The sequence below is a fragment of the Schistocerca nitens genome, chromosome 4 (assembly GCF_023898315.1).
Source record: "Schistocerca nitens isolate TAMUIC-IGC-003100 chromosome 4, iqSchNite1.1, whole genome shotgun sequence".
Lineage (NCBI taxonomy): Eukaryota > Metazoa > Arthropoda > Insecta > Orthoptera > Acrididae > Schistocerca > Schistocerca nitens.
This window is the reverse complement of record NC_064617.1, coordinates 787882293-787954381: the sequence shown is the minus strand read 5'-3', so window position 1 is coordinate 787954381 and position 72089 is coordinate 787882293. Positions and strand designations below refer to the sequence as shown.

At 42.0% G+C, this 72089-nt stretch overlaps 2 protein-coding genes and 1 non-coding gene across 3 annotated transcripts; 1 reads left to right on the top strand and 2 right to left on the bottom strand.

Moving 5' to 3' along the window:
* Positions 1-1993: 1993 nt before the first annotated feature.
* LOC126252052 (trypsin delta-like) lies at positions 1994-7782 on the top strand. Its single transcript, XM_049952848.1, has 2 exons — positions 1994-2403; positions 7304-7782. Exons 1-2 carry the CDS (start codon positions 1999-2001, stop codon positions 7652-7654), a joined length of 756 nt encoding a protein of 251 aa, XP_049808805.1. The 5' UTR covers positions 1994-1998; the 3' UTR covers positions 7655-7782.
* Positions 7783-17246: 9464 nt separating this feature from the next.
* On the bottom strand, positions 17247-17321 carry Trnas-cga (transfer RNA serine (anticodon CGA)). The gene has a single exon. It is a non-coding gene; the product is annotated as a tRNA-Ser (tRNA).
* Positions 17322-25334: 8013 nt separating this feature from the next.
* Positions 25335-49057, bottom strand: LOC126252569 (trypsin delta-like). Its single transcript, XM_049953470.1, has 3 exons — positions 48970-49057; positions 35304-35668; positions 25335-25897 (listed from the first exon to the last, which is right to left on the bottom strand). Exons 1-3 carry the CDS (start codon positions 49055-49057, stop codon positions 25547-25549), a joined length of 804 nt encoding a protein of 267 aa, XP_049809427.1. The 3' UTR covers positions 25335-25546.
* Positions 49058-72089: the final 23032 nt, after the last annotated feature.

Here is a 72089-nt window from a genome sequence, read left to right as displayed (position 1 = left end):
CAGAACAAATCCCCGTCCCATAACGACAGAATCGTGCTAGAGTAGTTTGAGGGGCATGACAGTAAAGTACATTGTCTTGTCCACCAAATTCGCCTGGTCCTAACCCACTAGAACACACTTTGGGACAATACCGGGTAACAGCTTCGCGCCTCCAAATAGCCAACTTGTAATTTACGGTAATTACGTGACCTGGGCATTACGTGTTTCATACGTCCGGATACCAAGCAGTTGTCGATCCCTTGTCAAGTAGAATCGCTGCTGTATTTCCTTCGAAAGGTGTACCAACTACATACTAAGCAGGTGGCCGTAATGCTTTCACTCATCAGTGTACTACCTGTAGATCTTATCAGATAATTATAATCTTTATTAAGCCGGTGGGGCACCGTTACTTTCACCAGATCTATAAAATTATCGTTTCTCGCAGATTTATGCAGCTAAAGTAGATATATTTGATGTCCTTTTCGCGATATGCATTCCAAGCTTACGAACAATCTCTAAAGGCACCGTGTTTGACGAGACAGAGTACCCTGATCATCCTTTCATCTATTTCGAGCCTGAGCTCCGTCTTTAAGAACCTCGACCTGTCAGTGAGGTTGCTCTTCCTTCATTCACTCCTTCTGTACATAAAATATCTAAATATTGATTCCCACACAAGCATTCGTACCTTATTTTGTTTGAGCCCACGTCCTACCAAAGACTATCTTCTTTTTCGTAAGCAACTATTTATAGTAATCGTTAGAGTAGAATGCCATCGATAGGTAAATATCTTTTTGTTTCTTAGGTTGCCAAATAGAAAAAAATCGTGTTGTCTTACATTTAGTGATCCTTTGCTGTGAGCTTTGTAAGTAGGCTGTTTAGGTTTTTATGTTGGTAACGCCACGTAGCGCTCTGTATGAGAATCACTGACTGTGCTGTGTGTAGTCTGTGGCTGGTTGGACTCATTTTTGGAATATTCGCTTGTGTATTGTTGGGCAGTTAGATGTGAACAGCGCATAGCGTTCGGCAGTGGGAGGTGAGCCGCCAGCAGGGATGGATGTGGGAAGAGGGATGCCAGAGTTTTGAGAGCGGATGATCTGGACGTGTGTCCATCAGAGACAGTAAATTTGTAAGACTGGATGTCATGAACTGATATATATATATATATATATATATATATATATATATATATATATATATATATATATATATCAGTTCATGACATCCAGTCTTACAAATTTACTGTCTCTGATGGACACACGTCCAGATCATATATATATATATATATATATATATATATATATATATATATATATATATATATAGAGAGAGAGAGAGAGAGAGAGAACAAACAATGTATTTGCCTTAATAGTGTTCAAAAGTCATTGTTTGTTCTCTATCAAAATCTTTCATTTGCTAACTATGCCATTCAGTAGTTGGAATCTTCTATTTAGCTGGCAGTATTGGCGCTCGCTGTATTGCAGTAGTTCGAGTAACGAAGATTTTTTTTGACGTAAGTCAGTCATGAAAGGTATAGGTTATTGTTAGTCAGGGCCATTCTTTTGTGGGGATTATTGAAAGTCAGACTGCGTTGCGCTAAAAATATTGTGTCAGTTTAGTGATGATCAGAATAAGTAAAGAGAGAAATGTCTGAGTACGTTCAGTTTTGCTCAGCCGTTTGAAAATCAAATAAGGTAAGAGGTTTTCCAGCACTGTCATTTTTAAATTTTTCGAAGGTGACGTTTCAGTTTATGATTCACTACGTCAAACGATTGACTCCGAAAGAGAAGTTAAGCTATTACTATGCTGTAGCCTCTTTCTCACCACATGACTGTGCTGATGTAATGCATATTTTGAGAAAATTTCAGAATGATACGATACAAATTCTGACTTTTATCTTATCCCAGAGTGGATAGTAGCAATTTCGATACAACAACTTAAGATTATCTGTATCAGATAACCGATAAACAGTATACATATAAAGGAGGCGCGACGAGCTGGTCCAGAGTCAGCCAGTCAGAGATGAAGACTGCCCTACTGCTGTGTCTAGTGACCGCTGCCTGCAGCGCCGCCCCCTCCACGAGGCATCGCTGGCTGAAGCCTGCCTACCAGGGCCGCATAGTGGGAGGCGATCTCGTGGACATCTCGCAGTTCCCGTGGCAGATCTCCCTGGAGAGCCTGGGTTATCACTACTGCGGTGGCTCTATCATCAGTGCCACGTGGGTGCTGACTGCCGCACACTGTTTCGATATTGATGACTTAACCACTTACTTAGCACGAGCAGGAACCACTGTAAGAGAGACTGGTGGCTCTACCTTCCAACTCGCTTCCAACGTGGTTCACAGTGAATTTAGCTGGGTTACAGGGGAGTACGACATCGCTGTCTTCAGCATCTCTGGATCATTCTCATTCGGTAACAATATTCAGGTAATGACGACAAAGATACTGAAGCTTACGAAAAATGTTTATTCATAGATACAATCACCAAATAGTTCTGAACATCAGATGATGAAATTTTGTATCTGCATGTACAACATTGTTGAGGTAATCGTTCTAAAACTCTGAAGAGCGTCTTACTACGGTAGAAACCGGTCTCCATGGTGTAACTACTCGTATTTAGTGGCTGTTGCTGTGAATAATAATTTTCGAAAATTTTACGATAATGGTGGTCTTGATTACATCACTATTCGGTGCTTCGCAAAATAACTATGATTTATTTAAGCAAATTGATCCTAAATTAGTGATGCTAATGTTCCTTACCTTCCACATTTGCCTTTTATTTCAGGATCTTTAGAACAAATCATTGTCGACAGTGTATGACTCTTCTTCCATATGAGGAACTTTGAATAGTCAAATGTTTTGTTTTATTTATTTTCAGTCTTAGCATGTCAAATTTATTCACGTTTGTAGTAACATATGTGCAAGGTAATAAATTTTAGTCCCAAAAGTTTTTAGTGTAGGTTATTCCCTTCTCTCCCATTTAGTACTAGCAAACTGTTACTGACAAACTGTCGTTAATGAAATGTGGACGTAGCGCTCCCACCTCCTTTTTTTGTTGTGGGATTCATTAAACTGTATTGGTATTAATAGCTAGCAAAGCTCACATATTTTGTCTTAAATTGACACTGCTGTTAAATATTATCTCCAATATCGTTTCTTCCTCGACATCGCTCGTTAATCTTTCTAATAATGCCTCCTTACTTCTGTGCCTTATTAGCAGTATGCTGCTACCTCGCGCTACTTGTAGATGTTTATTGATTATAGCTAGCAGTGAACATGGCTCACTGAACATTAATACAGCTATTACCCTTGAATTACACGCGAATATATTAATCGAATGTACGTAAAATGGTGTGGTACATCCTTCGTTAGCTGAAATGTTCCAACTAATTGTGCTATGAATTCTCTCTGTCAGGCGAGTTCCTAGAGAATATCTCGTCTGGAGTACAACAACAATGCCAGTCGTCCTCCTAGCACTAGATCGTATCTAGGTCATTTATTACCTCTAGGAATCCAGCAAGGAACATCTTTTCTACATATTCCAGTCATTTACCTAGCTACATGTACCGCCTGTTTCCATTTTACTTTCATTGTGGTCATAATTACGTCTCCTCTTGCAGTCTGATTAGTGATCAATTTGTTCTTTTTCCTGTCTCTTAGCTACATCCGCAATGAATAACTCTACTTGTCTCCGAGAAATCCTCACCTTTGAATAGATTCGTCATTAGAAGTCCAAATCTCACCCCATTAATCAAAACTTGAAAAACACAATATTTATATGCTTTCCTATATAGACACAACGGAAGCTTGGTTTCGAAAACTTCTATTATTATGTCATCTTTTTACTTTTCTGTTTATTACTTTTGCTGTACAGTCAGTCACTGTCTTCCAGCTCCCCTGAATACAAAACTCAACAACTGCTTTCTATAACTCTACTACTACTTTGTAGAATTTTCACTTCGATGTATTTACCGCACATTAATTGTTATAGGAGTTGTTATCAGGTCTTGTTACAAATTTTATATACTGCATTTGTAGTTGAATTTTATCTGCACGAAAGGTGAGCCGTACAATTTCACATGCTAAATGAAGGCATTCTTATTTCGTTTTCACCTGTTTAAGGATTTGATAACTATCCCTATGGCCACTGAGAAAAGTTTTCTTGATATAGAGTCTTCTGCTTCAAGCCATAAGAGTATGGAGGTACTTAGGATGGTGCAAGGGGAAAAGGTCAACGTATTGGAAGATTCTGAGTGGGCTACTCTGTGTGTCAGCTCAGCAAATCGTGAAATTATGGCAGTGACTATGTCACTGGCAGAGCATCGTCGAGATGTACATGTACATAGAGTTCTTGGCACCTAGAAATCAGTAATATCAGTGGTAAACGACAATAGTAGGTACAGGGCATTGGTACAATGAAGGTCAAAGAGGCAGAAGCTAATGCATCAGCTAATGTGATGCTTGATCAGGTAATTGTACATATGTGGCCCAAGGAGGTGGAGTCCCTCAGTTAAAGGTGGATGTAAACTACAGTTGTAAAGCAATGGTTCTGAGACATAGATTGTATTAGGGCGATGTAAAACTCAGTTCTAAGCAGTGATTTCAGGAGAGTGAAAGTACCAGTAGATTCATAGTAAGAGAACACTTTCTTGATGTTACTTGGTAGCTACTCGAGAGTAATTCACTGCCTTCTGCTGCCTGCCTATCGATTTCTTTTGACTTGTTTCTGTGGCTTGCCGCTTTTTTCTTGCAGATCTGTTCAACTTGGTCGAAGTTCATACTTCGCTGACTGAAAATAAAGTCGATAAAGGATACACTTTATTGTACTCTTCATATTCATAGTTTCCAGCAACCGACCTCATAAAGGCAGAACTTTTCAGCCTCTGAGATGTCATCCCGTCTCTGGCAGGTGCGCTCCCACTTTCCATCTACATTTTACGACCATAATTTTCAGCACGCTACATAGTAACGACAGAAATGTTTACTTGACAAATTTTATATATCGAATCTGACAAGAATGGAGACACCCTACTAACATACACATCTCTCCTGCAATGCTACCGTTACTTAACAATTTTTCGCATGATTATTACGCAACTTGTGGCACCAATTCTGATTAGAGATGGGGAATCCACTCCTGAACTGATTTCTTTTTTATAAGGAGTGAGCTATAGGTGACTCGGAGAGAAAAGAGCAGTAGCTGCTATGATCCTAAATGTCTCTCTGGCGACATTAGTGAGCAAGACGAAGATTCTGCGGCAGGCTGCAGCAAAAGCGTCCCACACCGCATGGGGAAGGAAACTTTTCGCAAGCTGTAGAAAAATACGCTATAGACCATGTGCGTATATGGATTTGCGTGTCTTGCTGATGTGTGCAGCTTTTATCGCCCGCCGGCCGAGGTGGCCTAGTGCTTCTAGGCGCTACAGTCTGGAACCGCGCGACCGCTACGGTCGCAGGTTCGAATCCTGCCTCGGGCATGGATGTGTGTGATGTCATTAGGTTAGTTAGGTTTAAGTAGTTCTTAGTTCTAGGGGCTGATGACCTCAGAAGTTAAGTCCCATAGTGCTCAGAGCCATTTTTCTCGCCCGTGAGAATAATAGAAAATAAGGGAAGACTAATTCTTGACAATGCTGCATTAAAGCAGAAAACACTTTGCCAGGTGGTGCAGAGGAAGCCGAGGCGAACAATTAGATATACGACACTTGTGGTCTGTCAGGTCGAGAAACTACCTCAAATTCGGCTAAAGCTCTACAGAAACTAGAGCACGTGCTCGTTTTGCGAGGCTTTATACTAGTATATTGTCTCGCCGTCCTCATGCAAACTATTAGTCCCAGAGAAAAAAATTAATACGACTTTTTGCAGGAAATCTGCTCATTCAAACTTTTGACTTCAGTTCTTCTCTGACATCAGCTTTCATGCTCCTGTCAGATGGTGTGTACCCAGCTACACATTTTATGAACAGTATCTTCAGTGCTTGTATTCATTGCTCATTGCCTTTTCTAACAGGTAATGACATCGTTTCACAGATCATAGGGAGAGTTTTCTTTCTTACTTTAGTTTTGAGGGTTATATAGATTATTCAGTTAATTTAGTTAAATAATTATAATTTTTGTATGTCCTTTTCTATGACGAGTGAGGTAGTATTTCCTGGAATGAGTTTCTGGCCGAGCAGTTCTAGGCGCTTCAGTCTGGAACCGCGCGACCGCTACGATCGCAGGTTCGAATCCTGCCTCGGGCATGGATGTGTGTGATGTCCTTAGGTTAGTTAGGTTTAAGTAGTTCTAAGTTCTAGGGGACTGATGACCGTAGAAGTTAAGTCCCATAGTGCTCAGAGCCATTTTTTTAATGAGTTTCGTCTTTCTATTTCTTGATCATATATTATTGTTTTGCTGGGAATTTGTTCGTGGCCCCTGAAAGCCATAACTTTTGTTTTCTTTGAAGATAAGAACAGATTACTTAATGTAGCTTTCGTGCGTAAAATATGAGCAGGTGTTTGGACTGTGTTCTCAGCTCCAAGGAAGTCACACACCGTGATATGTGTCGATTGTTGAGCTAAACAGGCATTTATGTGACGGATATTTACCTAGAAACAGCGATCCCTTAAACGGAAGGAAAATCAGAAAATTGCTGTACCAAATGGTATAACAATTGGCTCTAAAATATATTGTATTTCATTTATGTCAGTGTTCTGTGACCTTGTATTTTAAAATGAAGGATAAATATGCACCGAGAAAATAAATCGGGTCATTTCGAGTAAAGTAGGCCAAATTTTATTTAAAAATCATTACATTAATTAATTTTTCCTTCTCAGGTACAGATATACTTATCGTAAACGATGACTGTAGACACTTAAGGTTAATTACAGCTATGTTATAATTCTTACACTGCATTTTGTTTCCAATAAAAGGATGAAAGCGTAACAAGAATCAGTCTTATTTTTAAGAATTTGCTTAAAATTTTGTTGTAATACTTTTAATTTTTACACCAGACGAAACATAGAACTTTCCAATCTTAAAACATAGCTTATTGCTCTTCGTTCTATGTTCTTTCAAAACAGTACCAAATCAGCTAAAAATAGAGGTATAGTGATCTACATTAAAGGAAAAAGGTGCTTTCCTTTTATTTATTTTGTGAGTGAATGATGAGTGATGACTCATGAAAACGAGTTAGGCCATTAGAATGAAGGAGCAGTTCTGATCTGATCCATGAAAGGAAAGGGTTTGCCCATGCCTAGTTCTGATTACTACGCAGTAGCCTACGTAATTTGTTAGTGCTTATCGTATGTACCGACACGTTGTCTCTACAATGACGGTGGAACTGTCCACAGACGATCAGCCTCGGCACGACAGAACCTGCAGTTGGCACATCTGTCACGATTAGTGGATGGGGCCGCGTAGGCCTGGCAGAGTCTGGTTCTACGCAGCTGCGGGCTGTCAGCACGGTGGTGGTGGACAGAACCACGTGCGGCGCCTCGTGGGGTGACGTCACGGAGAACATGCTGTGCACGGGCGGCGACGGCAAGGGCGCCTGCCAGGGCGACAGCGGCGGTGCGCTGGCCGTGGGAACCACGCAGTACGGCGTCTTCTCGCGCACGTTCTGCTCCAACAACGGCGTCCCTGACGTGTACACCAACGTCGCTGCACTGCGGTCCTGGATTACCAGCAACACAGGCGTCTAGCCTGCTACCTCCACTGCACGCCAGTGTAAAAGAACAGTAGTTAAAATCGTAAACACGAAATAACGTTTGTTCCAAATGGTGCAAGGAAGCACGAATGTGTAGAGTTTAACGCTCTGTTGACAATAAATTGAGAGATGTATATTGATAAAATGTAATCAATGTCAAGTTTCGGATCCAACGACCATTTTTCATCCTACTTACGAATATGTGCATAAGGGGGGTAGGACGTCAAACCGGCCGACTTGGAGCAGGAGAGGCACCACAGGACATTTTAATTTCCACTGTCTGTACTTTTACAAATAAATTCATAAAACTTTGTGAGCACGACCAGGAAGGATTCAGAATTCACACTCATAGCAGTGGAAATTCGAAAACATAACAAAATAAAATTTTTACATGTGAAATTTCATCAATTTTTTTCACTTACTAATGGCAGTATTTGTTGCTATAGGTACACTTTTCTTCATAAGTAAGAGAGACTCTTCGATGAATTTTCCACAGCATACAAACCATACTTAAAAGTGTCTGAAACTCTGGAATTTTCCAAATCTATTAAAAACTGTGGTAAAAATTGGGGTAATTAAGTATAAAATTTGTGTTTTTTCTAAACATGAAGTTTAAATTCTAGAGTTTCATACAGCCGTGAGTATGGTATGTATGCTGTGCAAAATTCATCGAAGAATCTCTCTAACTTATGAAGAAAAGTGTACCTATAGCAACAAATGCAGCCATTAGTAAGTGAAAAAATGATGAAATTTCGTACGTAAAAAAAAATGTATTTTGTTACTTTTCGAACTTCCACTGCAATGAGTGTGAATCCTGAATCCTTCCTGGTGATGCTGACAAAGTTTTATGAATTTATTTGTAAAAGTATAGACATTGAAAATTAAAATGTCCTATGATGCCTCTCCTGCTCCAAGTCGGCCCGTTTGACGTCCTACCCCCCATAAAACAAATCAAAAATTATGATGTCACTAAATAGTCCTAGCTTTCGAAAAAAATATGCTTTTATTTATTCCCCTCATCGCGCAAATACACACTCGAGCAACCACGCGCGCTGTATCTTCTCTAGTGATAATAAAATACCTCTATATACAAATGGGACAGAAAGTTAATCACCCGTTGCAGATATCATTCTAATACCCTTTAACATCATATCTAGGCTTGAGGATGGCCTCAGTTCCCTAGGAAGTGAGTTTAGGAATTTCTTCAGGTACCCCAAACCAGTCTGAAGTCATCCACTGTGGATCAGATCCCGTATAGCTGTCAAACTATGGCAATGCTGATCGCTAGTCTTCACTCGTTGTTCCAGTAGTCCGTGACATGAGGTTTGGGGTTAACATTTCGGGATTTAACGGCCTGGGAAACGTGCTATGGAGCTCCTGAATGCTCATCAGATCAGGAAGGTTTACGGGCAGCCACGTGAACAAGATTTTAGTTATCTTTGAAGAGCCGCGCGGGATTAACCGAGCGGTCTAGGGCGCTACAGTCATGGACTGTGCGGCTGGTCCCTTCGGAGGTTCGAGTCCTCCCTCGGGCATGGGTGTGTGTGTTTGTCTTTAGGATAATTTAGGTTACGTAATGTGTAAGCTTAGGGACTGATGACCTTAGCAGTTAAGTCCCGTAAGATTTCACACCCATTTTTTTTTTCATCTTTGAAGAAGTAGATGTAAATAGTACACTCATCAGAACATGTAGATGAAAATACACCTGGCTACCAACTGTGTGACTGTTCTTAGCAGACAGAGTACAGCGCGCCATCCTCTACGAAGAGAAATCTTCAGATGTAAAAGTAACTTTTGGCGTTCCCCAAGAAAGTGTTGTAGCGCCATTACTCTTCACAATTTACAGTCATGGAAAGAAGTATTGTTCATGTAGAGTAACGTTATTTATTATACGAAAGATCACAACCAGAGATGTTATTTGGTAAACTTATTGTATGTGATTTCCTTTCTGATCTGTACATAAAAGTATTAACTAAATTAGCCTACTGCAAAAAGTAAATAATAATTCTGTACCAGACAGGCTTCACACAGTAGGGAAGAAGTATTCACACACTACTAGAAATGTAAACATAGAAACGACTAACGAACCGCTTGCAGCGAGGAACACCTTCGGTGGCCAGCGTCACCTCGTGCACGTTGCTTCTGATACGTGGTGAACGCCGTGCAACAGCAAAATGGTCCGCAAAGGGAAAGAAGAAACTATATAGGAAAGGCACATAGTTATCCATCAATATGAAAAGGGAAAATCATTTTCAGAAATAGGTGATGTATTTGAAAGAAGCTGGGCAACTGTGCAGTCCATAAAGTCGCGATACAGAGACAGAAATGTTCTCATTAATAGCCTAAGAAGAGGTCGACAACTGAAGCTAATGCAAAGAGAACGAAACATGTTGGTAATGATAGTCAAAAAAGATCCTAAATTGACAGCTTCTGCACGTATTAATGATCAGTTCCGGAGGGAAATCACACCAAGACCTCTTCGATATATTTAAGTACTGCAGGTTATGGCGCTAGGGTACCAGGAAAACAACCAAGAAGAACAAGAAATTAAGACTTGAATTTGCTCGACAGCATATAACCAAGAACTATTGTTACATGAAATAGTTTTTGAAACCCAAATTTCTGAATGTGTGGCATCACTACAGTCGTTTGGATGTCCGCGCACTTTCCATGCTTTCCTGGTAGTAGAGCTATATCAATATAATTTTTTGAGATGCTTTTAGAGGTAACATTTTTGATTGACAATTGCTGAACTAAGGCGCGAAAAACGTTTGCAGAACAGACGCACTCTGCTCTCTGCACTGTTTCGTCGGGTTCGGAATCTAGTGCAGACACATACTTCGGGCTCTGAGTCCAGGGAAGAGACTTTGGGTTTTGCTGTCAGCAGACTCTCTTCCGTTCGCGAACCGTTGGCACCTTCCGCAGCCAACACATTCACACTTAAAGAATGGTGAGATTTACAAGTAGCACCGGCTGTAGAAGTCCCGATGAATTCAGTTATGCTCCATAATTTCACGGTTTGTTTCATCTTGCCACTGGGACAAGCACAGTTGCAAATTTACAGCTATTCAGAGCATAATAACCAATCACTGTTGTCGAGTCGTGGATTTTGGTCAGTAAGTTTTTAACCTGTTACGAACCTGAATTTAGCATCACGTATTCCCCTATTCTAGACTTGGCCAACCACAGGTCATTCCAGTATTGGTTTCTTCCTTTTATTATTAGTGTTTGTCATGTCAAGAGTAAGTTTATACTGAATTATTTGAGTCTTTTTAAAGACAAATCATTTACCGTTAATAAATTCAGGGATTTATTTTACCTTTGAATTTAATTTCATATTTAAATCATCCTTTTGTGTAATAAGTGCAAATTTGGAATTAAATAATTGGTGGGTCGAAAATTAATGTTTGTTAATCCCTTTTAACACAGTTTAATTAGTACATTTCTTGGGCCAGAGATCTAGGTGCGCAACGTTAGCATAATTAATCTCTCGTTAACAGAGCGGGGGTTTCACAAACTACAATAGTGCAACTAATGACCTCCACTGAAAATTGCTGGAACCAGAAGAATGCGACGTGTAAGGAGTTGTAAAAGGCGTAACTGATGAACTGGGAAATGATAAATTATTGTTAATACTCCACGAGAGTGAGCGTTAAAGTGCCTTCCGCTTCTACTTTCGATTCACGAATGGATGTCTTAGCACACTTTGACATTACTTGGCCCGTTTCCTAACAATTACTATCGAAAATAAACACCTAAGTATCATAATCCAAATTAAGTCTGACCTCCTAACAATTGTTGTGTAATCCGATTTTATAGGCGGAAGACTGAATTATATTAACGTTGTAGCTATGTTATGTCTTGGGAAGGCAGAGAAAGTGTTGGCGCAATCGTTTGTTCACACAGCCTCAGCCTGTCGCCGTATTGCGCCAGTGTGCGAGTGACTCGGGTCCTGTACCGAGCGCATGGCTGAGGCGGAAGCGCCTCGCGATTTGACCTAATATGGTAACGTTCACACACAGGCTCACTATGTACGTCAGAGGTAATCTTCCAGAAACTTGAGGAACGCTGTAAAGAGGGGATCGGCCCTAGAATGACGTAGGCAGTTGTGGGGCGGCGGGTGGAATTTATACTTGTTTATAATATTTTTTGTGTAGTAGGAATTATGCATTTCCCTGCCGTTTAACCATATGTGGGGCGGCAGGTGGAATTAATTGCTATATAAATGTTCCTCTTATTTATGTTGTCTTTTTCCGTTCTCAACACTGGCTCTCTAACTACAATATTGGCAACCAGAATGTGATTAGCAAAACGTGAAGCCTGTAATTAGAATTCCTAGTGCCCACTTCATCTGAGAAATACACTTATAGCTACAGCTTATAGCTTTGAGGAATTAGGAGATTGTCTGGGATTCATAATCAAAAACGATCCTGTAAAAACGTTCGCTATATTCTGAAAGTCACAGATAAAAAAAAAAAAAAAAAGGAATCCACACAATCCAACTACCAGAGCAGTTCAGAGTCTAATGCGATGATGCAACTATAACTGTCCAAATTAAATGTTTAAGTGAATGCTCGCCATAATTTGATGATAATGTTCATCAAACGCCACGCTAAATAATGGTAGAATGTCTGTCCCGCGACGGCACGTGAAAATACGACATACGCAAACTGAAGATAGATCATTAAACTCATCCCAGAATTAACACTTCACTCGAAAATGATTTCATGGTTACGCGTATCCCGAGTAACTTAATACGGCATCCGAGGCTGTTTATAGCAATGATACCGACGCGACGCGACTCCCGGCACAGGTGGCGTGCTATTCAGCGTCTGGAGGGAACTGGGGCCTTACTCTCTCGCGCAGTGTTTTTTATACACTCCTGGAAATGGAAAAAAGAACACATTGACACCGGTGTGTCAGACCCACCATACTTGCTCCGGACACTGCGAGAGGGCTGTACAAGCAATGATCACGCGCACGGCACAGCGGACACACCAGGAACCGCGGTGTTGGCCGTCGAATGGCGCTAGCTGCGCAGCATTTGTGCACCGCCGCCGTCAGTGTCAGCCAGTTTGCCGTGGCATACGGAGCTCCATCGCAGTCTTTAACACTAGTAGCATGCCGCGACAGCGTGGACGTGAACCGTATGTGCAGTTGACGGACTTTGAGCGAGGGCGTATAGTGGGCATGCGGGAGGCCGGGTGGACGTACCGCCGAATTGCTCAACACGTGGGGCGTGAGGTCTCCACAGTACATCGATGTTGTCGCCAGTGGTCGGCGGAAGGTGTACGTGCCCGTCGACCTGGGACCGGACCGCAGCGACGCACGGATGCACGCCAAGACCGTAGGATCCTACGCAGTGCCGTAGGGGACCGCACCGCCACTTCCCAGCAAATTAGGGACACTGTTGCTCCTGGGGTATCGGCGAGGACCATTCGCAACCGTCTCCATGAAGCTGGGCTACGGTCCCGCACACCGTTAGGCCGTCTTCCGCTCACGCCCCAACATCGTGCAGCCCGCCTCCAGTGGTGTCGCGACAGGCGTGAATGGAGGGACGAATGGAGACGTGTCGTCTTCAGCGATGAGAGTCGCTTCTGCCTTGGTGCCAATGATGGTCGTATGCGTGTTTGGCGCCGTGCAGGTGAGCGCCACAATCAGGACTGCATACGACCGAGGCACACAGGGCCAACACCCGGCATCATGGTGTGGGGAGCGATCTCCTACACTGGCCGTACACCACTGGTGATCGTCGAGGGGCACTGAATAGTGCACGGTACATCCAAACCGTCATCGAACCCATCGTTCTACCATTCCTAGACCGGCAAGGGAACTTGCTGTTCCAACAGGACAATGCACGTCCGCATGTATCCCGTGCCACCCAACGTGCTCTAGAAGGTGTAAGTCAACTACCCTGGCCAGCAAGATCTCCGGATCTGTCCCCCATTGAGCATGTTTGGGACTGGATGAAGCGTCGTCTCACGCGGTCTGCACGTCCAGCACGAACGCTGGTCCAACTGAGGCGCCAGGTGGAAATGGCATGGCAAGCCGTTCCACAGGACTACATCCAGCATCTCTACGATCGTCTCCATGGGAGAATAGCAGCCTGCATTGCTGCGAAAGGTGGATATACACTGTACTAGTGCCGACAATGTGCATGCTCTGTTGCCTGTGTCTATGTGCCTTTGGTTCTGTCAGTGTGATCATGTGATGTATCTGACCCCAGGAATATGTCAATAAAGTTTCCCCTTCCTGGGACAATGAATTCACGGTGTTCTTATTTCAATTTCCAGGAGTGTATTTGGGAGGACAGGGGTTGAAATCTACATCCAGCTAACGATACTCAGGTTTTCTGTGATTGCTCTAAAGCATTTAAGGCAAATGTCGGGACGATTCCATAGATCGGGCACACCGCCTTCATTCCTCACCCTTCCCAAATACCAGCTCCTCTTCAAATGGTTCAAATGGCTCTGAGCACTATGGGACTTAACTTCTGAGGTCATCAGTCCCCTAGAACTTGGAACTACTTAAACCTAACTAACCTAAGGACATCACACACATCCATGCCCGAGGCAGGATTCGAACCTGCGACCGTAGCGGTCGCGCGGTTCCAGACTCTAGCGCCTAGAACCGCTCGGCCACTTCGGCCGGCAGCTTCTTTTCATCTGTAATGATCTCACCATCAACAGGTTATTAAATTCTAATCTTTCTTCCTTGTTTTTGCGCCTTTAATCAGCGTTCAGCGAGATTTGCAGTAACTGCTTTGTCTTAATAAGCTTCATCATTGGTATTAATTTGAAGGGAATACGATTTTCATACACGTGGTTACCTAATGTTTAGTAAGGAAATGTTAACTTCTAGAGGACTAACTTCTTGTAGAATAAAAATTAATAATTGATTCTTGCTTCGCTACTTGGAGAAACAAAGTTATAATTATAAATGCAAAGCACTCTATTTTGTATGTCCTACAGAGTTAATTTATTTTGTTAAGCGCCTTTCGGGTTATAAGACCACGAACAGACTTGAACTAACTTCGTCGTCAAATATGGTACAATATTCGTCAACAATACCGCGTCCTACCAGAGCACCATCCCTCTCCGTGTGACAAAAACAGTGTCCTCATCACTGACTCGTCCAGGCCAAGTCATCACCACGGTTCTTTCCATGGAGGAAAATGTCTAATTGCCTGCAATGACAGCCAGATAGCACTAGCCAAGTCAGAAAATGTATTTTCTGCTGAAAAGTAGTGGATCTTTCACAAAGACTCATTCGATTTCACATGATTATATCTTCTAAGGCTAGAGGTCAGCCTGGCGATCGATCGCTCATTACCCTATGTGCGTTGTGTAGAGGTGCCGACAATGCAGCTACAAACTGCGTTTTGCGTTCTTTGTTACAACAGGTGCAAATGCGTTGCAACCGTGAGGAGTACGGCACTGCACCTCCTCCAGCTTCGCCGGTTGCACCAGGTTTCTAGACAATGGTTGTTTATTTAAGTGTAACACCAGTGACAATGTTTTTTTGGGTGGAAGGAAAGGTGATAAAGGAATAATATTTGGGGTAGTTATTGCACATATATTTAAATATATTTAAAAAAAATTTTGGGCGGAAAATATTACACAATGACGACACTGCAGCAATTCTTCCGGGGCATACTGAATTTGAGGCGGGTTGCGGCACGCACTATAATTAGTGCCAATTTCAATCTGGAAGAAAGAAAAAAAAATCTATGTAATATACATGAGTGCAGCTAGTGAAACACTTAGGGGATTTTGGAAATATTTATTTACGTGTAGTTGGCGAGTGTTTGAATAGAGTCGTTTAGTTTTCAACATATAACGATAGTCATTTGTTAATAAATATTTTTTAAGTTAACTATTCGAAAATCCTCTAAATGGTTCACTTTGAAACGTTATTTTAAATTTCTGGTTAAATTTTCAAATAAAAAGATTGAATATTGTTGGAGTTACGCTATGCGCCGTTTTGAAAAATCTTATTCCGAGAAAAACGTTTTCAAAGTTTCCAAATGTGTTATAGACATGAAAAAAATGAAAAAATTCTACTTTTAAAAAACGCTTACCATTAACTGCTATCCCAGGACCGGCCTGTCGTACTGTTGCCGTTGTGGGCGAAATCACATCCACTAGTTTATCATACAACGAGTAAAATATCGGCCGTTGTAATTCCACGAATACACAAAACTTTATAATTCCGTTTAGCTCTATTCCAAGCAGACACATTGCTAGGACTATTACACAGTTGATTTCATATGCGTTCCATATACACTTACTGCTCCGTACAACAATTTTTGGGCGGTTTGGGCAAGGAATAATATCGTGAAACCTAAGGCTCGAGGACTTCGGTCTTGCAACGTGATGTCTGCATTGCACGTTTGAATTTCACGTGTTGAGAAATAACACAGCAACGCCAAGAAAATTTATAATCATATAGCTCAATCTCTAATTGACATCAAAATCCTTGTCATTGTCTTGCAGTTTCTTAGGTAGATTCACTAATTCCTTCCGAACTCAAGCTGAGAGCCTCATATCTATTCTTTGGACGCCTTGATGACTTGCTTCTTCGACGCAGAGTTGGATACGATGTTTTCGTACCTTTTCTACCTGAGAACGCATTCTTACCACTTCATACAAAACTGTATGCTACAAGATCACAGCCGACTGTTGTAGCCGAGCGGTTCTAGGCGCTTCAGTCTGGAACCGCGCGAACGCTACGGTCGCAGGTTCGAATCCTTCCTCGTACATGGATGTGTGTGATGTCTTTAGGTTAGTTAGGTTTAAGTAGTTCTGAGTTCTAGGGGACTGATGACCTCAGACGTTAAGTCCCATAGTGCTCAGAGCCATTTTATAAGATCACAAATAAATTACCAAATGTCAATACAGTAAACAAAAATCAAGATTCGAAGCCAATGAGCTGTCTTTTTCGTACGGACTGATGCTTGTTGGCGCAAGGCTAACGTCGTATTGTTTTAAAATGCTTGTAACTATACCCAGACGGTACAGGGGGTATCGAGATGATGCAGGTAGGCCGTTTCGGGTCATCCAAGGCGCTAGAGTGGGAGATTGGAAATCCATAGAACAATTTTTTTTCCAGGGATTAGAGTTTTTGCCTCGTATTTTAAAGCGTCTTTTAAGCCAATAAAAAGAAAATTGATTTTTTTAAAGTTCTACCCCTTACAGTCAAATCACATGTCGCCGCGTTGTGCGCGTTCGAGATGTAGAGTTTTGCTCCTAATTCGCAGAAGTCTACTCGTCACACCACCTGGGGGCTAGCCATTCGTCGTGTGTCTATATAGTGTATTTTACGGTGATGTTTCTGTTTCAAACTATACAGGATACAAGCCCTTCAGAACTATATAAAAGTAAAAAACAACGTATTGTATGAATTTTTGTGTATTTCTTCTAGACGTGGAGAGGTAATAGCAATTTAGCTTCACGTTTGATGATCAGTGACAAGTCTATGTTAGATTTAAGTGGAAAAGAGTAAGAACACGAAGAACGTAAGCCACACATAATAGACGAGCACGAGAGAGTATCTCCAATAAGAAACTTCCTGGCAGATTAAAACTGTGCGCCCGACCGAGACTCGAACTCGGGACCTTTGCCTTTCGCGGGCAAGTGCTCTACCAACTGAGCTACCGAAGCACGACTCACACGCTCGGTGCTCACAGCTTTACTTCTGCCAGTACCTCGTCTCCTACCTTCCAAACTTTACAGAAGCTCTCCTGCGAAACCTTGCAGAACTCGCAGGAGAGCTTCTGTAAAGTTTGGAAGGTAGGAGACGAGGTACTGGCGGAAGAAAAGCTGTGAGTACCGGGCCTGAGTCGTGCTTCGGTAGCTCAGTTGGTAGAGCACTTGCCCGCGAAAGGCAAAGGTCCCGAGTTCGAGTCTCGGTCGGGCACACAGTTTTAATCTGCCAGGAAGTTTCATATCAGCGCACACTCCGCTGCAGAGTGAAAATCTCATTCTGGAAATATCTCCAATAACTCTGATTGTTTTGCGCCTGTTCCCTACAAAAGATTCATTGGCCATTCTTTTTTTGCATTATCATTACTGGCTACCTCGAACATGGATGCTTCCACAATAACGGCGACTTGCCGAGCACTTCATTTTTACAACGACGGAACACTACTGCACTGTCAGCTTCATTTAAAGACAATTCGTAACAGTGAGCGGCCTCAACGGTGGATTGGCCGGAAAGTGGGGAGCAGTGTGCTCCGAGGTCGCCTGATTTCGCTTTGTGTGACTTTGGGTGAGATGCCGCACCACATAATACCAGCAGCGAAAGCAGTAACACCAGACACGATTGCAAAACTATGGGACTGGTTCAACAATCGTTGTCTGTTTGTAGTGTGTTCGGTGGATGGCGTGTCGGACGTTTGTGAAAAGTAAATGAAAAGTTTGATCTTAAACGTAAATGTTAAAAGTACTTCAAAGTTGTACGTGCATGTATGTAAAAGGTATACCTTTGTAAAATCGAATAACACTTTTGAAAATAAGAACTTTGTAATACCGAAGTTAAAATTCACCCCTAGTGTCTATATTCATTTATGTAGGGCACATAGTCTTCGGAAGTACTTAAGGGAAGCCAAAATAGATACTACAAGACGGGACGTGATTACTACCTATCTTATGTTTGCAGAATGAGGATAAGCAAAAACAATGGGAAATATAAATCAAACAGAACGGAGTATGTTATCGCTTAAGAATTGTTTACCTTGGGGCATACCGTTGTACCACAATTAAGGTGGATGAGATAGGTTTCACATTTGCTGCTACGCAATGGGAAAGTAAACTACAGACTTGTAACTTTTCATCTTTACATTGAATCTCAAAAGAGTTTCAGTAACAGATGGAAACGTACACAAGTCTTTAATTCGAAAGGGACTGCATTGAAGATCTCCTATGGCTGTATTGTATTAGGTTTTCCACGGTTTCCCTGAAGCACTTCACGTAAATACCCGTGTGATTCGCTCGCAAGGGCTACAGGCGATTTTATTTGACATTTTCTTCTGCTTTCTTGCTCTTTCCTGAACGGCATCGAGTTGACAAGTTTAACTCAAAGTACCCTACCTTTCGTATCAGAATTATGTCTCATTGCAACATAGCACCTCTTGACAGAGTTTGGTTTCATTTGACTTCCAGAATCCTTTCTAAACCACGATTTCTAAAAGCCGAAAGGGGTGAACCCATGCGGCTGACAGAGTCATGTCTGCTAGTACTGTTGAAAGAACTCTTAACGATAGTGCAAGAGAGCGGGACATCGGATACAGAGCTGAACCAAATGCAAAAACCACGAAGAAAAAGGATCAGTTGTCTAATGTAAAGATGGTTAGAGCAAAATATTTGAAGGTGGAAAAAATTCTGTTCGTTGTTAAAATGACACAATATTAGTTTCTTCTTTCTACGGGAGAAGCAATGTGCTGCAGCACAATAGTAATCATACAGAACAACGCAGCGATACTCAGTTTTTCTGCAGGTGTAAGAAGCTACAACACACTGTTGTAAATATTTTGCCTTTGTGCTCACAGTTCACCACAGATTGCTTGGGTGGCTCAGCTGGTAGAGCACTTGCCCGCGAAAGGCAAAGGTCCCGAGTTCGAGTCTCGGTCCGGCACACAGTTTTAATCTGCCAGGAAGTTTCATATCAGCGTACACTCCACTACAGAGTGAAAATCTCATTCTGGAAACATCCCCCAGGCTGTGGCTAAGCCATGTCTCCGCAATATCCTTTCTTTTAGGAGTGCTAGTTCTGCAAGGTTCGCAGGAGAGCTTTTGTAAAGTTTGGAAGGTAGGAGACGAGGTACTGGCAGAAGTGAAGCTGTGAGGACGGGGCGTGAGTCGTGCTTGGGTAGCTCAGTTGGTAGAGCACTTGCCCCGACCAGTCTGCTTTCGGCTGCGGTGGGGCGAGGAGGTCCGCTGCGCCCCGCCGTGCGCGACCGTGAGCGCTTGCTTGTGTTTACCTTCTAGCGGCGCGAGTTATATTTGTTCCAAGTTCAGTGCGACTGTGGCACACACATGGCGCCACGATACGATCAAAATTACTTTCCAACCAGATCACGCGCGTCCTCGAGCCTATGAAATAGAACAGTTCATACGCGATGATCTACGTTTAGATCCGGCGACTGTCGTCGGAATACATTTTTCTATAACGACGAGCGTGGTTTATGTTAAAATGACCAGTGCAGAGGTCTGCGCGACTGTGGTGTCTAACTACTCGTACTCAGATTGAGACATTCTGACGGGCATATCGGTGCAGTGACGGTGGATCATGCAGGCATGGGCCTAAGGACTGTAAGGGTTTTTGAGCTCCCCTTCGAGATCCCAGAAGGAAGTTGTCAAGGACGCCTTCCGACCATCAATGTCATCAGTCACGTCGCAGAAAAGTGGCAAACTTTCTCGACGTATAAGTTCTACAATGGTGTGCGCCAAGTTAAACTTGAGCTCAAGAAACATGTGCCGTCCTATTTGAACATCGGTGGCTGTCGTGCAATCATAATGTACGACGGTCAACTGCGTACTTGTTTCGGATGTGGGCAGGAAGGCCATGTTCGATCGAGCTGCTTAAAACGTAGAATTACGCAGACACGAGTGGGAGACTCCGTTTCCCCGACGGGGACGACAATCCTGCCCCTCACGTACGCTCAGACGACGATGCGCACCATAGTTGAGGACGACACGGGCGATCGGGCACATCCATCGACGTCAGAAGGACCAAGGGAGGAAGTGGAAGGACCCCAGATGCCAACCCATATGTCGCCTCCTCCGCAGCAACAACAGCAGCAACAGTCCCACTGAATCCAGACGCAACATAACAATCAAATCGAGATGGACGTGGACGCGAACATTGTCCCGACCGCGGCATTCCTAGCGGAAGGTGATACGACGCTGGATTGCCTCCCACATTCGGATACGGATGTCCACGTTCGAAAGCAATGTTCGCCTCGACGACGCAAGCGACGTCGGCGGACCCCTTCTGACGATTGCCTCCTACACACGGCCGGTCAAGAAGGTGACATCTCGTCAGACGGCATGGATGCTGCGCCTGCTGAGGATCTAAGTGGTGTAGACGGTTCACTTGCCCATACTACGAGTGCCCAGTTACTTCTTGCACCACAGATGCAGCAGGTCGCGTCGATGGATGGCGCTCCGTCTACCTCTAGCAAAGACGACGTGCGTGAGAGAGATTTAGGTGCCGAACAGCTACACAGCATCGTGTTGCACCCACTGTGGTCGGACGATGTTGAGGAACTTCCTGGAGAGGGCACGGGTGACAGGGGAGGGGGTGGCATTGGGGATGCCACTCCTAGCGTGAAAGACTCACAATTTGTAACGGGTTCGGTGGGTCCGGCATCTCTTGCGGTTATCTTCGATTGCCATGGCGTCTACCCTAGGAGAAGAGGCTAGGCAGCACACCTTTCGCCTTGCCACAATCAATATCAACGCGATAAGGGCACCACACAAACCGACAATGCTACAACGCATGCTCGATGCGGCGGACATCGACGTGGCCCTCTTGCAGGAAGTATGTGTCGCTAGTTTCCCTGACTTCTACGGATATACCGCCCACATCTCCCACACCTCTTCTACCGATTGTGGTGTGGCTCTCCTGCTACGGGACGGCTTCGCGGCTACGGACGCAATGTACTTACCAAGTGCAAGAGCCATGGCAGTAACTGTCAACGGTGTACGACTCATCAATGTATCTGCCCCTTCAGGATCAGGGAGACGGAGAGATCGGGCCCGCTTTTTTTTCGGAAGATATTACGCCTCTATTTATGGGCAACATAGACGACATGGTGATCGGAGGAGATTTTAACTGTACATTATCTCCGTCTGATCAGCAGCCACATCACGTCCCGTGTGCGGAATTGGACATGCTAGTGCGTGATCTCCACCTGATCGACACGTGGCGTCACATCCACGGCCCAGCTCCTGGTTACACCCATTATATAAGTCATTCATCAAGTCGGATAGACAGGATTTATGTCACAAGCACCCTTTCGACGGCGACGAGAGGAGCAGAGCTCTGGCCCTCTGCATTCACCGACCACACAGCCTATATTTGCACCATTGCCCTCCAACCTGCACGTGTGTGGCGCAGTAGGCCCCCATGGAAACTGAACGTCGCCCATCCGGACGAGCCGGCATGTAAAGGTGCTATCGAAGAGTCGTGGAACGAGTCCTTACAGCGTCGTGGTCGTTACCGATCGACGCTCAGTTGGTGGATTGAATGTGCGAAGCCTGCTCTTAGGCGCACCTTCATGGCTTACGGCCGGGAAGCAGCGGCATGGAGGAGGAGCACGGAAAACTTTTATTACACCGACCTACGGGAATGTTTTGCTATGGAGCCCTCACCAGACAGGCAGATCATAGTCAATCGCGCGAAAGCGCAGCTCGTCTCCTTAGCACGCCGTCATTTACAGGGCGCTGTTATACGGTCGCGTGCTCCAGACATGATACAATCAGAAAGGCCATCTATGCACCACGTGCTCCTAGAACGTAGGAGGTGCCGTAGGGCACTGGTAACCGACATGATAACGGACGACGGTCGACACGTGGTAGAACAAGCAGATATAGCAGAAGCCTTCTATGGGCATTACACTCAACTTTATTCAGCAGTGCTCCCTGATACGGCGACGGTAGACACCGTTTCAGCACATGTCCACGGTACAGTTCCACCAGACATGGTACCGACTTTACTGGGAGAAGTGACAGAAGAGGAAGTGCTCGACGCATTGGTAAAGGTGCTCCCCATAAATCACCAGGAATCGATGGATTACCATTAGAGTTCTATCGAGCCTTTAAACAACTGTTGGTACCGTGTTTGATTGAAATTTGTCAGGAATTGATGTCCTCGGGTATAACATTGCCTGCACCGTTCTTGGAAGGTCTGATTGTCCCCATCCATAAGTCGAAGGGACGGAATCATGTCCGCGATTATCGCCCCTTAACGTTATTGAACAGCGACTTCAAGATCTTTCGAGGCTGCTATTAGAACGTATTCGCGGCACACTACTGCACGTCCTGTCCGGCGATCAGACGTCCTCGAAGGGACCCAACAACATCAGAACTGCGTTATGTCGTTACAGAGATCTCATCTCCCTTGCACGGGTGAGACGTTTGCCGGCAGCCCTGGCGTCTGTCGACTTTAGCCAGGCTTTTGACCGTGTGGGCCACACTTTCCTCACGGCCGTTCTACGGCGCATGGAATACCCCGACCCCTTTATCACAGTGTTGACACGCCTTCTACATGGTGCTACTTCTCGAGTTCTTGTTAATGGAAGACTGACGGCACCCATGCCGATCCGCCTATCAGTACGACAGGGATGTCCATTATCAACATTGTTATTTGCATTGGCCTTAGAACCTTTGTTGTGTGGTCTCCGAGACAGGCTCACTGGGATACAGTTCGGCGGCTCCATCTATAGTTGCACCGCATATGCGGATGATTTGATGATCGTCATACGTGGAGCTGACGACATGGCCGCGGCTTTGGACTGGATTGCAACCTACGGTACAGCTCCTGGTAGCCAAACCAACGTTGACAAGCCCGTCGCCTTGAGCATCGGGATTGGGCTACCGCAGGAACACATTGCCCCCTTACGCTTCAGTGATACTGTACGCTGCTTGGGCTTAGATTTCACGAACGACATGCGACGCGTGGCGACGCTCAATTATCGACGCCTTCTTAACCAAATTAGGGCCGGAATTGCAAATCAGCGCTTGCGATCCCTCAACATCGTACAGCGGGCGTATTATGCCAATGTATACCTTGCGTCCCGCATACCGCATGTCGCCCAAACGCTACCCATTCCGAAACCCTTGGCTCGTAGCATTATGGCAGCGCTGGGATACTTCGTCACAGATGGTATGTTACTGAAGATCAGATACGTATCTCTTACCCTCCCTAAAGAAAAAGGTGGTCCCGGCCTAGTTAACGTCCATGATAGGGCCATTGCCCTCTATGTTAGCTCACATTTATGTCTGCTGCGCCGTTGTCCTATGAGCCTCACGAGTCTGCTTCTGACGGCGCTACGACCTGCTTCACTAAGAGCGTCAGTGCCATTACAGGACATTCCAGCGCCCCTCTTTTATATAGGACGTTTCTATTTAGAACAAAGCTATTGCAGTGTAGCGCTTACGACACCGCGAATGGCCACAATTCGACGCCTATATCACGACATGCTGCAACGCCGCCCCCAAAATGTGGCCGAACTACAATATCCTGAAGTACGGTGGCGCTTGGTGTGGAAGACTGTACACGATGCCATGCTTGATTCCGATGTTGTTTCCCAATGGTACGTAGTCGTTAATGGGAAGCTGGTGACGCAAGAACGTCTCTACAATATCCACATGGCAGAATCTCCCAATTGTGTGGGTTGCAATACAGTAGATTCTGACGAGCACCGCCTCAGCTGTGGAGAGGCGGAACCGGTTTGGCACCTTGTGCGGCAGATGCTGGCTTATCTCTTGCGAGTTAGGCCGGAGCATATATCTGCACGCACGTTATTGTTTCCGGATGAGACATTTTACCCTACGACTCGAACCAACTCTGTCACCTGGATACGTGGACATGCGGTCCATTACCTCTGTCGTGACGGACACAAGAATTTACTTGATTTCTGGCTCTATTTGCAAGAAAGACATCATGCTATTTCCGGGCATACCAGATATCGACAATGCTTCGCAAACTACCTCTGGAGTGCCTTTCACAGCCCGCCGTGTAGCTGGAATGTTCCAGGCAGTGGTAGATGAGGTCAGAACGAACTGCAAACGATCATATATTGAACAATCCTTATCAGTGGGCGCAGTCGCTTGGAAGCCTAACTACGAAGTGGTGGCTTTATTTTCATGTTATTTATGTTTACTATCTTCGATGGTGTCTTCATTCTGTTTTAGTTTTCCAGGCTTGATATTCTATGACTGTTCGCACATTGATATCTATATAAATAAAAAAATGAAAAAAATAAAAATAAAAATTAAAATAAACAATAAAAAAATTATTAAAAAAACCTTCCGCACCCTACTAGAAATACGCTTCCCCCATTCCTTTCATCGTGTTTTTGTGGGTTGATGCACACACGTTAGTCCCGTATAGTGTAGTTTCTTCACATTTTCGATGGGGGGTGGTTACATATAGTTAGGAAGGCAACGCCTGAAGAGGTAAGAGTTCATTTTTGTTTGGCAGGGACACAAGTGGCGATGCCCCGTAGGGATGGCTATGATTTTGTTTTATTTCTTTTGTTAGGAAAAACAATTGAAAAAAGGGGTGTAAATTATATATATATATATATATATATATATATATATATATATATATATATATATATATAAAAGGTGAAGCTCCCGAGTTCGAGTCTCGGTCCGGCACACAGTTTTAATGTGCCAGGAAGTTTCATATCAGCGAACACTCCGCTGCAGAGTGAAAATCTCATTCTGGAAACTGGATACTTGTTAGCATGAGCCCTCTGTTTCTCTCTCTCTCTTTGTCTCTCTCTCCCTCTATTTCTTTCTGTATGTGTGTCTGACTACCTGTCTCTGTCTCAGTCTCTCCTTATCTTTCTCTGCCATCTGTGTCTCACTTTGTGTGTGAGTGTTTGTTAACATAGTATTGAGAGGGAACGAAACAAGTGCTGCAAACACTTTTCATTGTGCTTTACATTTAATAATTTGTTTTATTGTACATTATAAGAACTTTTGTAAGTTAAAATTCCATTGTAATTATGGAAAACGTGATTAAAAGATTTCTTTGATATACTCACAATAATAATTTCAATATACACTCATTTGTAACACAACTCTGAAACAACATTTTTTTCTCCAAATTTTACATTGTCCTCTGCTTCGAGTGTAAGTAACGGAAATAACTACACACCCGTTGCCTCACTGATCCAGGATCGCAGAGCAGCGACACTGGTGTGGACTTCGGGAATTTGGTTAACAGCACACAGGGTGCGGGAGAAGACGCCGTACTGGACCTTGTCCTTGACCACCGCTCCACCGCCGTCTCCGGTGCATGGGCCCTCGCCCTCATAGCGCGTGCAGAACATGTTGTCCGTGATGTCGCCCCACGTGGCGTTGCAGGCGGATTGCTCGATGATGACCGTGCTGACTGCCAGCAGCTTCTCTGACGTGGGGCCTATTATGTCTGTATATCCCCATCCGGTGATGTTCACAAAGGTGCCAGCAGCAAGGTCCGTATCGGCGAGAGCAATCGCCTACGAAGAAGTAGACAGCAAGCAGTGATGGTGAGAGAAATAGTAACAGTTATTAGGATACAACACACTGTGCATCAAAAAATTTCGTTGGGAAGTATTATAACACAAGATATTAAAATATGGTACATGCTACATTGCTAGCCACATTTTCGAAAGCTAATTTATTTGGCGATGAATCTTTATACATTCCAGCTAGAGACGTCAGTTTTCATTAATGTCATGTGTAAGAAATACAATTAACTGAAGAATGTCAGTTCAATAAAATTTAACTTATCAGTCATGCTAACTGTAAGACTATAAGTATGTTGCTAAATTACTGTCACATTTCCGTAGGCAGTATTGCTTCATTTTCTACTACTATTTTGTGGTCATCTTATCGAAAATACTGGTCATATTGGCTTGAGCGGAAGGCATTTTGTTTTACGTTCTGTGAAAGCCCACTCATGGTGTGGTCTGAGAATCTATAGTCAGCAGAAGGCTGTCAGTGACTGACATTAGGAGAGGCGAGCCTTCACAGAGAGACAGGCTGTTATTGAGAAGGAGATTAGTATTTAACGTCCCATCCACAACGAGGTCGTTACAGATGGCGGCAGTTATCACAGAAGACAGGCTGTGATCGGCTTCATGCATTTGTACGTGGAGCTGGCACCTGACCTGGATGACGGCAGGAGAGGCTCTGGCGCTACTGCTGTCCCCAAATAGTTGAGAATATAATTTTTTACTTTTCTGCACAGACATAAAAGACCCCGACGCTGCACCGCCCACCAGCCGGTGAGGAAGATTGTTGCTTTTACTTCAAAATTTTCGTCATACAATGGAATTGAACCAGTGTGCTTGGCATATTTATTAATGTGGTTCAAATGGTTCACATGGCGCTGAGCACTGTGAGACTTAACATCTGAGGTCATCAGTCCCCTAGAACTTAGAACTACTTAACCTAATTAACCTAAGGACATCACACAAATCCACGCCCGAGGCAGGATTCTAACCTGCGACCGTAGCGGTCGCGCGGTTCCAGACTGAAGCGCCTACAACCGCTCGGCCACACCGGCCGGCCTTTTTTTTTTTTTAATGAGCATTTTTCAAACAAAGAGTGGGACTTTCTGCGGTGTTTCACAGTTTTTTTTCATGACGCAAGCTATATTCTCTTCCACCACATTCGCAAGAGCATTAAGCTATGCCCTCCACGTTTGGTTGTTTGAAAGTAGAGTGTTGAAGAGGGAGAAGTAGGTTACTTGCCATTCATGTTATTGTCACCACACGATTGGTTTTCCGCCCACAGTCTGGTGCTCATGGGCACACGGTTTCCTAATTTTGAAGAAATGTACAGATCACAATCTATGATAGCATGATCCATACTCCGAGAAGCTTGTTACTTTCTTATTCTGGCAAGCAACTTGATTGAAGTTCGTGATTTTGTCTCTCTAACGACGAATTATTCAACAGCCCCGATAATGATAACTTGATATGCTTCTGCCATGCAGTCTTCCACAGTGTGAAAGTCTTTTTTAGGAACTGACTCAATAGTTTTTTAGAACTTTACTCTCTCTTAACCACTTGTGTATTGTGTCGAACAACTAGAGCAAATAAAAATCGGTTATACTCTGAACTGATTTAAATTACTACATTTTTAAACTATCCTAAACAATAGCGGTTCAGTGAGCAAGCGAGATAACCTTCAAATGACCTTCGGGGTCATTTTATATCTGCACTCCAGCTTCAAGGTACCTGAAGTCAGCATTAGCACTTTCTTATATCCAAGGCCATTCCAGGGATCCTATCATGCTCATACAATTGCACATGACATATATCGGTGAAATCAGTATCGGCACTACTTTATTATTCCGAGAGTATCGTCTGCTTCCCGCGGCCCTGCTCGGCGGCCAGTTACATGTGATGCAGTTTTAAGTTGTGATCTGGTGATGTCACAAGAATAATTAAATACTAAGCACTGATATAAATGCCAAATACGATAAAGTATCTGATATACCTAAAATATCGAAAATTTTTGTGAACTATCTTTGCATTATTGACTTCCAAAAACTCTTTTCACCCTGGCTCACTAGTCACATTGATCAAGTCTGTAGGAATCTATATATGATTCTTCATCTGACGGAATGAGTAGATGATAGATTTGTCTATAAATCACTCTAAGACAAAATACCGACACACAAAGGAATTATTCAAATGAGACAGAACTAAGTAGGTGTGATGTACATGGACAGATAAGCATATGATTACAACTCCAGAAACATTGAATGTATTACACAGACCAACGATGGAAAAACGTTTTTGCTGAAAATACCTTATTCTTATGTTTTTTAGGGTGGTAAATCCAAATATGATACTTAAAAAAATGTATCACGCACCATTTCTCCACATTTTACAGTTAAATTTATTAAATTAAGCGATTTTTTAAAGAATTTAACAGCTTTTATATAGTTAAAATAATTTAAAAATGGGTGTTATGAATGTAGATGACGTTGGTAGCACTGCTGAAAAACATTTTCTGGCAACAAAAGGTCGATTCTATTTTTGTGTTAAGAGATGGTGTTTTGTTTACTGTCAACCTAACCTCACTTTCCTGTTTCCTGTACATGTGCTTAGTACAATGTCTAATCATGGTTGTAAAAACTCTGCTGACAGTTTTTGTTATATCTGTCGTGAATTTGTGATTAAAAAACATCAAAGAAACATTACAGACTTTCTGAAAAGCTTTATCGATCATACTTTGCATCTAAACTTGGTGATCAAGATAAATCTTTGGAGCTGCATAGGGTATGTTGTGTGTGTGTTGAAGATCTGAGAAAATGGTCCAAAAAGGGGAAAAAAGCCTTTAGATTTGCTGTTCCTATGATATGGAGGGAGCCAAGAAATCATTCCGATGATTGTTACTTTTGCAGTGTTGATATTACTGGTCATAATCCGAAAAACAAGAAGGTAATAAGCTACTCTAACCTTCCGTCAGCCATCTGACCAGTAGCACATGGTGTAGATTTGCCGGTTCATGAACCACCAGATGATTTAAATTCTATTCCAACAGAAGTATTTTATGATGTACAATGTGATTTGGATGAACCAGATGATGATGAATTCCATTGTAATACAGAAAGTCTAGAGCCCAAACTGTTTACTCAGCCCGAGCTTAACGATTTGGTTAGGGACCTGGGCTTAACGAAAGAAAAAGCTGAATTGCTTGGCTCTAGATTAAGAGAGAAGACGTTATTGGCAGTTGGAACCAGCATATACATATATAGATAGAGAGAGCAGCAATTTTCCAAGTTTTTTCAACAAGAAGGTGATTTAGCGTACTGCTCAGACATTCCCACTCTGATTAATGAGTTTGGTATTGAATACAAAAAGGAAGACTGGAGGATGTTTATTGATTCAACCAAAACTAGATTAAAGGCTGTTTTATTACATGATGATAACATGTATGCAATTATACCTGTTGGACATTCTGTACATATGAAAGAAAGCTATGAAAACCTAGAAATAGTGCTAATGAAAATAGGCTGTTCTGCTCATCGTTGGATGATGTGTGGCGATCTAAAAGTAACAAAAAAAAATGGTTCAAATGGCTCTGAGCACTATGGGACTCAACATCTTAGGTCATAAGTCCCCTAGAACTTAGAACTACTTAAACCTAACTAACCTAAGGACATCACACACACCCATGCCCGAGGCAGGATTCGAACCTGCGACCGTAGCAGTCCCGCGGTTCTGGATAAAAGTAACATGCATGCTCCTTGGTCAGTAAGGTGGCTTTACCAAATTTCCAAGTTTCTTGTGTGAATGGGACAGTAGGGCTAGGGATCGACACTGGTGCACAAAGAACTGACCTGTGAGGGAGTCTTAAAACCTGGTGAGATGAACATTCTATGAAAAAAAACCTTGTAGATCCAAAAAAAAAAAAAAAACATACCTCTACCACCTCTATATATAAAGTTAGGCCTAATGAATCAGTTTGTAAAGGCTTTGCCTAAAGATGGTCCATGTTTTAAGTATCTCTGCCAAATGTTTTCACACCTTTCAGAAGCCAAACTAAAAGAAGGCGTCTTTGTCGGACCTGACATTAGAAAACTGATGTTTGATGTTACCTTTGAATCCACAATGACCTCAAATGAGAAAGAAGCATCCGTATCATTCAAGCAAGTCGTTAAAAAGTTCTTAGGAATTGAAAAAGACCCCAAATAAGTTTCTATTACAGCTACAATATTAAAGAAGTTTAAAACTTTGGGATGTTTAACGAGCCTGAAAGTTCACTTTTTGAACAGTCACCTTGATTACTTCCCAGACCATATGGGAGATGTTAGTGATGAGCAAGGAGAGCGTTTCACCAGGACATTAAAGTGATGGAAAAACGCAACCAAGGCCTCTGGAACACCAACAGGATGGAGGACTACTGTTGATCACTTCACTGAGAAGTTCAGCAAGCGTCTCATCGTAGGAAAAGCTACACAAGAAGCTTCAAAGAAAAAAGAGAAAGAAAATACAAACCAATTCTAGCTGACAATAGAAACCTATATTGACACATATCATTGTTTTAAGTAGTTTACTGTGAATGCAAACCATCCTTATGTTGTAACAAAGCGTTTCATTAAGCGTTTCTGTATGGCATAGGATTTTTATACTATATAATAAAAAGCATATTGTCAGAAAACTATGGGTGATAGAAGGAAACTTATGCTAGATTTTGATTCAGCTCATAAAAATCAGCTATCAAAGTAAAAAAAAAATTAAAAATTTTTCGTTGGCCTATGTTATTCAAGAAAAAGATGTTCGCAAATTGAGCAAGTCATTAACACACCAGTTCACCTCAGGCTATTATGTAATCTGTTATTCAGCTTGGGATATTATTGCTGGACTTGTTGGATATATTCCTGAGCTATAAAGTGCCAAATTCTATCCAATCTGTGAGTTAAGATCGTCAAAATCTCTAGCTCCTTGGTGGACCTTGCCACAATGCTCCACATGTCAACTGGGGAGAAATGCAGCGACCTCGTTGACCAAGGTAGGGTTCGGCAAATGCGAAGACCAGCAGTAAAAACCCTAGACAAGTGTGAGCGGACATTATTTTGCTGAATGTAACCCAGAATAGATTGCCATCAAGAAATGCAAAACGGGGTACAAAACGGGGCGTAGAACATCGTCAACATACCGCTGTGATGTAAGGGTTCCACAGATGAGAACGAAACAGGTCATGCTACGAAATGAAATGGCACCCCAGACTGTCACTCGGATTTGTTGGACCATATCATGGGCGACAGTCAGATTCATACCCCACCACTGTCTGGGTCGTCTCCAGACACATCTTTGTTGGTCATCGGGGCACAGTTAGAAGTGGGATCACTGGAACTGCAGTCAATGAGACTCCAGGCCGAAGATGTGTCTAGATACGCCCCAGTCAGCAGTGGGATAACGACCTGACTGTTCCCTCCATATGACTACACAGACAGGAGTCATGGTCTGGGGTAGCATTGCATTTCTTAGCACAACCCTTTTGATTGTTATCCACAGCACGGTTGTACGTGAAAAACATTCTACGCTCCGTTTTGTTGCCATTCACGGCAAGCCATCCTTGACTTACATTTCACCAAGATAACGCCCGCTCGAGCATGGCAAGAGTTTTTAATACTTGACTTCAGGCTTTCCAAACCCTTTATAAACGTTTACAAAATATAGATTTGTGATTCTATTGATTTTGGTTATTCTCTCCTTAGGAAGTCTGTTGGGTAATTTCTGTGCCACTTGCACATTAAATATACATTTGAACTTTTTTAATACTTTGGGATTCACCCTGATTTAAGTGAGTGCTCAGTGGAACATTCTAGTTTCAGAGAATGTTATATTTTCTATTCTATGCATTATCTTCAGCGTGCAGTGGCCACTGCTGTGTTACATACCACTAGTAGTCTGATCTTAGTAACAAAGAAGCTGAAAGAGATCTGTAAGAAAAGTCGAAGTAAACATTACATTAGAAGTAAAAATTAACGATAATTAGCAACTTATACGACAGTCATAAAGTTTTGTCACACCGAGAGGACTAGGGAACGTACGAGGGGCGTTTGAAAAGTCCATGCAAAGTCCGAGAGATGGCACCACCGGCGCGTATCGAGGTCATGTTTAGTTAGTATCATCTTTGGAAAGAACGCAAACTAAGTTTCAGCTGTATTGGTCTATTTTTTTGTGTTTGGTATTCGTGTGAATCAAGGAAGTCATGTGATTGTCAAAAAATGGACGAAAAAGAATTTCGTGTTGTGGTTAAACACTACTTTATGAAAAGCAAAACGCGTCAGGAGACCAAATAAAAGCTTGATAAATATTACGGTGACTGCACCTTCGATTAGAACAGATTATAAGTGTTTTCAGAATTTTCGGAGTGGCCGTATGGGCACAAGTGATGCTGATCGTTCTGGTCACCCTGTGGAGGTTCCGACTCCAGAAATCATTGATGGAATCCATGATATGGCGATGGATGACAGAAGAGTTAAGGTGCATCAGATTGCTAGTGCTGTGGGCATCTCGAATGAACGGGTACATAATATTTTGCATAAACATTTGGATATGAGAAAGCTATCCGCAACATGGGTTCTGCGATTGCTCACGCTTGACCAAAAATGGAATCGTGTGAAGTGTTGCAGGGATGGTCTGCAGCTGTTCAGGAAGAATCCGCAGGACTTAAAGCGTCGTTTCGTCACAGTGGATGAAACATGGATACATTACTATACTCCTGAGACCAAACAACAATGTAAACAATGTGCTACCAAGTGAGAATCTGCACCAAAAAAGGGGAAGACTAGTCGTTCGGCCGGAATGGTTATGGCGACTGTCATTTGGGATTCACAAAGGATAATCCTCATCGACTAGCTGGAAAAGGGTAAAACTATTACCGGTGCATATTATTCATCGTTAATGGGCCGTTTGAAAACCAAGCTACAAGAAAAACGCCGGTGATTGGACCGCAAAAAAGTCCTTTTCCATCATCACAATGCACCAGCAATTGTGGTCGTAAAATTAATGGAAACAGGACTACAACTGGTTTCACATCCCCCCTATTCTCCAGACTTGGCTCCCTTGGACTACTATTTATTGCCCAGTTTGAAGAAATGGCTGGTGGAGCAAAGATTTTATTCAAATGAAGAGCTGATTGCAACAAGTAACAGCTATTTTACAGACTTGGACAGTTTCTATTATTCGGAACGGATCGACAAATTAGAATAGCGTTGACGATGTGTATAAGTCTGAAAGGAGACTATGTCGAAAAATAAAAAAGGTTTACCTTAAACACGTAAGTAGTTTTTACTTTTACACACACTTTTCAAATGCCCCTCGTAATTAATCTGTTTTCGTTAGCAGGTTCATGTCTTCAGTCATAGCACACATTTAAATACGGTTGCCACAGGACTATAGGACGCCATTGAGGAGCCAAAATAAAATGGCACAACACATTGTTACAGTGGAGTATCATGCGGAAATTGATTTTCGGCAGTAATGGGAATACGGCAGCGTGAAAATCCAGTCCAGATAAGATACACCTTTGCGTTCAACGTTCCCACTGCTGCCGAAAACGAATTAGCACATGATTCTCCATAACGTGGAAGCGGTATGTGCACGTATAGATGGCGGTAGCATGGTGAACACAAGGTATAAAAAGGCACTGTGTTGTCGGAGTTGTCATTTGTACTCTAGTGATTCATGTAAAAAGGTTTCCCACGAGATTATGTCCCGCACGACGGGAATTAACGAACTTCGGAAGCCGAAATGTAGTTGGAACTAGACACGTGGGACAAAAATGGTTTACCGAGCGAGGTGGCGCAGTGGTTAGCACACTGGACTCGCATTCGGGAGGACGACGGTTCAATCCCGTCTCCGGCCATCCTGATTTAGGTTTTCCGTGATTTCCCTAAATCGTTTCAGGCAAATGCCGGGATGGTTCCTTTGAAAGGGCACGGCCGATTTCCTTCCCAATCCTTCCCTAACCCGAGCTTGCGCTCCGTCTCTAATGACCTCGTTGTCGACGGGACGTTAAACACTAACCACCACCACCACAAAAATGGTTCAAATGGCTCTGAGCACTATGGGACTTAACATCTATGGTCATCAGTCCCCTAGAACTTAGAACTACTTAAACCTAACCAACCTAAGGACGTCACACAACACTCAGTCATCACGAGGCAGAGAAAATCCCTGACTACGCCGGGGATCGAACCCGGGAACGCGGGCGTGTGAAGCGAGAACGCTACCGCACGACTACGAGATGCGGACACACGTGGGACAATCCATTCCGCATGTCGTTACTGAATTCAATATTCCCAGATAGTGTGAGGAATTTACCATCAATACCAAATTACAGGCATTACCTCTCACCAAGGAAAATGCAACGGGCGACAACGTTGACTTAACGACTGAGAACAGCAGTGTACACGTGCTAACAAACAGGCAACAGTGCATGAAATAGCTGCAGAAATCATATGTGACGTAGGAAGAACATACCGTTTAAGACAGTGCGGTGAAATTTGGCACCAATGAGATATGACAGCAGACGACCAACGCGAGTGTCTTTGCTAACAGCATGACATCTCCTGCAGCGCCTCTCCTGGGTTTGGGACCATATCGGTTGGACCATAGACGACTAGATAACAGTGGCCTCGTCAGGTGCGTCTCGATTTCAGATGGTAAGAGATGCTGATAGGGTTCGAGTGTGGCGCAGGTTGTGAACAAGGTCCTGTGCAAGCTGGTGGAGGCTCCATAACTGTGCAGACTGTGTTTATATGGATTGGACAAGGACCTGTGGTCCAACTGAATCGATCATTGATAGCATATTCTTAAGTGAGGATACTTCGAGACAATTTGTAGCCATTCATGAACATCATGTTCCCAAGCAACAATGGAATTTGTATGGATGTCAATGCGCCATGTCACTAGGCTACAATTGTTCGCGATTGGTTTGAAGAACATTCTGTGGAATTTGTATGGATGTCAATGCGCCATGTCACTAGGCTAAAATTGATCGCGATTGGTTTGAAGAACATTCTGAATGTTCTTCATGTCTTGGCCACCCATCGAACATTTATAAGACATGATCGAGAGATCAGCTCGTGCACAAGATCCTGCACCAACAACGTTTTCTCAATTATGGACGGCTATAGAGGCAGCATGGCTAAGTATTTCTGCAGGGGACTTCCAACGACTTGTTGAGCCCATGCCATGTCGAGTTGCTGCACTACGCCGTGCAAAATAAGATCCAACACGGTATTAGCAGGTACCCTACGAATTTGGTCACTTCATTATAAATTGTGTAATTTTATTTTCTCGAGATGTTGTTTAAAACTTTATGACTATTCCTAGCATCTGCAGTGTGCATGACTCATTGGGTAAGGCTTACCGCTTTTGCAGACTTTACCTGAATGTTCGGCCCTAAGGTGTACGAGCCATTGATGGCAATGACAGCGATGTCGTAATCGCCATTAACCCAGCTGAAACTTTTGTGGATGATTGCTTCAGTGACACCGTAAACGGTGCCACCGCTCTCTCGAGTGGAGGTGCCAGCCCTTACAGACAGGAACCTGACGTCGAAGCCGTCAAGAGCAAAGTAGTGTGCCGTAGTGAGCACCCAGGTGCTGCTGATGATGGAGCCGCCGCAAAGCAGCCCATCCGTGAGCTCCACGGCGACCTGCCACGGGACCGCGGAGATGTCCAGCGGCGCGCCGCCCACGATGCGACCTCCGGGGCGCGGGGGCGGCCCTCGGGCCCTGGTGGGGGGCGCGCCGGGGGCGGCGGCGGCGGCGCAGGCGGCCAGCAGGCACAGCGCGACGGTCGCTTTCGGCATGTCTTCGAGTGGCTGCTGCTCGTTCCTGCTGACGATGGCGACTTTTATAACAACTTCGCTTATCTCTTATCAGCTCCCTCCCAAGCTCAACGATCGCCCATTGACCTGTTACTGCTATATAAATCCGATAAACTGACATGGAGCGTTCACAGCAGGCAGTTAAGGGGAGACGGTGGCAGAAATAATGAAAAATTTACAAATTATTTTTATTTGCTTATTTGATAGTTAATATAATTGAGATTATTATCCCAAATTTTTTCCTTGAAATTCGAACTACAAATGGTATAAAAAAATTAAAACCCTAAGCAGTGTAATTCGCCAAGCCCGTTTTTCAATGTACCAAATGGAGGAAAAATTTTATTGCAGAATTTTGCCTCTGAACCTAGAAAATGTAGCTTTAGAAGGCTGTGATTTTTTTGTATATATAACAGCAGTGTTGTAAAGAACGCTGTGGAGCCATTTGCTGGTTCATTCAGTGTGTATAGAAGGCTGTGGAGTGTTGTAAACAAGTTTTTTGCTGTTCAGTGGTATTCGAGTGACGCTTGATTTATTGTGCCATTCTTTGTGCAAGGTTGAAGTAATTGATCCCTTTTTACAATGACTAGGCCTGGTAAAGTATCTTAAAATATATAGTAAGTTCCATATTTCCAATATAAAGCGAAAAACTGACATTGAGGTTAGGGTCAGGCCTGCAGATGCAAACATTAGCTTGTCTCCAACTGCATCTAAAATAAAACTTGGGACAGGGATTGTGTCAGAAGAAACAAATCATGACAGAAATACAGGTTTCAGAATTGTGGATCTGGAAATGGTGGCAGAAGCACTTAGAAAAGCTTGCAAGTGCTCTGTTTGTGGAGGAAATGTGGATTTGGTTGATGATGGAAAGAGAGAAGGTTTGGTTTGGACATTGCACATTTTGTGCCAAAACTGTGACGCTGACAGACCATTCATGACATCATAGGCCAGTAATAGAATCTATGAAGCCAATATGAGATTTGCTTGTGGACTAAAATGTATAGGGATTGGAAGAGATGGTGGAAACCTTTTAAGTGGTATTATGAACATGCTGGTCTTCCCCAAAAATTTTCTGCAATGAATACTGCTCTCCTCAATGCAGTTGCAGAAGTAAGTGAAGAGAGCATTAAAATGGCAGTCCTGGGGCAATCCAAGAAAATTGTGAAGCAACTAATAGCAACGATATAGCAGTTTCCTGTGACAGTTCCTGGATGAAGAGGGGGCATACTTCACTGCATGGAGTTTCAACAATCATTAGTGTCGACACTGGAAAAGTATTAGACTTAGCGATGATGTCTAAATATTGTTCTGCATGTTACTTGCACAAGAAATATATTGATGCAGGTAAAGAAACAGGATGGCAAAAAGCCCATAAAGTTGTTTGTAGCAGAAATTATGCAGGCTCCAGTGGTGGGATGGAAGCTGCAGGTTTGAAATTCATTTTCCATAGATCTTTGCAAAATTGTGGAGTAAAATACGTACAGTATTTAGGAGATGGAGACTCTAGTGCTTTCAAGAATGTAGTTGAAAGTCAGCCCTATGGAAAAGATTGCAATATTGAGAAACTCGAGTGCTTAGGCCATATTCAGAAGAGGATGGGTGAACGACTCCGAAGACTTGTTGCAGACAATAAAGCCAAGTTACTAGAGGATGGGAAGCCACTGGGAGGTAAAAACAGACTAACAAAGAAGAGAACTGACAGCTTACAAGTCTATTATGGTGCTGCAATTAGAAGTAACCACACAAGCTTGGGCAGTATGAGGAAAGCAGTATTGCCATTTGGTTTCATTACTTGTCGACAGACACTACACCTCAACATGGTATCTGTTCTAATGAATGGTGCAAATTTTTGAAAAGTATAGAAAGTGGGGAAGCTTATACCCATAAAAATAACTTTCCTTATGGGGTTTCAATGGCCATTAAATCAACTTTTAGAGCACTGGCTTCACCAGAACTGCTAGAAAAATGTCTGCATGGGAAAACCCAAAATCCAAATGAAAGTTTCAATGCTCTTATTTGGAAAAGATGTCCAAAGACTGTGTTTGTTTCCAATTTGGTGGAGAAGATTTCTGCTTTGGAAGCTGCAGCAGTGTTTAACGATGGGAATGTGGCAAGACTTCACATCCTCAGCAAGCTGGGCTTTACACCTGGTGTCTTCACTGAGCACATACTGCAGATCATCGATAAGCAAAGAACTGCGAAGGTGGACACTTCAGTCTAGAACATACAAAAAATTACAAGGCAAAGGAGCAGAGAAGCTAAAAGAGATGGAAAGGATGATGAGGAAGTAATGGAATATGGATATGGGCAGTTTTAGCTAAGGTATGACAGATTTTTTAATTTTTTTAAATTTTTTTTTTACGTTTGATCCAAACTTTAAAATGGTTTTTCTGCAACTTAAGATTTTCTACATTCAGAAACACAAATATCAGAAATTACTGGAAGGATTGCAATGAAATTTGGCACACCTATTCTTTTACTTTGAAGCTATATTTAAGTGGAACAAAATTTTAATCGAGATATTATACACAGTTTTGTGGTTGATAATATATTGAAAAGTTATCTTGTAAAAAACGTTCGAATTCAAAATATCACAGAAATTAATAGCATTAATTTACCAAAACGTTACTGCACTTAATTTTACACCTCATAGTGTAGATTCTTTTACCATTAAATAAATTTGCCAAATTTTGCCTCGAAATTATGAAAAAGTGTACCTTAAAATAATAAAGCAATAAAAAATTCAAAATTATCTCACTGCATTACATTGTAAATAAAATTCTGAATTTTTTTTAAAAGGTCATATTAGATCTCTATACATAAGTGTGCAAAATTTCAATGAGATTGAACAAAAAATGGCAAAGATATGGATTTACAAAAATATCAGTGCTAGACTGCCACCGTCTCCCCTTAAAACCCATATGTACATTTTCTACACTACATGCATAGACAAATGCTAAACACGTTGGCCAACCCGATTCTTCAGCGTAGGTCTCTCACACATGCCAGAGTTTCACTGATTCACTATTTTCTCCTGTTCAAATTCACGCAATAAATTCGGTCTTCGAGTGAGGCGACTGTATTTTACGAATTATCTGAAAACTAAACATTCTCCAGGTATATCACAGTCATTGCAAAAGTTCTAGAAAAGGTCCATGAACTCTCCACCTGTAGCCCACCGCAGCAGTGCTGGGAATTTCTGCCTGAAGCCACCAATGACAAAAGCCCATGAATCGATCGTTTTGCCTGATGTCTTCGATCACTTTGCATCATTCTTTTTTATTGTCTTTCCTAATACCCTTCTTTTCCTCGACCGCTCGACGCACGTCATGGGAAATAACCGTGCAGAACTTTTGCTGCTAATGTAAATGGACCTGTATAGTGCCCGTCCTCTTTTTGTCTAAAGTCACTAAAATATGCAAAAAAGTTTTAGCGTAGTCTTAGGAATTTAGTTCCTATGTTCTTCACATTTTCTAGAAACCAACTAGTCGTGGTGAAAATTAATACTGCACATTTTGTTTCCAAAAGCAAAGTAAAGTTTCAAATTCAGCCACATCAACTTCAAATAATCGTAACTGCGGTCTCCTTTGAGTGATAGCCTCTAAGAAGGGCTTGCCTATTATCTAAAGGTACAACTAATACACCAACCAAAAGTCTAAAGTCTATCAAGCAAGTAGTCTATGCTAATTATTAAGGAGTTGTAGACAATAACCAGATCAAGAAGAAATTTTATCAGTTGAAATACCAAAACAAAAATAATATTCACAATAATAATATTTTTGAGAAAATATGCACCACTACCTTTCTGCAATGAAAGTTAATTTCATTGGCAAGGTATTCCCACATTTATGACGTGAGTTTATGTCTTTGGGATTGAAGTTCGTGCCAGGTTGTATTTAATTTTAGATCTCTTTTGAACTCGTCTTCTTTTGTTTACCATTCAAACAGCAGAAGCACCGCAGTGATAATAAAAGGTCTAGCGCTCAGTGTAAGTGCCGCGGCCGGTAATTATTTAAATTGTTAATTACTTGACAGTAGCTATAACATTAAATGAACATGACAATTAACGGTACTCTGCACTTTCACTGAGTCAAAATTCTTAAGTGTGGGTAGTAGCGAAGAAATTGAGCCCATTGGATTGACCTCTCTTCCAAATAGATTACAGCATGCAATGAAGTTACGCTCACTTCAAGAAATAGTTTCTATTTCCTATATACGAGGGCGTGCTGCAAAATAATTCCTGAGAATTGTTATGTGAAAACTCTTAAAACATATTAAATAAAACAAACGTTATTAACATTGTATATCTTTATTCTCCCTGTCTACATATTTCCAGCCCTCTGCCACTAGAGGGATTGAGTTGTAGCGTGTAACATGGCGGTGTGGAACGCAACTGTGTCGGTGCGTAAGAAAAAATTTGTAAAATTACAGCTATTTACTGAGCATAAGCATTTCGGAATCCGCGGCTGGGTTTTGGTACATTTCTCGATAATGGATAAAGATTTTTGAAAAGTGGCAGATGGTTCTTCTAGAGCTAGAGGAATAGGCAGTTGAACTTTGAACAATTTTGTGCTGTTATTTATTACTTATATTTCGTCTTATACTGTATTTTGGGTGCAGAAATAGGGAAAGTTTGAATATCTGTTTCTCGGAATCGGATAAAGACATCAACAATATTTTCAAAATCGAGATCGAGGTCTTGTGGTGCATAGCCGTCTTGGAATCTTCGGATGAGTTTTTGTCCGCTGGTGACGACGAAAACAGAATAAAGATACCCTTCTTTTTGTTTCCCGCGTATGAAGTAACGCTGCATCCATAAGTGCTATCAAGCCGACCGAAAACCACATCAAATGCAAGAAGTACCACCCGATTCTCTCCATTTGGCTAAGTGGGAAGAAATGTGTAATACTCACACTTTGACCCTGTACTGTAGGATAGTGACGCTAAGACGATCCTTCCGTTGGGCATACAAATGGTCCCTTGTCCTAGGGGTATCAGAAACACTCGACTCTACTCTTTTGATCACCAAAAGAATCCGAAGCATGAGCGCCGGAAATTCCCCTTTTTATGCGCATCGTTTTGGAACAAAATGGTTAGCATGCTGTCACATGCATACCGATTTGCATCGACAATTTGTCAATTTATCTGACTGCTGGAGTAACCGAATCTTTTAGTACTCATGTGGATGGTGTCACACTGTTTATTGTTTGGGTTCAATTGTTACTTTTTACCCCACACAGATATCTTGTCTACATCTACATCTACATTAATACTCTGCAAATCACATTTAGATGCCTGCTAGAGGGTTCATCGAACCACCTTCACAATTCTCTATTTTTCCAATCTCGTATGGCGCGCGGAAAGAACGAACACCTACATCTTTCCGTACGAGCTCTGATTTTCCTTATTTAATCGTGGTGATGGTTTCTCCTGTGTAGGTCGGCGTCAACAAAATGTTTCCGCATTCAGAGGAGTAAGCTGATGACTGGAATTTCGCGAGAAGATTCCGTCGCAACGAAAAACGCCTTTCTTTTAATGATGTCCAAAACAAATCCGTTATCATTTCAGTGACACTCTCTCCCATATTTCGTGATAATACAAAATGCACTCTCCTTCTTTGAACTTTTTCGACGTACTCCGTCAGTGCTATCTGGTAAGGCTCCCACACCGCCCACTAGTATTCTGAAAGAGGACGGAGAGGCGTAGTGTAGGCAGTCTCCTTAGAAGGTCTGTTACATTTTCGAAGTGTCCTGCCAATAAAACGCAGTCTTTGGTTAGCCTTCCCCACAACATTTTCTGTGTGTTCCTTCCAATTTAAGTCGCTCTTAATTGTAATTTCTAGGTATTTAGTTGAATGTACGGCCTTTAGCTTTGACTGATTTATCGTATGACTGAAGTTTAACGAACTACTTTTACCACTCATGTGGATGACCTTACATTTTTAGTTATTTAGGGTCAAGTGTCAACTTTCTCACTATTCAGATATCTTTTCTAAATCGTTTTGCAATTTGTTTTGATCTTCTGATTACCTTATTAGTCGATAAACGACAGCGTATCTGCAAACAACCTATGACGGCTGCTCAGATTGTCTCCCAAATCGTTTATATAGATAAGGAACAGCAAAGGGCCTATAACACTACCTTGGGGAACGCCAGAAATCACTTCTTTTCACTCGATGACTTTCCGTCAATTACTACGAACTGTGACCTCTCTGACAGGAAATCACAAATCCAGTCTTCCGGAAATCCAGAAATAAGGAACCGATCTGAAATCCCTTGTCAATAGCACTCAACACTTCATGCCAACAAAGGGCTAGTGGTGTTTCACAAGAACGATGTTCTCTAAACCCATGTTGACTGTGTGTCAATAGACTGTTTCCTTCGAGCTACGTTTCTTGAATATTGGTGTGACCTGAGCAACTTCCCAGTCTTTGGGTACGGATCTTTCGTCGAGCGAACGGTTGTATATGATTGCTAAGTATGGTGCTAATGCATCAGCATATTGTGAAAGGAACCTAACTGGTATACAGTCTGGACCGGAAGACTTGCTTTTATTAAGCGATTTAGCTTGCTTCACTACTCCAAGGACATTCACTTCTACGTTACTCATGTTGGTAGCTGTTCTTGCTTCGAATTCTGGAGTATTTACTTCGTCTTCTTTTGTGAAGGCATTTCGAAGGCTGTGTTTAGCAACTCGGTTTTGGCAGCACTGTCTTCGATAGTATCTGCATTGCTATCGCGCAGAGAAGGCATTGATTGTTTCTTGCCGCTGACATACTTCACATACGACCAGAATCTCTTTGGATTTTCTGCCAGGTTTCGAGAGAAAGTTTCGTAGTGAAAACTGTTATAAGCATCTCGTATTGAAGTTCGCGCTAAATTTCGAGCTTCTGACTAAGATCGTCAATCTTGTTGATTTTGCGTCCGTTTAAATTTGGCATGCTTGCTTCGTTGTTTCTGCAACAGTGTTCTGACCAGTTTTGTGTACCAAGTAGGATCAGCTCCGCCGTTTGTTAATTTATTTGGTATAAATCTCTCAATTGCTGCCTATACTATTTCTCTTAATTCAAGCCACATCTGGTCTACACTTACATCCTTAATTTGGAAAGAATGGAGATTGTCTCCCGGGAAGGCATCAAGTGAATTTTTATCTGCTTTTTCGAATAGGTATATTTTTCGTTTATTTTTGGAGGATTTAAGGGTTACAATATTCAGTCTCGCTGCGACAACCCTGTATTTCACTAACCCCTGTATCCGTTTTGATGCTCGTTATTAACTGAGGATTATTTGTTGCTAAGAGGTCAAGTGTGTTTTCGCAACCGTTTACTATTCGCGTGGGATCATGAACTAACTGCTCGAAGTAATTTCCACAGAACGCGTTTAGCACAATTTTTTATGCGTACCTCCGGAATTAAACATGTATTTTCGCCAACATATCGAGGGTAAACTAAAGTCACCGTCAACTATGATTGTATGAGTCGGGTATGTGTTTGACATCAAACTCAAGTTTTCTTTGAACCTCTCAGTAACTGTATCATCTGAATTGGAAGGTCGGTAAAACGATCCATTTATTATTTTATTCCGGTTGCCAACAATGACCTCAGCCCATACTAACTCACAGGAACTATCTACTTCAATTTCGCGACAAGATAAACTGCTTCTAACAGCCACAAACACGCCATCGCCAACCGTGTTTAGCCTATCTTTTCGGAACTCGGTTTGGTTCTTCGCAAAAATTTCGGCTGAGCTTATATCCGGCTTTAGCCAGCTTTCAGTGCCTATAACGATTTGAGCATCGGTGCTTTCTGTTAGCGCTTGGAGCTCTGGTACTTCCTCAACATTGCTACGACAATTTACAACTGTTATACCGATGGTTCCTGTATCTACGTTCTTCCTGTGTTCGGCCTGCGCCCTTTGTGATGAAGTCACTCTTGTGTTTTCCCGAGACCCTCTAACATAAAAAACCGCCCAGTTCACGCCACAGAGCCCCCGCTACACGTGTAGCCGCCTCCTGCGTATAGTGGACACCTGACCTATTCAGCAGAACCCCAAACCCAACCATCCTTTGGCGCAAGTCGACGAATCTGCTGCCTACACGGTCGCAGAACCGTCTGAGCCTCTTATTCAGACACTCCACTCGACTCTGTACCAGAGGTCCGCAGTCGGTCATGTTGACTATGTTGCAAATGGTCAGCTCTACTTTCATCTTGCAAGAAAGACTGGCAGCCTTTACCACTTCTGTTAGCCGCTCGAAACGAGAGAGAATTTCATATGATCCAAAGTGACACACAGAGTTGGTACCGACGTCAGCAACCATCTGCAGTTGGCTGCGCCCTGCGAACTTCTTGGTATCCGGGAGGACACGTTGAAAGGTGGCTACACTGAGTCACAGCGCCAGAGATTGCGCCAAAGAGAATTATTCCGCCGCCTCCACTGGCGCTGTAGTAGTTCAGAGGATGTCGAGGGCAGTCGTTGTTCTGTTGGGTGACAGAGTAGACGATCTGAGTGTTGACTGAAATGTTGTACTGTTCGGTTGGTGTAATGTATAGATGGAAGAAGATGTAATTGTCAGAATATATTTGAGAAAGGAGATGGGCTTCTGATTTATGATGCTGGTGTAATAGAATATTTTCGTCAATATATAATGAGGTAAAATGTTATTACAGTTTTCTTTAATAACAATCCCTCTTGCTCACAGGTACAGTCAACAAAGCATCTGGCTCGTGTTCATTTATTAGACTTGTAATTCTGGTTTCTATGTGCAATTGTAGTATTTCTGGTTTTTAATTAGTTCATTGTAAATGGTGTTTAAAATATTTTGTCGTGTTGAGAAAGAACCGAGCCAGATACATGTACGTTGAGTCACACTACCACGCACAGAACAGTTACACTTGTGCTTTGTTGTTTCGTAGATTTTATAGTTGCAGGGGACTTAATTAAGCAATTGTGTTAATGGAAATTCCTTGTCATTCTTTACTTTTATTTTATGCAGTCAGATTGCGTGCTAATAATAGTCAGGGCCAACCGGTTACGAGACTTCCTAACCGGTCACACAGCTAGTAAAATTATTGCATTTATTCATTAATATTAGTCTTTTCTTTTTAATTAAGCCCCCATGAAACGTTCCACATCTGGAATGATTCCACCCGGTATGCACTCAGAGTGCACATTGGTTTTCTTTCCCTTCTTGGCAGCCATGTCCCTAAGGGGCCGGATAACGCGCTTAACGTTGAAGATCCCAACTATCAATAATTCCATCCTCTGTGACTGTCCGGATCTTGCAGGCTGAGAGGTTTCATCTGAAACAGGACAGGCGACAGCATCTGCTTCAGCGACAGTGTCAACCACAGACAGCATCTGGAAACTGATTTTCAGACAAACCGGTGAGTTTTTACGTGCGGCCGCGTGATAAGTCTTTCGCCGCCTGCTACGCCCATGGGCGACATCCCACTCGACCACAGGTGAGGGAACAACGTCAGTGCGAGCAGTAACTGGGCTGGCCACCGGTGAGGACCGATCGGAGGACTCGGACGTTCTGGACGTCCGTTGGATCCCGACGACCGGTCCACAACAGTGGTGCCCAACCACTGCACAGAGTGGATCGGGGTCCTTTGGTTTGGAGCCGAGCGTAGGGTCTCAACCAGAGGATTCGTCGACTCTGTGACGGTCTTGGCTGCAGATTTCTAGACTTGCGCTATTGGGTGGGGAATTGTAGGACACCCCTAGATAGGTCAGGGGTGCACTACACAAAGGAAGCGCCTACTCGGGTAGCAGAGTACTTGTGGCGTGCACATGGGGGTTTTTTAGGCTAGGCAGTAGTGCGAGGTGTCCTGACGAACACTCACCAGTCGACGTGCAGGCAGGGAAATCAGGACGCGCTCAGTGTAAAGACACTTCGGCTATCAAGATATTAGCAGTCAATTTTTAGAGTGTTCGGAATAAAGTTCCTGAATTTAATACCCTCAAGGGAGCGTGTGGCGCGCAAATTATTCTCGGGACTGAGACCTGGCTGAACCCTGAGATAGAAAGTTCTGAAATGTTTAGTGAGGGTTGGAACGTGTATCGGAAAGACAGATTAGACACCGTAGGAGGTGGTGTCTTCGTTGCAGTTGACAAAAATATTGTGTCTACAGAGGTCGAAGTAGAGTGTGATTGTGAAGTTATCTGGACACGTTTAACAGGGCTTGGGGAAATAAAGGTAATTGTTGGGTGTTATTACCGGCCACCAGGTTCCACTGTGACAGTTCTAGAATCATTCAAAGGGAGTCTACATTCTGTATCGCAGAAGTACCCGGATCATGCTATATTAGTCCGAGGCGACTTCAACCTACCTAATATAGACTGAGATGTCTATGGATTCATTACAGGTGGTACAGACAAGCCGTCGTGTGAATTACTATTGAACACATTATCCGAAAACTGTCTTGAGCAGCTTAATCGACAGCCAACGCGTAATGGAAATATTTTAGATCTGGTAGCCACGAACAGACCAGACCTCATCGACGGTGTCAGTGTTGAGACAGGGATTAGTGATCATGATGTTGTCATTACGACTATGGCGTACGAAAGTTAAAAAGACGGTCAAGATGGCTAGGAGAGTATTCTACTAGAAAGAGCAGATAAGCAGTTGTTAGCATCCCACTTAGTAAATGAATCGACTTCATTTACTTCCGGTACGTTGGACGTGGAAGAATTATGGGCAAATTTTAAACACACTGTAAATCACGCATTGGACAAGTATGTGCCGAAAAAGTGGGTTACGGACGGAAAAGACCCATCGTGGTTTAACAGCGCAATTCGGAGAATGCTCAGGAAGCAAAGACAGTTGCACTCACGGTACAAGAAAGATCGGGAGAATGAGGACAGGCAAAAGTTAGTAGAGATTGGTGCTGCTGTAAAAAGAGCGATGCGCGAAGCATTCAACCACTACCACCGTCATACCTTAGCAAAAGATCTTGCTGAAAACCCAAGGAAATTCTGGTCTTACGTAAAATCGGTAAGCGGGTCGAAGGCTTCCATCCAGTCACTCACTGATCAGTCTGGCCTGGCAACGGAAGACAACAAAACGGAAGCTGAAATTTTAAATTTAGCATTTGAGAAATCTTTCACGCAGGAGGATCGTACAAACATACCGCCGTTTGAGTCTAGTACAGATTCCCGTATGGAGGACATAGACATCCCTGGGGTTGTGAAGCAGCTGAATGGGTAGAAAATAAATAAATCGCCAGGTCCTGATGGGATTACAATTCGGTTTTACAGAGAGTACTCTACTGCATTGCCTCCTTACTTAGCTTGCATTTATCGCGAATCTCTTTCCCAACGTAAAGTCCCGAGCGACTGGAAAAAAGCACAGGTGACGCCTGTATATAAGAAGAGTAGAAGGAGGGATCCTCAATATTACAGACCGATATACTTAACATCGGTTTGTTGCAGGATTGTCGTACATATTCTCAGTTCGAATATAAAGAATTTCCTTGAGACAGAGAAGTTGCTGTCCATGCATCAGCACGGCTTTAGAAAGCATCGCATCTGCGAAACGCAACTCGCCCTTTTTTCACATGATATCTTGCGAACCATGGATGAATGGTATCAGACGGATGCCATATTCCTTGACTTCCGGAAAGCGTTTGACTCGGTGCCCAATGCAGACTCCTAACTAAGGTACAAGCATATGGGATTGGTTCCCAAATATGTAAGTGGCTCAAAGACTTTTTAAGTAATAGAACCCAGTACGTTGTCCTCGATGATGAGTGTTCATTGGAGGTGAGGGCATCATCTGGAGTGCCCCAGGGAAGTGTGGTAGGTCCACTGTTGTTTTCTATCAACATAAATGATCTTTTAGATAGGGTGGATAGCAATGTGCGGCTGTTTGGTGATGATGCCTGGTGTACGGGAAGGTGTTGTCGTTGAGTGACTGTAGAAGGATACAAGATGACTTGGACAGGATTTGTGATTGGTGTAAACAATGGCAGCTAACTCTAAATATAGATAAATGTAAATTAATGCAGATGAAGAGGAAAAAGAATCCCGTAATGTTCGAATACTCCATTAGTAGTGTAGCGCTTGACACAGTCACGTCGATTAAATATTTGGGCGTAACGTTGCAGAGCGATATGAAGTGGGCCAAGCATGTAAAGGCAGTTGTGGGGAAGGCGGATAGTCGTCTTCGGTTCATTGGTAGAATTTTGGGAAGATGTGGTTCATCTGTGAAGGAGACCGCTTATAAAACACTAATACGACCTATTCTTGAGTACTGCTCGAGCGTTTGGGATCCCTATCAGGTCGGATTGAGGGAGGACATAGAAGCAATTCAGAGGCGGGCTCCTAGATTTGTTACTGGTAGGTTTGATCATTACGCGAGTGTTACTGCATTGCTTCAGGAACTCGGGTAGGAGTCTCTAGAGAAAAGGAGGCGTTCTTTTCGTGAATCACTACTGAGGAAATTTAAAGAACCAGCATTTGAGGCTGACTTCAGTACAGTTTTACTGCCGCCAACTTATGTTTCGCGGAAAGACGACAAAGATAAGATAAGAGAGATTAGGGCTCGTACAGAGGCATATAGGCAGTCATTTTCCCTCGTTCTGTTTGGGAGTGGAACAGGGAGAGAAGATGCTAGTTGTGGTACGAGGTACCCTCCGCCACGCACCGTATGGTGGATTGCGGAGTATAGATAAAGATGTAGGGGGGCTGTCACATGGTGACATCACACCAGTCTACAATCAGTCTGCTATTGTTATGAGGATAAAATTACAAAATAGGCAGTGAAGTGCTTATTCAGTGCAATACATTTTGTTGTGTGCTGAAATTATTGCATATCGAGCCCCGTTATCCTCATTGTGCTTTGGAAAGAGCTCCAAGTAAAAAACAGCAGCGTAAAATTGATGATATTCCGTTAGGATGCACAACCCATATCAATAACTGAATGTTGTTATAGCAAGCAAAGTAATAACAGTTATGTAGTGTAGATTAAATGCCATTGCCGAGCTGAGCGGAAATAGGGTTTCGTTTTCTGGGAAGAAAGAGAGGTTTGCGAGAAAGAAGTTTTTTGTGACGATACACAAGACCATCACCCGGTCGTGTGCTGCACTAACGTAAAAAGGAGTGATATACTCTCAGGTCCTGTTTTTCGTAGATACGAAAATACTAAAAAGTTCGATTAACGTGATTCTTTTACTTTAAATATTTTAGGCGAATCAGTCACGTGTGGAATCGGAGGGTTTGGTTACAAGGTGTAGGAACTGTGCACACGCAGGAGGCAGGCTTGCGAGGGGCAGCGGCGGCGGCGGCGGAGTTGGCAGCGGCGACGGCGGCCATAGTACCTTAAGCCGGTACGGCCGGGCGTGTGTCAGAGCTTCCCATTCCTGTGGCTGGTCAGCGACCTTGTTGGTAGGGCATTTCAGTTGTCTTGGAGTGCTGTGTCAAGTGGCGGCAGTCCTGCACTCGTAAGTGTGGGCGGAGGTCGCCAATACTCAGCACAGCGGTTGTCGGTAGTGTTGACCACGATCGAAACAGAGACCAGTGGCTGCTAAGTGGTCGCTGACATTGTCTGACCACGTCGCCGTACGTCCCACATTAATTTCTGTGTTAACTTCACGCAGTGTTGCTTGTCTGTTAGCAGTGACACTTCTAAGCAAACGCCGCTGCTCTCGGTAGCTAAGTGAAAGCCGTCGGCCACTGCGTTGACCATGGTGAGAGGTAATGCCTGAAATTTGATATTCTTGGCATACTCTTGATACCGTGGACCTAGCTCCACTTTTAAATACGCACAGTTCCTTGAAAGATTTTGAAAGATGCGCTGGAACATACGCTGGATCCCTTGTAACAAACTGTTTGCTGTTGTCCCACGTGATTAATCGACCAACAGACGACGCTACCGTAAATACTGTTTAGAATGAAACTTTTTAGTAACATTCATTATTTTAATTCAGTTTTATTAAAGGAAAACTATGAATCTATAACCACTGTACAATATTGTGACAGTAAGACAAAATGAGTTACTCATTGCTATGTTAAATCTCTTATTTCTTTTTCTTCAAATTTTCTCTTAATTCATTTTTGTAAATATTTGTTGGACACAGATGCATCTGTCTAAGCTCTACATAACTACACATATGTGTACATTAAACAACAGGTAACGTGAGATGTATGGCTACATTTCCGTTAACTTATTGTGCTTCGTGTATGACTCCTGATCAACAAATTCATAGACGTTGTCATTTCTAGCTCAAACATAAACCTGCGACGTATTAGTCATCGTACAATGGTACAGATTCTACTAAAATACTGATTGCAACATGGTATTCGAAAACATTACAGAACGTTTCCATGCCGAGTTCCTCTGTACCTATCTGGACTGTGCTCCCTGTGCATCTACAACGGACGGAAATTCTTTGAAACTGTCTCTATATGCCAAGTAGCAATGTAAGTTATTCTTTACCTGCTTTTTCAAACAGTCGACATTGCTAGTTTAGATCCTGATCTCTCAAGGAAAAGTCACAAAGGTTCACGATGATCTATAATTATTGTGTTATTTCTTGAAATGAGGAGTCTTATTTTTTTATCAGATCACATATAAAATGTGATTCCTTTTACGCCACTGTGCATGTTCTGGAAGAATCGTGTCCAGAGGATATCAGTTCTGTCGAGTATTAATGTCCTTCATCGTTTGCCGTGATTATATTATTTTTCATGTGAATACAAGAGTCAAGTGCTGAAATTACCTTTTGGATGGATATAATAACAAAATCATTAAGATAATTACGAAAAGTCTATGAGATGACGCAAGCTTTAAACGAATGAGGTGAAAGATTCATTCATACGATCTTCTTATCTGACCCGTGGCTTTATCTCGTTAATTGCTATGATTACTGTACAAAAATTTTGAACGAAAGAGCATGTGTAATCTGTCATTCTGAGAACATTCCAGACACTATTATTTTCATTTAGTCTATGTAGTGTTAGTTCTGTTCATATTCAACCCATGATTTTGCTAAGTAGGCTGCCCATTCATTGTTACAGTTAATCCATCTCCACTATCAGCCAGAAGGGAGTGCTAGTTGAGAGCCACAGCATGGGTAATTGTGGTCTCTCAGTTCCATTTATGATCTTAAATTACTAAAATAGGCATAACAACACTATACTTAACGGCAGAATTATCATTTCTGATACGAACTTTTATTTCTCCTACGCAAGGCAAGAGGAAATAGGGCCTTTTAAAATTCTATGAAAATAAGAATTTAAAAAGATAGCTGAAACATTTACAAGGTTTGGAAAGCACGTCTTCAAGTTTATGTGCGAGAGTTAAATGTGTTCTGCCTGCGAAAAATTTTGTTAGAAAACAAATATTATTATTTCTATTGTTCATTTCACAATACTTTTCACACTGTTGATGTCAAGAACCACAACTAGTAACGCACCACTTAAACTTGTAGAAAGGAGAGGAATAAAAGCAGTGTTCTGCTATTACTGATGCTGCCTACGAATTCCATAGAAAGCGAGTATTAAAATCGCTTCAACGTTTTTCTCAATGAAACCAGAGTTTGAGTAGAACTACGAGCAGGAACATCCTTCCCGTAAACGTCCGAAACATAATCTGTGGGTTTCAGACTGGCGTAAAGAGCCAGAGTCTTGAAACTTCTTTGTGTAAGTGAAACTACTGAGTGAAACTGAACCTACTGTCTCATTACTTATTTTCATCATTCAACAGTGACCTACGGAATTTTCCCTGGCGAAGACAACACAAACTTAACCTATTCATTTATTACCCACAATATACAAGCCTAATGCAATCTGTCTGCTCTACAATGACAATATGACTTCAAATAATTAACACAAAAGAATAGCCCTGAATTTGAAGAAATACTAACAATAATCCATACTTTTCATAAGTCACTTATCTCACAGAAAGTCTTTATAACACAAACTACTGCAAGCAGCAACTACAGCCAGCTAAATAAAAAGATTCTAACTACTATAGACTCTAACCAGTAGGAGGCCTATGGTTACCAAAAGAAAGATTTTGTTGAAGAGCAAACAATATATTTAGCACATTTTACTTTATTCATGTGACATCCAATCCCAAAAATTATACAGGTGTCAATAATTCCACTACCCAAACATTACCAACTACATCGATCCTCATTTTACAATGCATGTTCCACCAACACTGAGTCTCCACGAAGGTCACATGTCCAAGCTGTCCACTCGCTAATTGCTAACTGCTAGTCTGTCCAGCCGCAGAGTCTTTTGACGAGGGCGCAGAGCGCTGTCAGTGAAATTAATATAGCCTACAGCGCTGCCAACATAAATACATATCAACAGGCTACTTACAGTCTCTACGTGCTCAACTGTACTATGGTTGAAAATACAATATGGCTATTGCCTGGTCAAGTTTAGTCGCCCAGTGGCCTCGAATCATGGTGTAAAGCACCGACGTCAGGATTTTTATGACTATGAATGAATCAATTTGTGAAAGAAAGTACAACAGTCAGTCGCAACTTGTGTTTTTTGCAGGAGATTTAGGTTTCAGTCACTGAGTGGCCATCTTCTGTACTGGGGATAATACAGGAGCCAATTATAATACTATCGCATACATGTTAACACCAAAGTACAACTGCATAAGTTTCACATAAAATGGATGGTACATACCAGCAGATAAAGTTAAAACATTTCAGTCATTATTTTGGATAGTATCTCTGTAGCTATACAAGTCAACAAACACAACTTGTAACTGACTTATGTACAGTACCTTCTTTCACCAACTGAAGTAAGTACAGTCGCTAAGCACTTCCAGATTCCAGATGGAGTCAAATACACGGATGATTTTTTAGTTGTAAGTTTGATCTGTGTAACCGAGGTTTCATGTGTTGGCACATTGACATTTGTGTCGTAACCTCCTAACAGTAAAAATATGTATAGCATTCACATTCAGGCCCTGAAAGATCGTTCTGAATAAATTGAAATTTCTTACCTCAATGAAGTCGCCGGATAACACGTAAAAATCTGGTCTTATAAGAAATTTTTCTGGCACAGCCCAGTGCAATGCTGGCCGCTAGATTTGTCATGTATAAAAAGAAACAACTGATTTTTCCTTTCGTAAATCGGGTTGACCATGGATTTCAGAAATTAGTAAATTCTTTAAATTCAGATGAATGATTGTCAAAGAGTTAATTTTATAAAAAAACTTATTATTAAAAGATTTTTAAAAAACATTTAAATGGGACTTGTGTAGTAACCACAACCAACAGCGGGAACGCCTTGGGCTGCGGATCAGAGCCGCCAGGCGGGGAAGCCTCCGGCGGTGGGGCACGCACCACCAGGTAAACACAGGACGAGTCGGACGACAGACCAACGACAACTGACAACAACCGACCACGACAGACTATGAGCGACACAACGAGGAAGAGATAAACAACGGAGGCTTGTGGAAACCACAACACCAAACACCAAACGTAAATCCACTCGGAACCAGAGCCAGGCAAATGTCAACAACGAGCAACGACCAGAACCCAGTACCGCCGAGATAGAAACGAAATCCAGAGCGAGTACCAGCCTAGCTGGACTAGGGTTTTTTTTTTACTTTATTGTTATTTTGAAACCTGTACAACAGGCAGGCTGTCAGCAGCATTCTACGCTGCTCTTCAGCCATAGAATACACAATGAGAAAAAAACAGTAAGAATACACATAAGTTACAGAACGGTGGGCAATAAAACAGTAGACACAGAAGGACAAACACGGAGCCGTTCACACTCGACGATGAACTACACGGCAAACTGTTGATACGACGCACAAACACTGAAGATGGCGATGGCACAGGTGAACGATGAAGTGCGAGGGTGAACACTGAACACTAAACACGACTGCACACACGAGACACTGATGGCGATGATCTCCAGCGCGCGAAAGTTCACGTAGCGTGTGCGAGTCCGGGGACCTGCCAAGAAAGGAGGAAGGGTGGGGGGGAGGAGAGGGAGAGGGGACAGTAGAGATGCCATGGGCAGAGGAGATAGGAGGAAAGGAGGAAGGGGGAGGGGAAGCCCGGGGGAAGAGGGATGGAGGAAGAGGGATGGGGGTAAAAGGAGAGAGAAGGGAGGGAGGGTGCCTAAATGAAAGGACACAGGAAGTGGGGGGGAGAGGATCAAAGTTAATAGGAGGGGTAGATGGAGGGGAGGAGGACATCATCAGGGAGGGGGAGATGGCGGAAGCCACCTTGGGAGAGTGTAAGGAGGGTGGAGAGATGGAGACCGGGTGGGACTTAGGAATACAGGTGCGGCAGCGGGTGGGGGTGGGAGAGGATGGGCGAGACAAGCGTATGAGGAGGATCGAGTTTGCGGGAGGTGTACAGGATCCGTATCCTTTCAAGGAAAAGGAGGAGGTGGGGGAAGGGGATGAGATCATACAGGATCCGCGTGGGGGAGGGGAGATGGATGCGATAGGCGAGGCGGAGAGCATGGCGTTCAAGGATTTGGAGGGATTTATAAAAGGTAGGAGGGGCGGAGATCCAGGTCGGATGGGCGTAACAAAGGATAGGGCGGATGAGGGATTTATAGGTGTGGAGGATGGTGGAGGGGTCCAGACCCCACGTACGGCCGGAAAGGAGCTTGAGGAGATGGAGTCGGGAGTGTGCCATGTCCGGAGATGGGGAGTCTAGGAGAGGCGACGGTCGAGGGTGACGCCAAGGTACTTAAGGGTGGGAGTGAGGGCGATAGGACGGCCATGGATGGTGAGGTAGAAATCAAGGAGGCGGAAGGAAGGGGTGGTTTTGCCTACAATGATCGCCTGCGTTTTGGAGGGATTGACCTTGAGCAACCACTGGTTGCACCAAGTGGTGAACCGGTCAAGATGGGATTGGAGAAGGTGTTGGGAGCGCTGCAGGATGGGGGCAAGGGCAAGGAAGGCGGTGTCATCGGCAAACTGGAGGAGGTGGACTGGGGGTGACGGCGGCGGCATGTCCGCCGTATACAAAAGGTACAGAAGGGGGGAGATCTGGACTAGGGCAGAGCGGGTCCCTATATACGAAACCGGAGGGAGCGGCTATTGGCCGCTGTCTGCACGTGGCTTAGCGGTGGCGCCCTCGCTGCGTGAGAGCCGCTGCGCGGAATAACCGCCGCGGAGGCGGAGCCCTCTATGGGCTGACCACGTCCATTTGTTCTGCCGCGTGTTCGACTTCCGCGGCGGAAGGTACTAGAACTTGAGATAACAATAGTACAAATTTAGTTGTAACAAACTACATATGCACGCGGCTGATTTTACCTTATACTACATCACTCAGGCACCGCCATCGCTCCCCACGACTGGCCCCGCCAATTCCATACACCCGACTACTAGCCACTACTTACTCCTACTGCCAGAGCTACAACTACTACTGTTGCCGGCACTGCTCTCTGGTCTGCTATTCTCTTATAGCTTACATATCGCAGGCACCGCGTGAGCAATCCATCGAAATTACATCTGCTCGAGTGCGCTAGCAATAAATTCCTTAGACATGGACCTCTTACAGTGTGTCGAACCAAAGTTATACCACTTCACGCACAGACGCTGCGTTATCCTAAGGAAATTGTTAATATCTGATGGACAGTAAGAGGCGCTTGCTACTCCAAAAAGCAATTCGCTCTTCAAACCAGACCAGGTCTCACTGCAGCAGTGGTTTACCATTGATCTCTAGGCTATGTCATGCGTTAACATGCCTACTGCTGCCAGTTTTAATACGTTGCAAAACCACGAAGAGAAAACACAAAACACATTGCTCAAATCGGATGTCATATTCCAAACCCAGATTATTAAGGCAGGAATAAAATCACGTTTTGAGCGAGATAACGGAACGTTCACAGACGAGCATAGACTAGAATGTTCCAAGAAAAATGACGAGATATGAGCGGTGCATACCATCTCCATCAGTCACTGTGCACAGTGATCAATGGTATCATATATCCAGGGAGAGTGAAAAGGTGAGAGAGAGATACTATGATTTCCACAGTTGTGCGTCTGAACCTCTTCTTGTACTTTAAGCTCTGAGGATAACTCACATTGGCCGAAACCGATAATTTCGTTAGAAATGAATGTCATTGAGCCGGATAATTAAATTACCCTAGTGGGACACGGATGTACTACGGAATGACGAGCTACACTTGAAGTTCTCTAAGGCTACAGATAAAGCAATAAGGAATAGCTCAGTAGGCAGTACAGTTGAACAGGAATGGACATCTCTAAAAAGAACAATCACCGAAGTCGGAACGAAAAACATTGGTACGAAGAATGTAACTGTGAAGAAACCATGGGTAGCAGAAGAAATTCTTCAGTCGACCGACGAAAGAAGGAAGTACAAAAATGATCATTGGAAATTCAGGAATAGAGAAACGCAAGTCGCCGAGGAAGGAAATAACTAGGAAGGAAATGACTGCATGAAAAATATGTAGAAATCGAAAAACAAATTACATTTGGAAGGACTGACTCATCATATACGAAAGTCAAAACAATCTTCGGTGTAACTAAAAGCAAGGGTGGTAACATTAAGAGTGTAACTGGAATTCCACTATTAAATGCAGAGGAGGGGACAGATAGGTGGAAATAGTACATTTAAGATTCTATGTGGGGGAAGATTTGTCTGATGTGTAGAAGAACAAGGCAGAGTCGACTTAGAGGAGACAGGAAGTCCAGTATTAGAATCAGAATTTAAGAGAGTTTTGGACAACATAAGAATAAATAAGGCAGAAGGGTAAAACAACATTCCATCCGAATTTCTAAAGTCACCGGGGGAAATGGCAATAAAAATTCTATTCACGTTGGTGTGTAGACTGTATGTCTGTCGACATACCATCTGACTTTCGGAAAAATATCATCCACACAATACCGAAGACTGCAAGAGCTGACAGATGCTAGAATTATCACACAATCACCTTAACAGCTCAAGCTGCTGAAAAGAATAATATACAGATGAATGGAAAATAAAATTCGGGTGTCTTAGAGATAACGATCAGTTTGGGTTTAGGAAAGGTAAAGGCACCACAGAAGCAATTCTGACGTTGCGGCTGATAGTATAAGCAAGACTAAAGAAAAATCAAGACACGTTCATTGGATTTTTGGACCTGGAAAAAGCGTTCGATAATGTAAAATGGTGGTAGATGTTCGAAATTCTGAGAGAAACAGGTGTAAGCATAGCGAGAGAAGGGTATATAAAATATGCACAACAGCCAAGAGGGAAAAATAAGAGAGGAAGACCAAGAAAGGAGTGCTCGAATTAAATATGGTGTAAGACAAGGCTGTAGTCTTTAGCACCTACTACTCAATCTGTATATCTAAGAAGGAATGATGGAAATTAAAGAAAGGTTCAGGACTGCAATAAAAATTCAAGGCGAAAGAATATCAATGATACGATTCGCTAATGACCTTCCTATCCTCAATGAAAGTGAAGAAACGTACACGAGTGCTAACTGGAATGAACAGTTTTAATGAGAAAAAAAAATTTATTATGTAAAAATGAATGGATGAAAATGGGGAAGAAATGGCTTTAAATATTTTCGTTATTTACTCTTTCAGTACGAACTTTGTTGTAGAACCCCTTATTTACGTGTGGTAATAAAAATTCATTTACACAGAATTAAGAACATTTAAAATTACGTGAACCTTAGCAACCCTCTCATGCTGATAAATTCAAACTGATTAATAACATTTATGACTTTGAAAATTATTTAAATTAAATTTTTTACGTATTTCGGCCTTGGCACGCATTTTCTAAATGCAGTGTTTTTTTTAAAATATTTACTGAATTCTTTCCCGGCGTTAGCTATGGAACACAAGACTGTCTCTGTTAGCATAAAATGGTTAAATATTGCCAAGCCGACCTGAACGTTTAATTATCATTGACAAAACACACTTCACTATACGTTTAAGTTATTTGCTTTAGAAATTGAAAGAACCAACACATTAACAACTTCAACGTTAATTATCCGCCTATGAATGCACAAATGTAAAGCCAGTAATAAATCCAGTCGGCCTCAGGATCGCTGTAAAAGAAAAATATTTCGTAATTCACTGCTAATTTTACCTGCTCCCGATTTACGGGTTTGTTTAATTTTATGGAGGAACAATTTTTTAAATGTGCCGCCGCTGCAAATCGTTCGGTCGCGGCACAGCCCAGCAACACCAACGATAATCGATAAAAGTGCTGAAAATTCTTTAAAGAAATATTATAGATGACATGGGCAAGCTAATTTACATTAGTAATACACAATTTTGATAAATTATAATGTATTTAGACCATAACAATAATTAAGATTACACACCTTTATAATTTCTCCTCTAATGGCGGCTAAATACAGATACAGACAAAAGAATTCTACTCATTCATATAATGCTACGTCACAGGTTCCCCTCTCTCTCAGCTCTCGAGGAAGACGACCAAGAATGCACATTATGTAGTGCTATTTATATTATTGCTGATTGTGAATGTCTCCTTGTAATCTTACAACATTATTTTCCTCTGTAGCTATATTTTACATTTTTTTCATCGCAGATATTAACATATTTCGTAATTACATTATGAGTATAGAAATATTACAATCGTAAATACTTCGAGAATATTATTACAGAAAATATTACAATAATAACCAACGTCCTTTATACAAAATTAAATAATATTTTTTGTTAAACAATTACAGTACATACGAATTGCTTCATAGCGGCGTACATAGTACAATTAAATGTCGTTTCAGTTGATTAATAGTGTGTGTGCTGCCATCGAACGTGGCACAGTCTAATAAGTACAGAATATGGATCGAGAGTACATCGAAGAAAGACGAAAGTAATGAGAATTAGCGGAAATGAGAATATCCAGAAATTTAACATCAGGATTAATGGTCACGAAGCAGATGAAATTGAGGAATTCTTCTACCTAGGCAGTAAAATAACCAATGACGGACAGAGCATGGAGGACATCAAAAGTATGCAAGCACTGGCACAAAGGGCATTCCTGGCCAAGAGCAGCCTACTAGTATAAAACTTTGGCACTAATTTGAGGAAGAAACTTCTGAGAATGTACGTTTGGAGTACAGCATTGTGTAGCAGTCAAACATGGACTGTAGGAAGAACAGAACAGAATAAAATCGAAGCATTTGAGGTATGGTGCTACAGACGAATGTTAAAAGTTGGATGGACTGATAATGTAAGGAGTGAGAAAGTTCTGCGCAGAATGGGAGAGGGAAAGTATATGTGGATACACTGACAAGGACAGGGATACGATGGTTGGACACGAGGTAATGACGTCCATGGTACTAGAGGGAGCTGTAGAGGTCAAAAATTGTAGAGAAAGAAAGAGATTGAAATAGGACGTATGTTGCAAGTTCTACTCTGAAATGAAGAGGTTGGCACAAGAGAGCAACTCGTGGCATGTCGTATCATAGCAGTCAGAACACTGATGACTCACAAAAAAAAAAAAGTATATACCATGGATCATCAGGAAGCACAAGATTATTCTGAGACAGGACTGCAGTCATTTACCTGCCAAGTAATTCATAATATTTCTTCAGCATGTACAATTTTGAGAGACACAACACATAAAAGGACAGATTAAGTGAATCCTACACGATAGATCTCATTTACACTGGATTTCCACTCTGCGATATATGTCACCTGTCAAGACGTATAATCTTTGAAAAGACACCCAATTTTCCTATATTTCTAGTCACACTTGTCGACTGTGAGAGAGTTTTTACCAAACAAGTTCTCTAAAATAATTCTGTACGCCTATAACAGAACTTTTTTTTGAAAATTCTTTGTTCCTATGGGCATCGGCTTACGAGGGGCGTTTGAAAAGTCCGTGCAAAGTCCGAGAGATGGCACCACCGACGCGTATCGAGGTCATGTTTAGTTAGTAGCATCTTTGGAAAGAACGCACACCACGTTTCAGCCATATTGGTCTATTTCTTTGTGTCTAGCATTCGTGTGAATCAAGGAAGTCGAGTGATTGTCAAAAAATGGACGAAAAAGTATTTCGTGTGGTGATTAAACATTACTTTATGAAAGGCAAACGCCTCAGGAGACTAAAGAGAAGCTTGATAAACATTAGGGTGACTGTGCACCTTCGGTTAGAACACTTTATAAGTAGTCTCAAAATTTTCGGAGTGGTCATATGGGCACAAGTGATGCTGAACGTTCTGGACACCTTCTGCAGGTTACGACTCCAGAAACCATTAACAAAATCCATGATACGGTGATGGATTACAGAAGAGTTAAGGTGCGTGAGATTGCTAGTGCTGTGGGTATCTCAAATGAACGGGTACATAATATTTTGCATAAACATTTGGAAATGAGAAAGCTTTCCGCAAGATAGTTTCTGCGATTGCTCACGCTTGACCAAAAGCGTAATCGTGTGAAGCGTTGCAAGGATGGTTTGCAGCTGTTCAGGAAGAATTGGCAGGACTTTAAGCGTCGTTTTGTCACTGTGGATGAAACATGGATACATTACTATACTCCTGAGACGAAACAACAACGTAAAGAATGTGCTACCAAGTGGAAATCTGCACCAAAAAAGGCGAAGCCCATTCATTAGGCCGGAAAGGTTATATCGACTGTATTTTGGGATTCACAAAGGACTATCTGGAAAATGGTAAAACTATTACAGGTGCATATTATTTATCGTTATTGGGCCGTTTGAAAACCAAGCTACAAGAAAAACACCGGCGATTGGACCGCAAAAAAGTCCTTTCCCATCACGACAATGCACGAGCACACACTTCAGCAGTTGTGGTCGCAAAATTAATAGAAATAGGACTCCGACTCATTTCACATCCCCCCTATTCTCTAGACTTGGCTCCCTCGGACTACTATTTGTTGCCCAATTTGAAGAAATGGCTGGTGTGAGAAGGATTTTATTCAAACAAGAAGGTGATTGCAGCAAGTAATAGCTATTTTGCAGACTTGAACAATGAATATCGTTCGAAACGGATCAACAAATTAGAACAGCGTTGGACGAATTGTACAAGTCTAAAAGGAGACTATATCGAAAAATAACAAAAATTTACCCCATCACGTAAATAGTTTTTATTTTTGCACGGACTTTTCAAACGCCCCTCGAACTACTCGATTAGGATAAACTGCTTTCTTGATGTTGGATGAAAAATGAAAGAAAAAATTAAAGGTAAACACGTTAACTTTTGACACTGGAATAAATATGAATCATTTGTGAAGCTGCATATTTCCTCCAAACTAATTGGTGACTGAGTTGTTTGTCATTACTTCATTGCTGTCTTTTTACAGTATTGAGCATTTTATTCCACGTCGTCTGGTCGACTCTTTTCTGTAAGTATACAAATAATAAGAAAAACTTATGGAAAGGTAGTGAAGTTGTAACATCTTCTACTGTATCTAATTCTGCTTCGTGAGCCGGAATTGTCCTTTAATTGTTTGAGGCGTCGTCCGTCTACGGAGCTGAATGACAATCCGTCTGTTTTGTTCAAAAGCGTGTCACTTCTTTTTTATGTATGAAATATCTTCAGTAGCATGTAATAATGTTAGTTGTGCATGTAGTAACTGCTTTATATAGCAGTTCCCAAAAGTCAGTATATTCACTTTGGTTTTATTGTCTTGTTCCTAAGTAAGAAAAAACTTTTTGCAGTGTAAGTTCTGTAAAGCTAAATTACTCTTAGGTTCTAATTGCTATTTTGTGATATTATTCCGTATGTATCGTCCTGGAGCTGTAATTAGTTGGCGTGCGTACACTGGAAACCTTGTTTTTGGCATTTTACATCCATTGAACACTTCACTGTCACTGTGCGCAGGATTTGTGGGTTTACTGTATAGTGTGTTACCAGCTGGCGCTGTATGTTTTTTAGTCTTTTGTTTGTGTTGTGGCGTATGTCAGTAGTTGAATATTCGTTTTTTCAATCTGTTTGCGTATGTTGTTGTGCACGGTGGGGCCTGCTCTGTGGAAATAATTTCAAACTTTTTTCCGTGTCTGTGGTCGCAGGTTAAGTTATTATTTACTCTGGTTGTTTTCTGTTTCTCTGTTTATTTATGCTTTGTGGCTAACATGATTAGTGAGTTGTTAGTTAGGCTGATTTGTTCATTTATTACTTTGTTGCTCATTGCAAGGACTTTTTGTATGTGAAACACAAAAAAAGGACGATGTTTCTTTAACGCTTCTCCCTGCATGTCTTCCCAGGTGATATAAAGAAACTAAGGCTAGATTTAGATTCAGCTCATAAAAATCAACTATTAAAGTAAAAAAATCTATTTAAAAATTTTCGTTGGGCTATGTTATTCAAGAAAAAGAGGTTCGCAAATTCAGCAAGTCATTAACACGCCAGTCCACCTCAGGCCTTTATGTAATCATTTATTCAGCTGGGGATATGATTGCTGGACTAGTTGGATATCTTCCTGAGCGATATAGTGCCAAATTCTATCCAATAGGTGGGTTAAGATCGTCAAAATGTCTAAATACTTGGAGGACCTTGCCCACAAGGCTCCACATGTTGTCAAATGGGGAGACATGCAACGACCTCGTTGGCCAAGGTAGGGTTCGGCTAACGCGAGGCCAAGCAGTAAAAACCCTAGACAAGTGTGAGCGGACCGCTACGGTCGCAGGTTCTAGGGGACTGATAACCTCAGATGTTAAGTCCCATAGCGCTCAGAGCCATTTGAACCATTTGTGAGCGAGCGTTATTTTGCTGAATGTAACCCAGAATAGCTTGCCATCAAGGAATACAAAACGGGGCACAAAACGGGGCGTAGAACGTCGTCAACATACCGCTGTGCTGTAAGGGTTCCACGTATGAGAACCAAACAGTTCCTGCTACGAAATGAAATGGCACCCCAGGCTGTTCCTCGGTTTTGTTGGACCGTATCATGGGCGGCAGTCAGATTCATACCCCACCACTGTCTGGGTCGTCTCCAGACACACCTTTTCTGGTCATCGGTGCACAGTTCGAAGTGAGATCACTAGAACTCCAGGCCGAAGATGTGTCTAGATACGCCCCAGTCAGCCGTGGGGTAACGACCTGACAGTTTTCTCCATATGGCTAGACGGACAGGAGTCATGGTCTGGGGCGGCATTGCTTTCTTAGCACAACCCTTTTGATTGTTATCCACAGCTCCTTACAGCACGGTTGTGCGTGAAAAACATTCTACACTCCGTTTTGTTGCCATTCATGGCAAGCCATCCTTGACTTACATTTCAGCAAGCTAATGCCCGCTCGAGCATGGCAAGAGTTTTTAATACTTGTCTTCAGGCTTGCCGAACCCTTTATAAACGTTTACAAAATATAAACGTTTATAAAATATAGATTTGCGAATATATTGGTTTTGGTTCTTCTCTCCTTAGGAAGTTTGTTGGGTAATTTCTGTGCGACTTGCACATTATATATACATCTGAACTTTTTTAATACTTTGGGATACATCCTGATTTATGTGAGTGTTCAGTGGAGGCTTCTAGTTTCAGAGAATGTTACATTTTCTATTCTATGCATTGTCTTTAGTGTTCAGTGGCCACTGCTGTGTTACATACTACTAATATTGTTATCTTAGTTACAAAGACGCTGAAAGCGTTCTGGAAGGAAAGTCGAAGCAAACATTACATTAGAAGTAAAAATTAACTTTAATTAGCAATTTATACGACAGCCATAAAGTTTTGTCACACTGAGATGAGTAGGGGAACGTACGTGTGGCGTTTGAAAAGTCCGTGCAAAGTCTGAGAGATGGCACGACCGGAGCGTATCGAGGTCATGTTTAGTTAGTAGCATCTTTGGAAAGAACGCACACCACGTTGGTCTATTTTTTTGTGTTTGATATTCGTGTGAATCAAGGAAGTCATGTGATTGTTAAAAAATGGACGAAAAATAATTTCATGCTGTGATTAAAAACTACTTTATGAAAAGCAAAACGCCTCAGGAGAACAAATAAAAGCCTGAGAAACATTACGGTGACTCTGCAACTTCGATTAGAACAAAGTGGTTTCAGAATTTTCGGAGTGGCCTTATGGGCACAAGTGATGCTGAACGTTCTGGAAACCCTGTGGAGGTTCCGACTCCAGAAATCATTGATGGAATCCATGATATGGTGATGGATGACAGAAGAGTTAAGGTGCATCAGATTGCTAGTGCTGTGGGCATCTCGAATGAACGGGTACATAATATTTTGCATAAACATTTGGACATGAGAAAGCTATCCACAAGATGAGTTCCGCCATTGCTCACGCTTGACCATAAACGGAATCGTGTGAAGTGTTGCAGGGATGGTTTGCAGCTGTTCAGGAAGAATCGTCAGGACTTTAAGCGTTGTTTTGTCACTGTGGATGAAACATGGAGGCATTACTATTGTAAGTAGGCTGTTTAGGTTTTTTTATTGGTAACGTCACCTCTGTATGAAAATCACTGGCTGTGCTGTGTGCAGTCTGTGGCTGCTTTGCATTGTTGTAATACTCGCCATTGTAGTGTTAGGCAGCTGGCTGTGAACAGCGCGTAGCGTTGCGCAGTTGGAGGTGAGCCGCCAGCAGTGGTGGATGTGGGGAGAGAGATGGCGGAGTTTTGTAATTTGTCATGAACTGATATATATATGATGATATCAAGGTAAATGCATTGTTTGTTCTCTATTAATATCTTTCATTTGCTAACTATCCCTATCAGTAGTTAGTGCCTTCCATAGTTTGAATCTTTTATTTAGCGGGCAGTAGTGGCGCTTGCTGTATTGCAGTAGTGGGAGTAACCAAGATTTTTGTGAGGTAAGTGATTTGTGAAAAGTACAGGTTAATGTTAGTCAGGGCCATTCTTTTGTAGGGAATTTTGAAAGTCAGATTGCGTTGCGCTAACAAAATATTGTGTGTCAGTTAAAGCACAGTCATGTGTATAATTGTTCAAAGGGGACGTTTCATATGTCGACCCTTAGCCGAGGATACCTCACTGGAATCTTCTGATTTTTTCCTTGTAGTTTGTGTAATTAGTGTAGCTTTTGTTTATTGCTAGTGCGTAATCATAAAGAGAATTTCCTTTGTAATTGTAGTTTTTCATTGTTCAGTAAAACAGTTGTGACATGCTTGTAGATTTGCACCAAGTATTTCGCAGCTGCAATTAACTAGATATTATTTTCAGTGCTATGTTAATGTGTTCCCCTACTCTTCAAATTGTGTTTTTCTGTGTTGTCGTGTGAAATATTGTGACAATAATGGCGTGTGAAAAACGTAACACTAGGCTCCAAAGTAAATTGAGAAATGACAGCGAAGACGAAAGCAGTGTGTTAGCGCCACCGTGTAATGAATTAACTAATATTCAAAGTAGTAATTTGGTAATTGTGCATAGGGAAATGGAGCGGGCTGCAAACAATGGTGTCGACAGTGAAACAATTAGAGAACAGGGAAGCATTATCGATCGATCGGTCGGCAACAGCTCGCCTCAGGAATCCGAAATAACAGGAAACAATCTCGCAAATACTGTAGATTCAGGATTTGGGGCCTCACCGTTTTCTCAAATAAGTCAAGACACATTTTCTGCTTGTCAAAATGTGAATGTTGCCGGTGCAACTTCACTGCCGAAAAGCACTGAGGAACGTGTTTCAGACACCAGTGCATTGTTATTACAGTTAATGCAACAAATGGGACAAAGGCTACAAAAGTTAGACACAACGCTTGAACAAAATCAGAAACAAATGAAACAAAATCAGAGACAAACACAGCAACAGTTAGACACATTGGAACAAAATCTTCACACCACGCTTGAACAAACACGTTAAGATTTGACTACTGAGTTACATAAAATCGAATCGAAATGTCAAACAGTCTGTAACGACGTAAAAACACAAATTTGTGAGCATTTTCAACCTATTTTTTCGCGGCACGAAAATGCATTACAGAATCACGAAGCAGCCATAAAAGAACTGCAAACTATTGTTCATGAAAATCATGAGACCTTGCAAGCTAAATTTGACTCAGTTGCATCTACCGATTCGGTTACACAACTTGCAAAATCTCAGGAAAACTTAAAGGACACAGTAGATACTCTGAAACTTGGTTCAGAAAAACACACTGAGGAAATAAGTACACTATCGGAGAAAGTAGCCGAACTTTCGGATCAGTTCACTAATATATCTACGAAGGTAGATGATAATCTGAATGACACAAAACCGGTAGTCTTTAATGAGACAGAAGAGTGCGAACAAATTAGGAAACTGAAACAAAATCTGAATCAAATTAATACGCAACACCAAAGAGAAATCCGCGAAGTACAAGATCAGCTGACACAGGTAATACAAGAATTACGTATTTCAGAGGACACTCGCGCCCCAATGCGGGAAGAGGGACATAGAAATACGGAACAGCCACAAAATAATAACACAGCGCATTTCGGAAATTATGAAAGAAATTGGCAAGGTGCACCGAATTTTGAGATGGAACCGCCGACACGATGTAACAATGACCGATATGCTACTCGCCGACACGATGATTTTGACTATAAGCTGTTCATTAAAAAAAAAAAAAAAAAAAAAAAAAAGGGAGACAGAATAACTTCAGACGCAACAGTTCGGCGCACAGTTACGATTCAGGGAGAAATTCTCCACCACATGACCGACAAACAAGAAACTATGTAAACTACCGACATGACGTAGGACGATATATTCGTAACGACAGACCTGAATTGCATCAAAACTGGCGGGATTTAAACAGAGCAGGGTACTTTCGACAACGTGAATTTGTAGAAGCTAGGTCTCCTAATCCCAATAACGACGCGCGCCAACAAGGGAACAGACAATGACTCGCACCGCAGGGAGCCGCGTGCGCCGGCTGGCTCAGAGAAAAATAACATAGACACTAACCTCGAGAAAAATTTCAGTATTCTTTACCGACGTATACCGTATGACAATCGATTTCAAGTTGAAACTCTGCGTACTAGGAAGAGTAAAGGTTTACACCACATTTCACATGTAAAACCTTTTGTTGGGAAATAATCTGCTTTTTAACTTTGTCTTTGCCATATAATTTGTCACTTTACATTGCTAGTAAGCTTTGTCAGACTTAAGAATCTGTTAACATACAACAATGTTTGAAGTCAAATATCCAGTCTAGAACCTAGGGAACATTTTTAAACAGAAATTACGAATGCATTGTTATTGTGAACAGACGACACAGTGTTATTGTGTGTGTGCATTCTTGCTTGTTTGTTGCACGATTACGTAACGACTATAAGGCTCACATACTTAGAACATTTACCAGTACTGTTAATGAGATTTTAATGCTACATTTTGGTTTATTTGAAAATACATTCTGAAATTAAAGTGCTTTCTGAGAGATACCAGATGACACAGTGGTTAGTTTATTTGACAGCTACACGACTATATCACGACGCTACTAATGAGTGACAATTTACAATGTTGCTTTTGCGGTGTATCTGTTTTATATCTGCACAGTTTTCTGAATTCTTCTGGAAAGAAAAACACGTTTTAGTAGTAACTTTTGTGGTATAGCAACAATGAGACAGCCTTTTTCGTGGCACAACAATACGTTACAGTACAGTACTTTCTTTATCACAACAATAAGCGTAATAACTAAGATATCTATACACAAAGCATTTCACTTTTATCATGAGGTAAGTACATTGACTTCTGCAGAACTTAGCTTTCGGAGGACGATAACTACGAGACTTTCACAGAGGTTATCTTACAACATGACGCACAGTTTAGCGCTACAGTACACATATTTGAGTGATTAATTTCGCACATAAAACATTTATTTTTTTTAAGATATTTGAAGTACAATGATACAAGGGTTTTCCGTGATATATTTCATTCCATTGCTGTACTCTGTAACACCTGAGGGTATAATTACATTAATCCTCAGGGGGGTATACGCTTACTTTGTGTACCATGTGTGTGGCAACCACAAGGAACCCTAGCTAATGTGGTATTTGCTTATACAACTTAACACATCGGTACCATATTTCTCTAACACACAAATTACACAGCTATCTGATTATTTACCTGAGAGAAACAAACATTTTTTTTACTATATTAGTGACAGATGTTTACGTAATTACACAGTTGAATAATTTCACACTTATGAAATTGTATTTTGTCAGTACTTTGTGAACTCTTCATATTTTTTCGGAACCATTGTGGTACTATGAGAGCTTTGAATGATGTATTTGGGATGGGATCATGATTTTAAAGTGCGTTTGAGGCAGATGACACTTTTGACATGAGCAGAGAATTTTTTTAGGTTTTGAAATTATTGGAGGAAGCTACGACGATTTTGCGATTTGACTGAGGTGTTATGATGTTATTTTTATGACGACGATGTGTATTATGCTGCTGAGGTATGTTTGTGGTCAAGAAGCTGATACTATATGAGGAATTTGATTATGCTACATATTTCATATAATGAAATATTAAAGAAGCGTCGACGAATATATACATGTGTAATAAGGTAAGGAGTAATGAATAGAAGGTAGGGACTCTGACTGGTGAAAAAGGATGTTGTAAACCGAGAATCGTACTTTAAGAGTTATGAAATGTGTGTAAATGCGTGAATGTATCACAATGCCGGCGAAAATTTTTTGGACACTGTTATATTCATACGATTTTGTTTCTACAGATTTGTAACGCAAATTCTTGACCTATGAATTTTTTATATGAGACTGTCGCTGTAGCGAAAACTGCTGTCGTAAATATTTCATTAAGAAAGGTAAGTGACCGTGAGTAATTCGTTGTGAGCGGCCAGGTGTGTCAGACGCCTGGAGAAAAAGCCATTATTGCGAGCCCTTTTCAGCGGCACAGGTAGAAAAAAAAAGGGGAGGCCATTATCCTCGCTATTGACGTTCCTTTGTAGAGAGCATCGCAAAAACGACATGGTCGAACTTGAAAACATATGTTGACACTGTGGAGCTCTTAATTTATGATATTTACAGAAATGCCTAATGAAATGACGAGAAATATTTTTACATCTGCACACCTGATTATGACAAGCGTCTTTCTACGAGAGTTGAGAGATTTTCTGTACTACCTTATGAAATGCCCTATGGCTTATGAATGATGTTTCATGCCTTCCTTTGTACATATTTACTCATTTTGTTTAATATCTAGTTTCTAGCTGCATTGCAGCATTGGTTAAAACAAAATTTTATAGATGTACTAATATAAATATTTTCTGTCTACAGATCGAGTAAATAATAATTTTTTCAAAAAAAAAATGAGGGAGCACAAAAAGACATTTACCTTCACAGGAACTGCAATCATAGTTTTCTTTTCAAATACTTGTTAACTTCTTTTGTAGAATAAATTGTGATGCATCACTCTAGTGTTAAGATGTGACATAGGTATTAGACATGGCCATTTTTAGTGTAATATTTTTTCTGCTTGAGCTATGTCATGTTTAGAGATAAGTTTTTTTTTGCTGCTGCTGTTTGCCAGGCATAGTGCTACTGAATTTTAATTTGTGTTACTCTGCTAAGCCAGATTTATTTTTCTTGTTTGCTGCACATTGCCTTATATTAGTCGTAATATTGCAATTGCTTTGCTAATTTCTAAAATGCTGCTTCCTTTGCAAATCTGCACTTTTTTGTCATTGCTGTTTGCGTTAATTGTTTTATGTGCTGCTGCATTGCCTCGTCCCTTAGTTTAGCATCTGAGCTCATTAGATTTAAGTTAGTTTAAGAGGGGGTAGACTATATAAGAAACTAGTTGTGATGAATGGAAAGAAATGCATTGAAGGTATATGAAAACGTTTTGGGCCAAAATGAGTATTGTACAATGATCCATAATTATTTTGAAAGAAATATGAACAGAGTAGAGAAAGCAGGTATTGATAGGACTTTTTGGAAATAATGAGGAACGAAGGGAGATCTCCGAGAAGTAAAGAAAGTTTTGTTTGCAAAATACTGCAGTAAAAGAAACCCTGTCCTTTCCTTGTGTTATCCCACTATGTGTTTGTGTACCCACGTGTATTTGTTTTCTTCCTGTCTCTGTGTACTGTTTCATAGAATTTTTTTTCTCTTCTAATACTAAGCTACATTCACTATGATGAGGAATACTGTTATCCTCAAATATAATTTGCGTTAATAATATGTTATTTTCTTTGTAAAGATGTTTAGACATTATTTATTCTGTTTTGTTTTAATGCTCATGTGTGAAGTTGATGTTTCAAAATTTATTCTGATCTTTATGTATGTACTTATGTCATTATTTTTGTAACACTGATGTATATGTTTATTTCTATTCTATTGTAAAACCTGTACTACAAATGTTATCTGTATTGTTATGTTCTTTAATGATGTATTTTGTACCTTTGTAATTGTATTCTTCTGTTATAAAATTGTAATTGACACCAGGTCATCAAATTAAGTAACTTGTAAGTTACATTTCACTGCACACGTTTCTATTGGTCATAGTATATGGACAATATGTGAGAAGTAGGGACTGTTAGTGTTTGCACGTGTGTTAATAATTCAGCAAGGGACTGGTTAACAGCATTGCTGGTTCTCAGGACAATTCAAAAACTTTGTGAGTGCACAAGTGGTGGTTATGGACTTGCTCTATTATCCGCAAGACTCTTCAATGGTGATTGTGTACCTGCATAGTCACAACAGATGGCTGCTGGCCATCTCTACAAGGACTACAGTGGGTCTGCATCTTTGGTGGCCCACCAGTACCATTATCTCTACAAGGAGTACAGTGGGTCTGCTCTGTGATGACCTACCCACCAATACTCTTCAAAACGTCGACTGACTCCGCTGTGGGTTTGCTCTGTTGTGGCCCATGACCTGTCTGCATGTCGAGAGTCAGCACCGTCTTTCCGTTGGAAGGACAACACTACTTCTTCAAGACTGCATGGAAATCCACTACTTCCGTGTGCATTTTTTTTTACTGCTCAGACTTTGAGAAAAACACTGATATTTTACTGTGATGAACGATTAGGACTGTCTTTATGGACTGTGAGAAAGTTTAGCTTTTGACCAACATTGTATCAATAAGTGTGTGCATTTGATTTCTTTGTTATTGTAATTATGAAAAATTTTTTTCAAATCTGTATTGGCCACTGCCCAAACCAATTTGTAAAATTTTTTTGTGGGGAGCATGGGGGCTATGTAAGTAGGCTGTTTAGGTTTTTTTATTGGTAACGTCACCTCTGTATGAAAATCACTGGCTGTGCTGTGTGCAGTCTGTGGCTGCTTTGCATTGTTGTAATACTCGCCATTGTAGTGTTAGGCAGCTGGCTGTGAACAGCGCGTAGCGTTGCGCAGTTGGAGGTGAGCCGCCAGCAGTGGTGGATGTGGGGAGAGAGATGGCGGAGTTTTGTAATTTGTCATGAACTGATATATATATGATGATATCAAGGTAAATGCATTGTTTGTTCTCTATTAATATCTTTCATTTGCTAACTATCCCTATCAGTAGTTAGTGCCTTCCATAGTTTGAATCTTTTATTTAGCGGGAAGTAGTGGCGCTTGCTGTATTGCAGTAGTGGGAGTAACCAAGATTTTTGTGAGGTAAGTGATTTGTGAAAAGTACAGGTTAATGTTAGTCAGGGCCATTCTCTTGTAGAGATTATTGAAAGTCAGATTGCGTTGCGCTAAAAAATATTGTGTGTCAGTTTAAGCACAGTCTTGTATAATTTTTCAAAGGGGACGTTTCACTATACTCCTGAGACGAAACAACAACGAAAACAATGTGCTACCAAGTGAGAATCTGCACCAAAAATGGCGAAGACCATTCGTTCGGCCGGAAAGGTTATTGCGACTGTCTTTTGGGATTCACAAAGGATAATCCTCATCAACTATCTGCAAACGGGTAAAACTATTACAGGTGCATACTATTCATCGTTTGAAAACCAAGCTACATGAAAATCAGCGGAGATTCGACCGCAAAAAAGTCCTTTTCCATCATGACAATTCACCAGTACACACTTCAGCAGTTGTGGTCACAAAATTAATAGAAATAGGACTCCAACTCATTTCACATCCCCCCTATTCTCCAGACTTGGCTCCCTCGGACTACTTTTTGTTGCGCAATTTGAAGAAATGGCTGGTGGGACAAAGATTTCGTTCAAATGAGGAAGTCATTTGCAGCAAGTAATAGCTATTTTGCAGACTTGGACAAATCTTATTATTCGGAACGAATCAACAAATTAGAATAGTTCAAATGGCTCTGAGCACTATGCGACTCCACTTCTGAGGTCATCAGTCGCCTAGAACTTAGAACTAATTAAACCTAACTAACCTAAGGACATCACACACATCCATGCCCGAGGCAGGATTCGAACCTGCGACCGTAGCGGTCACGCGGTTCCAGACTGAAGCGCCTTTAACCGCACGGCCACACCGGCCGGCAATTAGAATAGTGTTGGACGAAGTGTATAAGTCTAAAAGGAGACTATGT

Excerpts from the sequence above, each read along its gene's own strand:
- LOC126252052 (XM_049952848.1), top strand. The coding sequence starts at position 1,999 with ATGAAGACTGCCCTACTGCTGTGTCTAGTGACCGCTGCCTGCAGCGCC. Across the intron at positions 2,404-7,303 it reads CATTCGGTAACAATATTCAG|ACGATCAGCCTCGGCACGAC; the intron begins GTAATGACGACA and ends AACTGTCCACAG.
- LOC126252569 (XM_049953470.1), bottom strand. The coding sequence starts at position 49,057 with ATGGCCGCCGTCGCCGCTGCCAACTCCGCCGCCGCCGCCGCTGCCCCT. Across the intron at positions 35,669-48,969 it reads GTGCACAGTTCCTACACCTT|GCGCGCCCCCCACCAGGGCC; the intron begins GTAACCAAACCC and ends CCGCCGCCCCCG. Across the intron at positions 25,898-35,303 it reads CCTTAGGGCCGAACATTCAG|GCGATTGCTCTCGCCGATAC; the intron begins GTAAAGTCTGCA and ends ACTTCTTCGTAG.